Genomic DNA, 72,089 nt, shown 5'->3' with positions numbered 1-72,089 from the left:
TTTAGTGTATCTTCTTAGGAGAAATGTCTATTCAAGTCCTTTGCGCATTTATTTCACCCACTGAGCCACCCAGGTGCCCTTTGCCCATTTATTTCAGAAGTAGAATAACCCATACTTGAAGACCAATTAATGTCAGAAGAAAAGAAAAAAAGGAAGGGATTTAAGATATATCTCCTATTTGTTTGAGTAATATGAAATTGCCATTTTTGTAAGTCAAAAATTATTGAAATTCACCAATTTAAAAGTTACAAATGAGAAACTCAGCAAACAGTTATTTTATAAAAACAAAATATGGCAACCAGATGAAAGAGCTTATTTTGGAGTGAAGATAATGATTTTTGTTAAACAAAATAAGTGAAGGATTAATTTCCTATTTTCAAAAGACAGCCTTAGAGAGATACTTTGTCAAATGTAAGAGGGAGTGTTCTCTAGCTCTTTCTTTTAAATCATGGATGGCCTCAATAGAGAGCAAAGGATAAACTTCAAACTCAAGAATACAGTCTTTCAGAACCCAGAGACCTGTATCCAGTGATTGCCATTGTTCTCCTTCCTCCTGGACACAAAGTTAAACTCCATTCCTCATCAACCCTTGCAGTTAGGTGGCTGACACTGGAATGCAGGTGAAAGTTAAAGTCATTACTGGACATGGCCCATGAGACCTCCATGGGTAGCCTTTATTACCTTTCCAGCTCCCAAACCAATGCACAGGCTCCATCAGAGGACACCAAGACAGAAGGAGCATGTATTCCTGAGTGACCATAGTGAAGGCTCCTCATCAACCAGGAACATCCATATTTCTTGAACAAGAAATAAATATTTATTAGGATAAGCCATTAAAAAATTTTAGGTTAGTTTTTTAAAGCAGATGGTCTACCCTAGCTAATAAAAGCTCTTTTTTAAAAAAATATTTTATTTATTTATTTGACAGACAAGGGATCACAAGCAGGCAGAGAGGCAGGCAGAGAGGCAGGCAGAGAGGAGGGGGAAGCAGACTCCCTGCCCAGCAGAGAGCCCAATGGGATAAATACCCAGAAGCAGGATTACTACATGATATGGTAGTTCTATTTTTAATTCTTTGAGCAACCCCCAACCATTTTTCATTGCAGGTGGACCATTTTGCATCCCTACCAACAGTGTACGAGAAGTCCGAATTTTCCATAATCCTTCCAACACTTCTCTTTTGATTTTTAAATAATAGCCATCCGAAAAGGTGTAAGGTGATAGCTAGCTCATGGTTTTGATTTGCATTTCCCTGATACTTAGTAATATTGAGCATCTTTTCATATACATGTTGGCCATTTGTCTGTCTTCTTTGGAGAAATATCCGCTTAAATCCTTGGCCTATTTTTAATGTTTTACTATTAAGTTGTATCAGTTCCTTATATATTTTGGAAATTAACCCCTTACCAGATATGGCTTGCAAGTATTTTCTCCCATTCCTTAAGTTGTCTTATCATTCCTGTGATTGTCTTTTTTTGTTGTTGTTTTGTTTTGCTCTACAGAAACTTTCTAGTTTGATATAGCATTACTTGTCTATTTTTGCTTTTACCTGTGTTTTTGATATCTTATCCATGAAAATAATTGTGATGATCAGAGTCATGAAGATGTCCCCTATGTTTTCTTCTAGGAGTTATACAGTTTCAGGTTTTACATTTATATCTTTAATCTGTTTTGAGTTGATTTTTGTGTAAGGTGTTAAGAGTCCAATTTCATTCTTTTGCATGTGGATATACGATTTTCCCAGAGCCATTCATCCAAGAGACTCTCCTTTATCCATTGCATATTCTTAGGACCCTTGTCAGACATCAATATACCATATAAACATTGATTTATTTCTGAGCTATCTATCCTGTTCCTTTGGTCTATATATCTGTCTTTAGGTCATTAGCATTTTATCTTATGTACTGCAACATACATTGAAATCAGGAAGTGTGATACCTTCAGTTTTGCTCTTCTTTTTCAGGATAGATTTGGCTATTTAGAGTCTTCTGTGGTTACATATGATTTCTAGAATTGTTTTTTGTCTTTCTGAAAAGAAATGCCATTGGGGTTTGATAGGGATGCATTAAATCACAGATTGCTTTGAGTAACATGGATGTTTTAAGACTATTAAGTCTTCAAAAAAGAAAAAGAATGTTAAGTCTTCCTATCCGTGAACATAGGATGTCTTTGCATTTATTTGTGTCTTTAATTTCTTTCATCAGTATTTTGTAGTTTTCAGTATATAATTCCTTCATTTCTTTGGCTTAGTTTATTCCTAAGTATTTTATTCTTTTGATGCTATTCTAAATCAGATTGTTTTACTAATCTCAGACCTTTTCCATTGATTTGGTTTTAGTGTATAGATACATAGCTGATTTTTATATGTTGACTTTATATTCTGCAACTTTACTGAATGTATTTATTAGTTTTAACAGGTTTCATTTGGTGGAGTCTTCAGGGTTTTCTGCACATAAGATCATGTCGTCTGCAAACAGGGACAATTTTACTTCATCCATTCCAGTTTGGATGCCTTTTATTTCTTTTTCTAGCCCCATTGTTCTGGCTAGGACTTCCAGTACTATGTATGTTGAATCGAAGTGGTGAGAGTGCACATTTTTTTCCTACTCCTGATCTTACTGGAAAATTTTTCAGTTTTTCACCATTGAGTATGTTAGTTATTGGCTTTTTATAAATAGCCTTTATTTTGTTGAGGCAATTCCCTTCTACTCCTAGTTTGTTGAGAGTTTTTATCATAAAAGGGTGTTGAATATTATCAAATGCTTTTTCCATATCGATTGAGATGGTCATTTGATTTTTATCCTTTATTCTGTTAATATGATGTATCCCATTAATTGAGTTTTATATGTTGAACCATCCTTGCATTCCAGGGCTAAATCCCTTTTGGCCATGATATATGATCCTTTTAATATGCCATTGAATTCAGATCGCTAGTATTTTGTTGAAGATTTTTACATCTACATTTAAAAGATGTCTAGTCACCAATTATCATGGGTGTGAACGGGTTCCTCCCACATTTCCAACAGGCAATTATCAGATACTAGCTGGGTATCTTACAATTCAATTCTAATATCTACCCAAACATATTATCAGATCCCACAGGTGTTTAGGCCTAAAAAACAGTCCCCTCCAACTTCAGATGCCAGTCACAAGTTACCTGTACTTCTGACCAACAGATTATAAGTTCCCATAACCCTCTCCTTTGGTAAGATTAATTTGCTAGAGTGGCTCACAGAACTCACAGAAACATATTACTGTCTATGTCAGCAGTTTATTATAAAAGGATATAACTCAGGAGCTGATGAGAGAGATGCATAGAGCAAGGTATGGAGAAACAGTGTGGAGTTTCCATATCACTCCCCTTGAACCTCCATGTGTTCACCAGCCCAGGAGTTCTCCTAACCCTCTTTTTGGAGGCTTATGGAGGCTTATTACTAGGCATAATTGATTAAATCATTGATCATCGTCATTGGTTCAACCTCCAGCTCCTTACCCTCACTAGAGGATACGGCATGGAACTAAAAGTCCCAACCTCTAATCACCTAGTTAATTCTCCTGGTAGCCAGCCCCCATCCCTAGATGAGATCTGCAAGTCACCTCATTAACATGACAAAAGATACCTGTACAATTCTCATCACTTAGGAATTCCAAGGGTTTCTGGAACTCTGTGTTAGAAATGGGGACTAAGACCAAATATATGTTTCTTACTATAAATCCCAATATCACAAAGTCCATCAGAGATATTGGCCTATAGTCTTCTTTCTTTTGGGCTTTTCATGGTTCTTTTTAAAGATTTTATTTTTTTATTTGACACAGAGAGAAAGACAGCAAGAGAGAGAACACAAGCAGGGGAAGTGGGAGAGGGAGAAGCAGGCTTCCCACAGAGCAGGGAGCCTTATGCAGGGCTCAATCCCACTAGGATCATGACCCGAGCCAAAGGCAGATGCCCAACAACTGAGCAACCCAAGCACTACTCCTTTGGGTTTTTTATCTGAATTTTTTTTTAAAGATTTTATTTATTTGACAGACACAAGTAGACAGAGAGGCAGGTGGAGATAGAGGAGGAAGCAGGCTCCCTGCTGAGCAGAGAGCCAGATGCGGGGCTCAATCCCAGGACCCTGAGATCATGACCTGAGCCAAAGGCAGAGGCTTTAACCCACTGAGCCACCCAGGCACCCTTTGTCTGATTTTTATACAGGGGCAATGTTAGTCTTGTAAAATGAGTTTGGAAGTATTCCTTCCTCTTCAATTTTTTGGAAGAGTTTGAGAAAAATTGACATTCAAAAGTTCCATTTTTTGAAAAAAGACAGTCTCTTCAACAAATGCTATTGGGAAAATTGGACAGCCACATGCAAAATGAAACTGGACCATTTTCTTACACCACACACGAAAATAGACTAAAAATGGGTGAAGGACCTCAATGTGAGAAAGGAATCCATCAAAATCCTTGAGGAGAAGACAGGCAGCAACCTCTTTGACCTCAGCCACAGCAAATTCTTCCTAGAAACATCACCAAAGGCAAGGGAAGCAAGGGCAAAAATGAACTATTGGGACTTCATCAAGATCAAAAGCTTTTGCACAGCAAAGGACAGTTAACAAAACCAAAAGACAACTGATAGAATGGGAGATGATATTTGCAAATGACATATCAGAGAAAGGGCTAGAATCCAAAATCTATAAAGAGCTTAGCAAACTCAACACCCAAAGAACAAACAATCCAATCTAGAAATGGGCAGAGGACATGAACAGACATTTCTGCAAAGAAGACATCCAGATGGCCAACAGACACATGAAAAAGTGCTCCACATCACTCGGCATCAGGGAAATACAAATCAAAACCACAATGAGATACCACCTCACACCAGTCAGAATGGCTAAAATTAACAAGTCAGATGCTGGTGAGGATGCAGAGAAATGGGAACCCTCCTCCACTGTTGGTGGGAATGAAAGCTGGTGAAACCGCTCTGGAAAACAGCATGGAGGTTCCTCAAAAAGTTGAAAATAGAGCTACCCTATGACCCAGCAATGGCACTACTGGGTATTTACCCTAAAGATACAAAGGTAGTGATCCGAAGAGGCACATGCACCTGAATGTTTATAGCAGCAATGTCCACAATAGCTGAACTATGGAAAGAACCTAGATGTCCATCAACAGATGAATGGATAAAGAAGATGTGGTATATATATATATATATATATATATATATAATGGAATTCTATGCGCCATCAAAAGAAATGAAATCTTGCCATTTGGGACGACATGGATGGAACTAGAAGGTATTATGCTTAGCGAAGTAAGTCAGTCGGAGAAAGACAACTATCATATGATCTCCCTGATACGAGGAAGTGGAGAGACAACATGGGGGACTTAGGGGGTAGGAAAGGAATAAATGAAACAAGGTGGGCTCGGGAGAGAGACAAACCATAAGAGACTCTTAATCTCATAAAACAAACTGAGGGTTGCCGGTGGGAAGAGGGTAGGGAGAGGGTGGTTGGGTTTTGGACATTGGGGAAGGTACGTGCATGGTGAGTGCTGTGAAGTGTGTAAACCTGGCGATTCACAGACCTGTACCCCTGAGGCTAATAATAATTATATGTTAATAAAAAATTTTTTAAAAAATAAATTTTTAGGGGTGCCTGGGTGATTCAGTGGGTTAAAGCCTCTGCCTTCGTCTCAGGTCATAATCCCAGGGTCCTGGGATCAAGCCCCGCATTGGGCTCTCTGCTCAACGGGGAGCCTGCTTCCTCCTCTGTCTCTGCCTGCCTCTCTGCCTGCCTCTCTGCCTACTTGTGATCTCTATCTGTGAAATAAATAAATAAAATCTTTTTAAAAAAATAAATAAATAATTTTTTTTAAAGTTCCATTTTCCTTCCTCTCCATAGCCATGACCTTAGTTCAAACCATCATCTCACCTGAAGCTGCAACATCTTCCTCAACTTCCACTTCTAATTTCAACCTTTATTATTCATTGCCCATACAGCAGCCACAGGAATCTTTCAAAACATGAATTAGATCAGGTCACTCTGTTAAAAATTCTTTGCTTCCAATTGCATTTGGAATACGATACAGATGTCTTTAACATTTGATCCCTTTTGTAGTCCAGTCTGTGCCCAAGTCTCCGATCTTGTCTGGTGCCACTGTAGCACTCAACTACTATTCTTTAACTATCAAATTAGTCCTTCTTAGCAACATATATTTCAACTTTGTTGGAGTCAGCAGAGGGAAGGTGACATACGATCTATATCAGCAAACAAAATAAATGATTATCCTGATACTATCTCTGTCTTTTTTCTTTCACATTTAACATTTCCATTGCCTTATTTGTACCTCTCAAATTAAATTTAAAAAATAAATAAATAAATAGAGGCACCTGGGTAGCTCAGTTGGCTAAGCATCCAACTCTTGATTTCAGCTCAAGATCAAGCCCTACATTAGGCTTCACATTCATCAGAGAGTCTGCTTCTCTCTCTCTCTCTCTCTCTCCCTCTCCCTCTGCTCCCTCACACTCTGCCTCTGTCAAATAAATCTTTTTTTTAATGAATAAATAGAAATAATTTGAAAAAGTTTAAATTTGAAAAAGTAGGCAAATACTATTATTCTTCTTTGACCTCAACTTAAATGTAAAATAAATGTTTATGAACTTCAGTCTATAATTCATCCTGCGGAGTAATATTAAGGCAGCATCAAATATACACCCCGTATATCAAAAAGTCTTAAGAGCTAGAATGTTACATCTCTAACATTTATATTTAAAGAATCATGTTTTAAACATCTCCATCATTTTCTGTCTCTGAAAATTATGATATGATTCCAACTCACATTATCTCTATAGAGCAAAATGGCATTTGTATAGTCACTATGACAAAAAGAAAAAAAGTCTTAGTCTTGAAGTATATAATGTTAATAAGGGACTATCACTAATTTTCTAATGTCAAAAAATCTAGTTAGGGATCTTTATATTTCTTTTCTTTTTAAAGATTTTATGGATTTATTTATTTGAGACAGAATGAGGGAGAGAGAGAGAAGTGGGAAGGACAGAGGGAGGAACAGACTCTCCACTGAGCAGGGAGCTCGGTGTGAAGTTTGATCCTAGGACTCCAGAATCACAACCCGAGCTGAAGGAATATGCTTAACTGACTGAGCCACTCAGGCATCCCAGCATCTTTGATATTTCAAAACAAAACTAAAAACTCAGAAAAACATGGAATATCTTTATCAATATGGTTTAAGATTTACTTTTATTTGAATGAGAAAATTTATTTTTAAAAGAGAGTTTTTCATTATATGTACTCACTTGTTAGTAATCACAGATTATCCCAAGAATGAGGAGAAAATATGTTAATAAAAAAAAAAAGAATGAGGAGAATTAAATTACCTAGGGGAGCTGAAAATACTGGTTATGCATGCCTACTTAAGGTCAAACACAAAGAGTACTAAACAATGCTTTCCCATTGCTTTTATTTTTTTTAATTTTATTTATTTATTTGACAGACATAGATCACAAGTAGGCAGAGAGGCAGGTGAGGGGGGGAGCAGACTCCCTGCTGAGCAGAGAGCCCGATGTGATGCGGGGCGGGGCTCGATGTGGTTCGATCCCAGGACCCTGAGATCATGACCTGAGCCAAAGGCAGAGGCTTAAAGCACTGAGCCACCCATGAACCCCTCCCATTGCTTTTAGAGATAAATTCTTTACCCACACTAATTCATATCCAAATTTTTTTATAAAATGGAGCTGCTCCAGTTTGAGTAGGGATAAAAACCCATAGCTCCACCTCCAGAGCCTCTCCTTTATGCCAGTTATCCTAAGAAGAACCTAGAGTTTATAAGATTTAAGCTTTAAATCCTCAGAAGTTGCTGGAATTTTGCTTTTAGTCCTATTGAAAACGATGGATTTTATACCACAAATTTAAGAAGCACCGTAGTTTGATTTTATTTCTGACTTGAAGTGTTATTTCTATTTCTATTCCTATTTCAAATTGCCTATTGCTTTTTCTCTCATGTTTCACTCTGTATTTATTCTGCTTCCAGATACTACACTTGCAGTCACTATGAGTTTTGAACTTTTTAAACACAAAGGGGAAGGAACATGTATTTTAAGGAATAGATTCAGTATTCTCAATATATCAATAGTTTGTTTTAGGAGCTTTAGGTCAAGTGAGCCACATGACACTGGCCATTGTGGGGCACCTAGGAGGCTCAGACAGTTAAGCATCTGCCTTTGACTCAGGTCATGATCTCAGGGTCCTGGAATCCAGCCCTGTGTTAGGCTCCCTGTTCAGTGGGGAGCCTGCTCCCGCCTCTGCCTCTGCTCCTGCCCCAGCTTGTGCTCTCTCTCACAAATAAATAAAATCTTAAAAAACAAAAAATAGACATGGGCTCGGTAATACCAAGAAAAGTCAGTAATTTGAATCCAAATGCTCCTGTGCTGAAGTAGAAACAATAACAGAAAAAGGCATGTGGACACAGACTTCTACAGATCTAGGGATTTTGCTATTTGTATCAATAAATCTGAATGGATGTGGGTATATCACAACAGGAAAAAAAGTCTCTAAGTTTCAAAGGAGACAGGAATAGATAAATCAAACTTAAGCACAAGAGAAATTCTTAATTGCATGCCTTGTAGACAAGGTCATCTAGGACAGCTTCTCACTAGCCAATGTTTCATTCTTTTCAGTAGATGCATAAGTCTCCATCCTTTTAAGCCCCACCTGGATGCAGGCCTTCTTACGGGACCAGTACATGTCAACCTGGGTAAGCAGATATTTCCTGTAGCAGGGGTATAGGAAAGTATTGCTCAATCCAATTAAACCAAATATCCCTAAATGAACAAAAATCTTGCTATGTCTCCTTCACTATCCTGATGTAAAATTAATTAATGTAATTTACTCATCTACCTATTTCATAAGGCTTCAGTAGTAATGTAAAGAAATAAAAATAAAGCAATTTGCCATTTAAGAATATATATTTTAAAATGTGGGGCTCCTGGGTGGCTCAGTGGGTTAAGTGTCTGCCTTCAGCTCAGGTCGTGATCCCAGGGTCCTGGAATCAAGTCCTTACTAAAGAAGAGGAGGGGGGCTTCTGGGTGGCTCTGTTAGTTAAGCCTCTGCCTTCAGCTCAGGTCATGATCCCAGGGTCCTGGGATCAAGCCTGGCTTCAGGCTCCCTGCTGAGGGTGGGGGTCTGCTCCTTTCTCTCCTTCTGCCCCATCCCTCTGCTCATGAACCCTCTCTCTCTCTCTCTCTCTGTCTCTCTCTCTGTCTCTCTCACTTGTTCTCCCTTTAATAAATAAATAAAATCTTAAAAAATAAAAAAAAATAAAGAGGAAAATCTTTGGGAGGAAGACTAAAGAGATGTCTAAAGAGGAACTTTAGGAAATTTAAGATGTGAAATGCTATATTAAAAAAGGTCAGTGTAGGTTTTAAGACTCTTCCAAGAAGACAGATAATGAAGATCCACTTTATTCTTCAAAGGTTTTTGAGTTGCTTTGTGTTTTATTTGAATATGACCAGCTCCATGGACAGTGAAGACAAGCTTCCAGTTCAGGAACAATGGTTATCCGCCGCAAAACATGCAAATCAAGTTCAATAGAAAACAAGATTCAAAGGTAAAGCTATGGTGTACTTACAATATTACTTACAAAATTAACGAAAAGTAATAGGAAATAGAAAAATAGTTACATTTACACTCCTCAGATAAATTTGAAACTATGATTTCTCTGTGGTTAAATTAAAAGAAATGGAGATTTGGGAAATTATTTAATGAATTCAGACTTTATACACGCTTTATATGAGTATCAATTTTGTCTTGGTTTGCTGTTTTTGTCATTTTTTTAAGATTTTTTTACTTATTTATTTGACAGACAGAAATGATAAGTAGGCAGAAAGGCAGGCAGAGAGAGAGAAGTGGAAGCAGGCTCCCCGAGGAGCAGAGAGCCCGATATAGGGCTTAATCCCAAGACCCTGGGATCATGACCTGAGCTGAAGGCAGAGGCTTTAACCCAGTGAGCCTTCCAGGTGCCCCTGTTTTTGTCATTTTTATATTGGCCTTCCTGTCCCCAGTCTCCTCATTCTGACACCAGTTATTTTCCTAAGCAATAAATCGGATCATCTCATTTGCCTACTTAAAAATTCCATTTGGTTCCCTGTTGAGTAAATTATTAAATCCAAGCCCAACTTGGCAACAGGGCCCCTCACAGGCCCCTGCTGCTTTTCTTCTTAAGCTGTGTACCATTATGCCTACCAGGCTGAGCATTTGGACTGTGTGACCTTAGCACAAATTATTTCTCTTTGCCTCTGTGTCCCTACATCCTCATCTTCACCTGCTCAACTCCATCCACTCTTGAGCTTGAGGGTTTGCCTCCTTGGGTAAAGCCTTCAGTGACAAAACTCCCTGCCCCAAGCAGCTACCCGTCCATCCTCTCTACTCTCACTGCTTTCTTCAGATCTCTAAAATAGCATCTAGATATCTGTCACCTCACTCAGATCAGGAACAACAACCACTTTGTTTCCTCTTGACTCCTGTTCCCATCAACGTGCCTGGCACACAGTGGGCAGTGGATGGCCAAGCAAACACTACATTTTTGAAACTGCCAATCACTTTCTATCCTATTTCTAAGAGTTTCAGGTACATTTCATTGTAGCTTTCTTCCCTCAGGCCCACTGCCCTGACTCAGGAGGCCTACGAAGTGGATAATGAGAGTTCTCTAAGCCCATGGCAAGCAGTCCCCTAGAAGGAATGATGTCCTCAAGAACTAACACTCTTGGACACACCTCTGGAAACCACTGGTCGAAAACATTTCCCATGGGTATCTCAAAATTAAATTAAATTAAATTTTTAAATGGGGAGGGGCGCTTGGGTGGCTCAGTAGTTGGGCATCTGCCTTAGGCTCAGGTCACGATCTCAGGATCCTGGCATTGAGCCTGTGGCAGGCTCTTTGCTCAATGGGGACTCTGCTTCTGCCTCTCTCTCTCTGCTCCCCCCTCAATTCTCTCTCTTTCACTCTCTCAAATAAATAAAATCTTCAAAAAATAATAATAAAATGTTGGGGAAGGGGGGGTAGACATGCAGAAACATTTCCCTTTCTATTTTATGGAGCTTCACATGGTGGAAAGAAAAAATGAGATAGGAAGACTCAGAGAGCAAGGGGGTGGAAAAGCAGCACAAAGGGGAAAGAGTGAGTTAGCCAATGCCAGACTGCTATATTGTCTGGGTTATACTTCGTACTGCCCTGCTACTTAGGGAGTCATCTTCAGCCAGTCTGTGTCCTTTTACATTGATCTTTCTAAGCCTAACCAAAAATAAAAAGGAAAACTTGGTTTGTACAAAAAACCAAAATGATGTGATTTTAGTAGGATATTTACTTTATCTAAATAAATATCTTGTCAATATTAATGTCTATATTACAATAGGTAGTATTTATTTTGTGCTAGCAAATAACAATTCAGGCTTTCTATTGTCTCTGCCACCAGCGACATTTAACAAGCCAATTCCATTTTCTCCCTCAGACTCTTTGAGAAATATTATCAGAATAAGATGGCTTATCTTTCCAACATTTCAAGTTTAAATTGTCTGAAGATTCCCTTCCTTTCTTCACCTGTTTACGCTCAGTGTTCAGCATCTGCAGAATCAGGCCCCAGAGTTAGATTAGTCCAGAGTTTCTAATTTCGTGAACTCTCTAGTCTGGCCTGATTCCCTCCCCCTGGGATATACAAGGCTGCTTCTGGAGTCTTTCTAAACACACATGGACTGTTATGTAAGGACATTTCAGTGATTAGAGTTTATGACTCAGAGTTTTTAAAAGTCTGAGTTCTGGTCTCTGTTTTACACTGCTGACTGGACAGGGTTTTGGCCTCCCGCTTCTCTCCACTTCACATTATAGAAACTAGATCCAATAACTGATGAGACAACCATTTGCAAATACTGGGTTAGATTATGATAACAAGGTATTTTAGAGAAGACAAGAATAAATAAAAGGGACAGAAAAGTTAATGAATATTTGGAAGTCATTTATGAATTAACCAATATCAATTATCTACTATATGCCACATAATTTCACATTCTTCCATTTAATCTTTAAAATAATCCTGTGTCATAGACATTAATTATATCCACATTAAAAGAGTAAACCGAGACTTGGAAGGGTTAAATCCCTTGCCCAAGAGTCCCACTGCAAGTGACTATCACAGGATTTGAACTTAGATCATTTGACTCCTGGTTCAGAATTCTTTTCACTGCACCACTCTGTAGAAAAGACTAGTATATTCCATTGTTTGAAATTTGTCATCCATTGTCTGTGATCCACCTTATAATGTAAGTCTTACTAAAATAAGTTTTTATTATAGTACAATCACAAAAAATTACCTTGTCTGGAAGAATAAAATTGAGATGTTGTACCTATTCTTAGGATCATCACTTAAGCAACAACTGAGAAAGGTGGACTCTATAGAGACTTGATACTATTCCCAGGTTCCTTTACAAACAGGAATAAACCTCCGTCTAATGCAGACTATTCAGTACTCCCTCCTTTTGGACTAAATGGGGCCCTTTTACTGAGGAAGCTGCTAATATGGCATCAAGCTATTAATGGGAAAAGCATTTACTTTAGATTAAGAACAGTGTAAAGTAGAGTGGTGGCCCACTATGACTGGCTATTAGGGATGTTAATTAAATATTTATAATGTCTAAATTAGCATAGTGAAAGCTCAATTCATCAATTTGTTCTGGTCTGTTTGTAAGGGGAAAAAAAATAACTCCAAATGCCCCTGAAGAAAGATGCTTTGTGAGTCAATAGGAAGATGACTGAACAATTTATTATGATTGTGGTAAACTTTTTATTTTGATTTTATTTAAAGTTACTTGTTGCAGCACCCTACCTTAAAGACCATTTACCACAGTCAATATACTTGAGCGCCATGCATTATTCATTGTTATCCAATGAAAAATTTGCTAAGGTGCTTCAGTGCTGAATGTCTGATTGATTAATTGATTTCTTGATAGTAACTTCCAAAAAGTAGGGGCTGGGGCTTAACATTGAGAACTGGGGCTGGAAGCCAGAAGCCCTGGATCTTTCCTCCACTACTAACAAGCTTGCTGAAGGACCTAGTTTTCCAAGCTTTGAAATGATATCTTGCTAATAGAGTTGTTTTCAGGCTTCATGGTTAATAATTGAGAGAAATAGTTGGATCTTCCACTGAGAATGGTTAAGTATGTGGCTGCTTTTCCTTCTGTCTAGTGTCAGGAAGCCAATAATATTAACACCTAAATGCCCACAGCCTGTGAATGCTTAATGAATGTATTTTCTGAATTTCATTAGCTTTAAAAAAAATTTTTTTGCCACATTTTATTATGAGAAAGTCCCAAAAAGGAAAGGCCAACTGTCCAGCATATTTTCAACTGTAGATGAGACTGACTGTATTGGAGACTTTTCATCACCAACACTTTAAATGGAGTTGTCTGTCACTGTGTAAAGCTCATCACCATTCACACGTTTGGATAAACATAATTATGGGAGAAAAGTCTGAAGTTTTTATAAACATGTTCTCCCCACACCAGACCAGTGGTTTAATGATCACACTTAATGAATGTATTTTTTACCCAAAACTAAAAATTTTAAAATAAATCTTTATGAAGATGTTTTAGTTTGTCTTGGCTATAAGAAACTGTTTTCCCTTCTATCTTGTAGGTTTTCTTTTCCTATAGAGAAGCGACCAGAAATACAGTTTGACCCCTCTTTATATGGGTGCCTCTGATCCCTCTCTTTTCTTTCCTCCTTCAGACAAGCTGGCCTTCCCTAGAGGGAGAGCTGGCGTGAAAGGGTTAAAGGTTCTCTGGTCAAAATGACCCAACAGAAGGAGCCCGGCCCAGAGCTGAAATCTAAGTGCTAATGACCGCTGCCCTTCACCCTGCTGCTGTCCACCGGCCGGACCTGCGGCCGGGCGGGGGCCAGGGCTGAGAGAGGGCACAATGTTCTGCATTTAACATTTGAACTTCTCCTATGCAAGGCAGCAGGCCGTTTTGTCCTGGGGTCGCTGACCCTGACTCCCCCATCCGCTGCCCTGAAACCTTAATTGAATGACAGATGGTCATCTTCGAGGTCGCCAGAAGCTGCGTGCTGCCAGCCGCTCGGGGGCTGCGGCCCCAGGCCCCAGCGGTCCTGCCCCGACTCTGCCAGCAAGGGGCGGGCGGCAGAGGCAGCAGGGCCATGCGGAACCACACACCCGGCCCACGGTCACGGCGGGGTGGGTGGGACAGGCCGCGCTCCGGGAGGAAACCAAGGCCTTAAAGGCCCGCGCGGGGCGGGGGGAAATCGCCGGATGCTCCGCCAGCCTTGCGGGCTGAACGCCCACGCTAGGCCTGCAGAAGGGCGCTCCCGCCCCCAGACGGAAGGCTGGTCCAGCTTAGGGCCCTGGGAAGCGACCACGGCGGGACAACACGGTCTTCTATGCGGGAAGGCCCAGGTTCCAACATCCTAGGGGCCCCAAGCGTCAAGGTCTGGAGCCTGTGAGGCCTAAGGCCAACAAACCAGTGTCCAAACGCAGGACGCTCATCTCTAGGCCTGACCCGTCCTCCAGGGCCCGCAAGCAGACCAGGAAAAGGCCAGATCCCGCGCCGCCAGCCCTGCCGCGCGCCGCCAGCCCTGCCGCACGCTGCCTGCCCTGAGCATCCAGGAGCACCTTCGCGCTAGCGCCGTTCCAAGCAGGAAACTACCCGAGCCTCGCTGTGTCTGCGGGCCCCCTGCCTCCCAGGCTAATACCTGGGCGCCGGAATCTCAAAACCACCCCACTGCGGGAGCTTTCAGGGCTCTCGGGTAAAAGATGGGCACCCCAAAAGGCGCCCAGAGGCACCACGTCTAGCCGGGCTGCCTCAGCAGCCTGCCCGCGCCGTAATGTCTTTTTTTTTTTTTTTTTTTTTTTTTTTTAAAATAAAAGCTGCGAGTCCTACAATTACTAGGATTACAGTGAGCGGGTATTGATCTGCAGCCGGCATTGTAGGATCAAGCAGGCGGGCGGAGGCAGACATCTCCGCCCCCACCCCTCGCAGCCACCTAGTCCTGCAAAGCGCTAAAAAAACGTTTCTAAATGTTTGATTTCAGACGTACCATCAACACCTGCTGCAAAAGAATGAACTTCCCCCCTTCTACCCGCCGGAGCGGCCACACCTCCTCCCCTCCACCCGTGGGCCTCCGAGCCCGGAGCCGGCTACGCCGCCACCTTCAGCCCCCTTTTTCTTTTCTTTCTTTCTTTCTTTTTCTTTCTTTCTTTCTTTCTTTCTTTTTTTTTTTTAAATTACTGAGGGGAAATATACACATAAGCAAAAAAAAAAAAAAAAAAAGCTTCCCCGGCAGGCGCGAGAGGGGGTGGGGGTGGTGTGGTGAGGAGGCCAGCGAAGGCGGTAATGCAACCCTAATGCACAGATAGCTGACATCAACTTCCGTCAGGCAGCTCCTGAAGATCGAACCTTTCGATTGTAACTGGGACAATTTGCATAGTGATTCCCTTTCAGAGCTTTCCCGGGTCCATAACAAGCCCAGGCAGCTATTCAAATGCAAGTTGCAACCCCAAATGCGAGGCTGGCCTGACCAAAAAGAGCCATCCGGCTGCTGGGAGAAGCGAGACCCGTGCTCTGGTTCTGATCCTTCTCTGTTCTTCCTTTTTCTTCCTCTTCTTCGGTTCCTGATTTAGCTGGGAGCTGTTTATTTATGGCTGCAAATGTGTGTGTGCGAGGGAGAGGGAGAATTGATCTTTGCCTGGATTTAAAGATGGAGCCGAAGGCGCTGGAGGGATTTTGGGTTTGTGCGTCTGACTCAGACCCTGCGCGCCAAAGGGGGCCGCTTGGCACCGAGCCCGAGGTCTTTCTTTCTCGCACCCCTCACCTCGCGACCCTGCAGGAATCCGCGGGCCCAGGAGCAGCCTGGCTGACCCACCTGCCCCGGGCCAGGCTGTCAAGAAAGGCTTCATGGAGGGGGCCAACACGTCCCCGTCTTTAAAATGAGCACAATAAAAGGTATCACCTGCGACATGTGCGGATTATTTTTTTCTTGGTGTTCACTGACGCGGGAGCGGGGTGGGGCGGCTTATAGTTCTTGCGGAGGGGGGAATCAGGGGGCCTGAAATTAGGCTCCCCAGTTTCCCGGTTTCTTTCACATTTGAAATTATGCAGATTGACTCTTGCTTCCCTCCCTCCTAGGGGGCAAATCCTCCAACACGAACCTGATCGCTTGTCACAGAAGCAACTTGCCATGAAATCCGCTAATGCGCCGCGACTCGCCCACCGGGGTAAGCCAGTCTCACAGGCGCGTGCGGGGGGAGGGGGCTGGGTAGGCCGGGGCTGGGGCTCCAGGGGCCCGGCCATGCGGGTCCGCTGCTGAGCTTCTAGCCACACAAGCAGGGTGGGAGCCGAGGGCGGAGGGCAGAAGCCGCGTCACGGCCCGGGAGCCAAGCAGGGGCGCCCCCCTCCCGCCTGCCATCCCAGCCACCGCCGCTAACCGGTCCTCCTGGCGAGTTTAAAGTAGCAAATGAGGGCTGGGAGGAGGCCTTCCAAGCAGGGTGTAAATATCCCGGCGTGCCCAGCTGGGTGGCCGGTACGCGAGCGCGTGTCTGCGGCTTGTGCGCGGTTCTCCTGCGAAGCAGCGAACGGCTGCAGAACCGCACCTGCACTGGTGCGCGTTATGGAACTGCGGCCAGTGGAATTCAGATACCGGGGGCAAATCCCCCGAATGGAACTTGTCTACACTTCCCTGGACTGCTTCCCGCTTTCTGAATCTCCCAGGTTGCTCGGTTGTCCCTCCAAAACCAGTCCAAACCTGCTAAAGATGATCACAGGCCACTGTTCTTGCAGCACTGACCATTATCTCGGTGACAGAACCAGCTCCTCTGGTCAGAGAGCAAAAAAACGGCAGTTAAATCTGTGTCTTTTCTTTCTTTCGCTTTCTTTCTCTCTGTCTCTCTCTCTCTGTTTTTAAAGTGAGGAGAAAAATGTAGGCTTCTTAAACCCACAGAAGCAGTCAAACACACATTTGCCAATGTTCTCTGCTTATATTGGTTCTGCTGCTGGAAGTCGTCTGTCCATGAGCTTTTTCGTTGTACTTGTTTTATGCAGAGCACTAGGGATATTTTTCTCATTTTTTAAGTCTTTGTATCTTAAAAAATATATATATAGAATGCTTTCCTGATCGTTTCACAATAGGTTTCTTAAAGACCAGATATGCAGGGGGAGTGTTTGGAGTTGAATGGTGAAAAAAGCAGACTGGAAGATACAAATAAACCCAGTGCAAATTGAAAACAAATCGAACAGATGAAATGATTATGAAAGAAGATGAGGGAATTAACTAGTCTGGAAAGAGCAAGTTTGGGGTCTGAAGTGTCCAGATTTAATGACCATAGGTAACAAATCCAAAAGAATTAAATCTATGTCTTTGCCTGTGTATGCACCACCAAAGAATACAGGTCCTCCTGGGTATCTTGGTCAAGTGCAGATTTATTTTGAGACATTTCAAGGGACAGGTCAGTTTGGGGATGCTTTCCTAGTTTTTCAGCAAACTACAACCAATTAGGTGACCTTTAGTTCTGGTGGAAAACAATTTAAAATTTATTTCTGGCTGTAGAAAAAAAGTGAAAATTTTAATGCCCTGATAGTTAATAAATTACAGGTTTCTAAGGGGTTAATTTGATATAAATTACCTATCACCTTCAGTGAGCACAGAGGGAGGAAGGTAAAGGCCTTGGCTACAGGAAACCTCTCTGGTGGTGATGGAGCTTTGTGTGTCTGAGGGGAGTGTAAGGAGGCTCTGAACCTAGCTTTGGGTTTGTTGCATCCCTCTCCCTCTCTTAAAACAGTAACTCAAGATGTAAGTAAAAGTGTTTTCATTTTTTATTGATCCTGCTAACATCTTTCATTATCCAGCATGTAGCCACAGCAAATTATTGCTCATTTGATACTGAGAATTCTATTGACCATCGCTTTCATTGGAGAGAGAATTCTAACTACTCCGCTGCTTTATAGTCAGTCAGAGCTAAGGCTGAGGACGTTCCTCTGCTAAAACTGAAGTAAATTGAGCCCTCTGCCAGGAATTGATGGAGATGTGTTCATTACATGGGGCCACGTGAACATGCATAGAAATCTGCTTTTTACTCTGCCGACCTTGCCCCCATTCATGCAAAAGGTCGGCCCCTTTGGAACAGATCTGCTGACTTGGAGAGCTAGGCATTCGTTTGCCTCTCCTGGATCCCTTCTGGCAACTTCCTTCCATCTCTGACCAGGGTTGGGCGATGGTAATGATGCAGTGGAAGCATGCTCCTCTGGTCGATCCTGTGCTCAAAACCAGCCCAATTTGGACACCTACAGAAATCATTAAACCTCCCCGTTCCCCCAAAAAAAGAAGCCTCGTAAAAATATCCGGATGAGTGACTTTATGGTCTGGATATTATTTCCTAAATTAAACTGACCCCCCCACACACACACCAAGACCCCACCTCATCACAGAGGGCCAAGTCAGAGAGGTGGGAGCTCCGAGATCAGCGTCTGTTCTCGTTTACTGTTGGCAATGGGCGTCTAGAAGAGAATGTAAAGAGAAGGCAAATCCTGCTCTCACGCCAGCAGCGGTGCAAGTGGAAGCTGGAGCCTAGTGAAGGTCTGACCTTTGACCCTCAAACCCGCAGCTCTGGGGCTCTCAATGCTGGAGAGGGAGGCCAGTCGGGGAAAAGAGATTGGAGAGAAGGACCGGGAAGGGAAAGGAGAAGTCGAGTTTGTTGGTGCCTGATTCTGCCTTGACACAGGAAGGAGCTGGAGCTACCACACAGCAGAGGCCACGCGACGCCCCAAACCTCGGTACGCTTTCCTCCTCCCTAAGGCTGCTCCTCAGACCTCGCCAGGTCAGGACCCATGCGCCCTCGCCTCTTCCCTTCGGACGTCTCCGGGAAAGGTGCCCTACTCAAGGGTGCGCTGCCTGGGCGGGGCAGGAGAAGAAAGCGACAGTCTCGAGCCGGACACCGGAGAAGGTTGAGCGGGTGGGGCTCGACTACTAGCCCGGTGACTGCGCCCAGCCGGGACTGTCAGATTTCCAAGGAACACGCAATCCACACCCGCTTCACCTTAAGCCCTCGACCCGAGAAGAGGCCAGAAGACCTTGGAGAAGCCATGTCCCCGAGGACTTCGTAGAAGAGATGGTTGGGTTGGGTTTCATTTCCGCAACCTCTAGGAGATAAGTCCTCTCGGTTCCAGAACAAAGGAGAGCCAATTAACGACTTTAACAAACGCATCCGCGGTGTGTGCAGCCGATGAAACAGCGCCAGCTCCAAATCGGAAGGCGCATGGGACTCTAAGGGACCAGGCTTGGTATTTTCCTAATGGTGCTAAGTGCGCGTGAAGCTATTCACACTCTCTCGCAGGCGGCACTCCATGAACCCTAGCGCAGTTGGGAGCCACTTTGTTCTAGAACAAGGCAATGAACGAGTGGGAGCGTGCTCCGGACATGCTGGTCTCTGACCTAAGAGCAGCAGCTGAGAGATGAGGGTAGATTCTAACTCGGCTACCGGGGATGAGGGGTTGGGGGAGGGAAGTTTAAGCCGAGATTCACATAGTGGATTTTTTTTTTTTTTGCATTTTCTTTTTGTTTTTAACGTAGCTAAATAACCCCTCCGCGTTGGTATAACCAAAGCGCGCCCAGTAGAATCGTGTTTCTCATATGGGCGCACCGCACCGCGGGCCACACTTGGAGAATCCAGCCCACAGAGGTTTCCGAAACCCCATTTTCCTGATTACAGCCCAGACTCTGGAAACCCACGAGCCTTCGAGAGAAGGGAGCCTGATTCCAGCCAAGCAGAGGGTCAGGCGCACACACTCACCAACCCATAGACGCACACAGGACCAGAGGCTGTGCTTACTGGGATGGAAGATCCAGGGTGGCTGGGTTGTGACTCAGTGAAAGCAGTGTCATCCTTAGAGTTAAAGAGAACAAGACCTGGGACCTGGATTTGAGTTAAAGAAGTTAGGGACATGGGACACTTGGCCCAGCATTTCTTTGGATTGAAGTGGAACTGAGAACTGAGGAAGCCCAGGGCATTGCTGCAAACTGGCGATTAGGAAATATATTATCCTTGCACACACAGCTGCACATATCTTCAATGACGAGCTCATCCCTGAGCAGAGGGTCTCTGGCACCGTCACTGAGCGTCACAGCTGCCCTTTCAGTCTTCCAGGTTTTCCAGGCAAATGAAATGAGCAGAACTCCATAGTAAATTATTTTGTTCAGCCCTCTGTCTTTTTATGAAAATAAAAGGCAACACTTTGTCATTTTTAATCATATAAGCGGACAATAAACCTAATTTCGTTATTGATTTTTTTCCAGAATCAAGTGATTTTGTGCAGTGTCTGCTGTGTTTCCTTTCCAAGGAATGGCCACTAGCTTGCTGGTAGATTGTGTGGGTATAACGCTGAGTCTACGCAGCCTGCCTGGCGATTATCTGAAACATGCAGTTGATTGTGGACTTTGAAGCTGGATAGCTGAGAAGCATCTCTTCCTGGATGGCAGGAAGTTTGGTTTTTGTCTAATTTTCTAGATAATGGTTTCAACTGGGCTGCCCCTAGAGCCCTAGGATAGATTTAAGGTTCTCAGCTGGTGCTTTCCCAAGTTTTGGCCTCAGAGATTCACTTTGTTGGTTGTTGTTGTTGTTTGTTTTTTGTTTTTTGTTTTTTAAAAAGTCAAATAAATAAAAGTAAAAACAACAACTCAAGATTCTTACTACTGTTAGGGGCCCAGATGGCGCTGTGAGGAGCATTGGCAAGGGGAACATACTCTCCCTATTTGGGAAGTTCCAAGTCTGGGAAAGGAGTGCCACCTGAGCTTTGGGCCACTGCAAAGGCTCCCCTGAAAGTGTCAGGGCATACCAGTTACACCTAAAGGGCCTAGAGAGTGTTCCCTCCACACCCTGAGCTCACTTGCCTTTTTCCGTTTTCAAAAACAAGATTATTTGATGTCAGTGCAGAATGGAGTCGGCACCTTTGTGGGAAAGTCTTAAGGCAGAGAGAGGTGAGCCAGGCCTCCACCTAACTAAGAAGGAGGAGAAGGAAGGAAATGGGAGAAAGCTGCAGAGAAGAAAATAATAAGAAGTGGAGAGGGAAGAGAAAAGAAAAGGAAGGGAGGAGAAAATTTAAAAAGAGGTGGAGAGGAAAGAATAGAAGGAAGAGGGGAAAGAAATAAAAGAAAGGAAATGGGAGAAGTAGAAAAGATGGTGAAGGGCAAGAAGGAAGAAAAAAGGAGGAAAAACAAAATTTAGAAGAACAAAGAAAAAAAAATTACCCCATCTTTCAAAGGGAAACTATAATTGACCTGGAACATACAGTCAGCTCCAGGTGGCTCCTACCCCCTCCTGAAATGGAGAACAAATGACAGTCTCAAGCATAGATTAAAAGCCCCCCAACTTCCTACTCCAACCCAAAAGACTAAACTCAGGACCGCGATGTGAGGGGCGACACACCCACTACCCAACATCTTCTGCTATAAGGAGGCCGGAACAATCTGCTGGGAGGGGTCGTCCTCTCTTCCTCACTCCCCACCCCGCCCGTCCTCCGCCTCCACTTCAAGTGCCTCAGACCCAGCCAGTGGGAGGGAACTTGGCGGCTCTATGCTCCCCACAGGGGGATGGAACCTCGGGCCTGCCAGTGACCCTCGGGCTTTGACCTTTCCCGCTGTCCTCCCGGGTCAGTGTTTAACCTTTCGCTCCCGGGTCCCTGGCCCTCGGCTGGGGAGAAAGGGAAAGTGGGTCGATATTTGGGACCAGCGGGGAGGAGGGGGGCGGCGCCTAGGCCGAATTACTCGTGGATGAGGCCCAAACCAGAGAGCTAGCTCCTCTCCCAACGCTTATGAAACTGAACCTCCAAGATCCCGCGCTTGCCGGGCGCTGAATGCCAAAGCCCAGTTACACCCGGTGGCTGGTAAAGAGCCTGCTGAGGCACGGAGGAGGAAAATGGGCGTCATTCCCAGTTTTCTTTCCCGTTTAAGCAGTTTCTCTTTATCCAACTGACTCCCCTCTCAGACAAGAGCCAAAAATCCCCTGATTTGGGGGATCAGGAGATCCTTAGCCCGTTGTACTGGAGGCGACAATGCGGAATCAGACTTCTGAGCCCCCTCAAGCCCAAAGTGTTTGACTTCTCTCTGGGAGTGGGTGCCAAGAAGACCAGTGAAGAAATTGGCCAAAGTCTGGGCTGCCGGGCTCCAAGGACAGCTTCACTGTCCCCTCTGGGAAAGCAGACATCAGCCTAGCTCCTGCTCCATTCCACTAACTTCCAAAAGCGCCCGCAACCAGCGCTCCAGAGGGATCTCCCGGCGGGGATGGGGGAAGGTGGGCAGCAAACCGGAGGCTACAGAGGCCAGCGGAGCGCCCCCCACCCTCAGCTCCCCGAGGCTTGGGGTTTTCGTGGTTTCCCCAGCTGGAGCCGGGGCCGCCAGGAGCCAGAGCGTTAGGTTCAAATGCATCAAGACTCTGAAGTCATTTATCCGGTTTCATAAATAATTTTCTTATTACACTTAAGCCCGATTCCTGCCCCCTTCCCATTTTTATTGCGGGGTTTCAGCGGCTAAAAAGTTTCTAAGTCGTGTGGGCCGTTGTTTTCCTTTTTCCATCATTAACATCATTAATATACGCTATCAATAACCCTGTCGTTCCGAGCCGAGTTTCACGGTATTGATCCACGCAGCTATTCATCTCTGCCATGCAAGACACGGAATAATTTTCGCATTACAGTAGCTTGGATTTGCTTTTAATTCATATTTAAAGCTGCAACCGGCTCGGTGGAGCGCTCTGCAAAAGACTAGAGGCGCCTAATTAATAATAAGTTAGAAATGAAGGAAGGCACTGGCGAATAAATAATTAATACAGACATCTATGTCTCTTTGAATATTGCTCCTTTAAAAATTTAGACTTACCAGGACCATACTGTAAGTCTGCAATTTATATTATGGGGATGATTTAAGAAAGCTATTTTTTTTCCTTGAAATACAATACTAAATTATTTACAGTGTTTTGCAAACCTAAGTTCCTTCATTAGCTAGCCCCTCCAGTTTGTTCCTTCCAGGTAGAAAACACCCTTAAAAAATAATAATAATAAGCACTGTAAGAATCATAAAAAATCTCCCAATAAAAACCGCCGGCTGCGATTAGCTGCGAGTGTCAAGGGTGGGGGCATATTGGCCTGGACAGTCATGTATGGACTCTAGTTCTCCAAGGAGTTGGGAGCTGCCATATAGGGGATTTGTTAGGGAAGGTAAACAACAAAATCCAAAGTACTGAGCAGCGACTTTGGGCATCTGCTGGTGCCGGTAGGGACAGAATTTTAAGTAAACTCAGTGTCCTCAAAGAGCCTATGGAAGGGAGGAGGCTGGGATTTGGAATGTTCCTGGTTCTCCCCCAATGTAAAATGATAATAACAATAATAATAACGGGATTTCTAGGGAAAGATTATTGAAATACAGGACTGGGTTACAGGTTAGCCAGGAACTATAATAGGTGAGGAGAATCTACAAAATACAAATGGGTAGAAATGACTGAAAATCGGACACAGTTTTTGTGTGAGAGAGACTAGGATTTGTTTGCAATATTGTTAGCAATATTGATTTTTTTTGTTACTTGGATTAATGTATGTTAAACAGAAAAATACAGGCATTAGTCAAATACATTATAATCATCTATTGTTGAGAGCAAAATTTCTCCCCCAGGTGAGTGCCAGAGACTTGAGGGGCAGTTGTAGGGACCTCAAGACACTGAGGCTTAGGCTGGGGCAGCCGGAGCCACCAGGGGCTGGCAGTGTGGGGAGAAAGAGGCGGCTTTTTCTCCAGCCCACTCTTCTCTCCCTTTTAGAATTACAGCTTTGTATTTAATAAACCCGCTACCCAGGTGTATCAGGCTTGACCTCTCTGCTAGGTTAAATGATGATTAGAGAAGATGAGAGGTGGAGGTATTCTTGGCCACCCGGGTCCCCCAAAATTCCTCACCTCCCCCTCGTATCTTCCCCACAGCCTCCTAGCCCCACCTCCAGGTGTCTTGGCCTGGTACCCATGGGTACAACACTCTCAGGTCCTGACCCAGGGCTATGGGCTCCCATATCCCAGCGCTGGTAGCTTGAGGTCTGGCAGGCTGCGGGGTGGGGAGTGGAGAGTGGGGGGGGGGGGGAACGTGCCTGCACAAATACATGCCGGCACACACAGGTTAGGCCTGAAAAAGACACATGAGGTGGAGAGGGAGACACAGGAGCAGGTATTGACAAGCATCTGCACACCTTCCCAACACGGACCCCTGGACCTTGAGTACCCACAGGCTCAGAGAAGCACACGTCAGAGAGAGGACGCATACACACACACACACACACACACACACACACACACACACCCCAATCCCTAGGGATGCCACCCCTTGAAGGACCTGCCTCCTCACCTGGCTTTGGTAGGTTGGGACCCAAGACCCAAGGCTGTGTTCTCAGCTTTCCTTCTCAATGCCTCTCCAAGGCCCTGGGTCCCCACATTGATGTGCCAAGATCTTGAGAGGCACGCAGGCCCGGACACGCAGGTGAAGGTCTTTGCAGAACTCCAGTGAACCTAAAGGGCACGGAGGATCAAAGGGGGATGAGAAAGTGAGCTTCAGGATTAGAGGACAAAGTTCCGAGGGAAATATTTCCGGGCACCTGAGACTTCATAATTCTGTGCCTGGATGGCCCTCGGGCCAAAGGCAGGCGCGCTCGCCCACAGCACAAGAGGTCCCATACTCTGAAGATGGGTTCCCGTGCCAGTCACGGGAGTGATGGGATCAGGAAGCCGAGACAAGCAAGGCTGACAGGGCCAGATGGGCAAGAAAAGAAAGAAGAATGTGGAAAGTATGAAGGGGAAAAGAGAGACACAAGAAGGGAGGAAAAGAGGAGACTAGAGAAAACAAAGGACTCTTCGGTGGCCCAGCAGACCGTGGGAGAGAAGCACAGGCAAGGGGTGGGGAGCCCGGAACACTGGCGTTTCATTTTTAAATCTTCTAGGTGTCTGCAGGTCAAATAAAGACAAGGGCAGTAACGATTATTCTGTTAAATCTATGGTACTTGACTGCGCAAACACTAATTGATTAGACACCAAAATGATTTGTTTAAAGAGTTTTCCTTCCCAAGTGCAGCTGTTCTCGGGCCCTGGTGGAGATTATCCTGCGAGGCTGCGGAAAAGCCCGCCAAGTAGGTTGTATGCCGGACCGCAGAACCCGCAATCTACACCGGGTAGGGCTGGCTGGTCCAAGCCTCTCCTGCCTCAGATATGCGGCTGGGCTGAGACCCGCGACTTCCACCCTTCTGTTCTTCAGGGCTGGAGGATGGAGTGCCCCGAGGCCGTCGTGAGCCGACTTTGCCCTCCGCTCCGAGTTTTGCTCACTTCAGGGCCACTTTGATCTATCTGCACCAGAAGGGACCCTTCTCCCTTGCTCCTGTCCTTCCTAGCTCCCAGCCCTTGTACCTTCTACCCTGGCGTGGCTAATCCAGAACGGAGCCCCAGACCGGTGAGACCAAAGAGCAGCCTCAACCATCGCCCGGAACTGAAAAAATTCGTCACTCCCCCGCAGCCATTATAGGTCTCCTTTGTAATATACTTCCACTGTATAGAGATAAGATCACGAAAGAAAATCCACTAAAGGGTTGGTGAGAGAAGGCCAACTCTCCTGGAATAGAGCTGACTGCGTCCAACGCCCCGTCCTCTGACTGGAGCACCTTCCAAAAGCTTTGGACAATATCCTCAGAACACACCATCTCTCTTCAGCGCTCTGAGCCTGAGGCCTTAAAAAACCCTCACAAAAGTGAAATGGATTTGAGCCCGAAAGAAGCCGCCTCTAGTTTATGAAATGGCCCAGGAGAAGAAGTAATCAGAGATGCTCAAGGAGGGGTCTAACATCCTGAGACTGCTGCCTCTTGCATCTCCCAGAAGGCAATCTTCGAATCTTCTAGAACCCAGAGTCAGGAGGGGTTGGGTAAGAAACCCAGAGAGCCCTTCACCAGCCATCTTCTCTTCGGGATTTAGAGAGGGTGGGTAAGAAACAAAACAAAGAGAGTGCAAAAGTACAGAGTTATATATATGTATATATTTTTCATACACATACATACTTACGTCATGGGCAAAAGCCATAATTTAGGTTGTTAGGTTTTCTTTTTTTAACCTTAAAAAAAGAGAAAAAGTTTAACCTAACAGATGAATTAAAAACTACATGCTAAATAGAAGATCAGAGATTACCAAAGAGAGCTAGAATAATTGGTTACCACTTCCTCGGCCCCCAGAGAGTAGGAAGAAGCCATTGACTACTTTAAAAAAATATTTTTTTCAATAGTGAATCACCAGGGCACTTTGAATTTTATGGGTGTTCTATTCTAAGCTAACAACAATTTTCTGAATAAAATTTTTGCAGAGGTGTGAAGAAGGACAGGAGAAGCTGGCAGGAAGCACCCAGGATCAAATCATTCATCGCACAGTTATGAAGTTCCCTACCATTGCCGGACACCAAAGAAATGGTTCCTCTAGGAATTAACCAGGAGGTTAATTCTAGACATGCTACAGGCATCAGAAATTCTGGTGAGTTCCATTCTGAGATTCTGGCCAAGGAGTCAGCCTCCCCTTAAAGCCTTGGATGGGGGAATCTGCCCTGACACCAGGTTTGCTGTTTGTGCGGTCAACAAATGGGAAGTAAACATTTGATGGCTCAGGGGGGGTAGAAACATTTCTTTGGAATAGTCCTGAAAACTGGGACTGGGGGATATATTACACTTCTATTACTCACCAAAAATCTAAGGCAGGAATTCTGAAACTGATTGAAGATTCTGAGAGAAACTTGTGTGGCCAGCATTTGGAAAAAATGGCCTTATTCTCAGTCTCTATTCTAAATATGGTGGAGTTGCTGGCAAGCTCTGGTCCACTCAGTAGAGGAAGGATTATACCTGCCCAGGCACCACCACTCAACATTTACAAAACAAGCTGTCTGAAATCCTTGTTTCCATATTAAAAATATTGCCAGTAACAAGCATCCAGTCCATAGTCGTATTTCCTTTTTTCTTAAATATATACACAAATGTAATTTTGTGGTGGTGATTGACCCTATTTTTCTTTCTTTAATTTTCCTGCAGCTACTCAAAATCTAACCAGCTGAGAGTAAGCCCTCCCCTCAAACATCTTGGCTGTTATAAAAAAAAGTTGAACAGCATCCTGTAATTGCAATACACTGACCAACCAAGTAGTTTTAAGGGACTCCTCCTTGGGCTCTAATTCTCTAATTCCTCATAATGCACCTACTGGATACCAGGCATTGTGCTGGCACTGGAAAGGGGAAAGGAAGGGAGGGACAAAATGATGAAAAGCTATCCCACCCCTCTATCAGTTGGCAATCCATCTACTCTCCTTCTCACACATACACACATGTACATTCACCTTTAACTAGGCCTCAGAGCACCCTTCCCACTCATGACACATCCTTAGTAATGGGAAAATCTTCCAAAAGGTCAAATAAGAATACAACGTTTACTTAAAAATCACTGCAATTTAGTCAAGTACAGGTAAACAATGGTAATGAAAGGCATAAAAAGCCAAGAAAGATTAGGGAGATTTGCAAACCAAAGCAAGTGCTGCACACATATTAACTCAACATAGATCTTTCCTTTGGCTTCTCCTTTAGGGACCAACACTGAACCAGACCCTCTTTTCATGTGGGGGCAGTGTTGAACTCACCTGAACTCGGCCATCTTTAGGTAGGCTCCAGGGGCCCTACCGGGAACCATACATGAAGGAGGGTTTCCAGGATCAAGTCCCTAATAACTTACACAAAGAGAAAATCATGAACAATTTGTGCACTTAGCGGTATTTACTTCTTTCTTTTAACAAACTGTCTTTTGGGAAGAGAGTTGTCATAAGGGCAAATCAATCCTTTCAGGGGTGATTAAAATGGGGCATGTGGGGGAGACACAACAGTTTAGCTCAAAGGTAGCCTGCTACTGAAACCCACTGTTCGGTCTTATGTGAGAGCTACATGCTCTGTGTTACAAGAAAAGAGAACCAAAAAACAAGAAGGAACCAAGGATGCAGCTTCCCACAAATATATTGTGTCCACTAGGCAGAAAATATGTTCTATGCTTTTGTGTCTATGTGTATGAATAGTTAGATGTAGATATAAGTTCAAATAGAGTAATTTTGTTTTCTGAGCTCCTTTGTGTCGGTGTGTTACACACACACACACACACACACACACAATTTTTCTTCTCTGGGGGCCTTAAATTCCTAACCGTTCACTGTGCAGGTAGACACTAAGTCTACAGAGATGGATTCCCATTTCCTGGGCCTCTGTGGGCATTATTTGGACAAGATGGGAGTGCCTCTGGTGATGAAGCCAGCCAGATTAGCCAACCCCAGCACATGGCCGCAGCTTTCAAGGAAGTCAGGTTGGACTGTACCCACTGGCCTTGACCTACTTGGATCATGATGTTGCCCTGATTGTGCCAGGGAACTGGATAAAGAGATGAGCCTGCTCATCCCTTAGCTGGTGGGAAATTTCCCCCAAGGATTGGTTGGCCCAAGTGTCTGCCTAGGGTACACAGTCACCACTACTCCCACCACCCCAGCCCTGGCCTTTCCTAGGGTCTAAGAACATTTTCAGCAGAGACACTGTTGGTGGGCTCTGATTCAGTAAGTGCCCCAGGAAAGGAACGTACAGTCTAAGTTTGGCCCAGCAAAGGCCACACACACTTTGTTCCACATACCCAGATCCAGATACCCAGGCTCTGAGAGGCTGTCCCCCATTGTGACCACAGCTCGCCCCGGGCTGAGGCTCGGCGCTGACCCGGTCGTAACTGCCAAGGGCTGGACAATGGGCACATCTGTCCTTTCTCTGAGGGATGAAAGCACCTAAGCAGACAAGGCTCTGCCTTTTGTTACGGACTTTTTTCCCCTTTCTTTTGTAAATGAAAGAAAGCCGCGGCATGTGGTAGCCGGGTGTACGTCCCAAACTGGGGGCCTCCCCACGCGTCCCCACCGAGCCCAAGGACCGGGTTCGATTCCAGATTGGAGCGTGAGTGTAGGAAGCGGACAATTATGCCCGAAGCTGAATTGATTTTCAAATCTGGAGGCTTCTCGCGGGGACGCCGGGAAGAGGGCGTCCCTACGGGCCAGGCGGAGACCGGCGCGCCTGTTCCACTCTGCCGGCGTCAGTCCTTCCCGCAAGCAGTGGCCTCCAGGTGCTTTACCGGGAGGGCCGTAGAGGAACCGCAGGAACAGCCCAAGCCTCGGCAACCCCACCAGCACCCAGAAATTGAAGTGAGAACCCACCAGGGCACTCCCCACCCCCAACACACACACACACACACACACACACACACACAGTCATTCCCCACCCCCCCCCAACACACACACACACACACACACACACAGTCATTCGCGGAGCAGCAGCCCGCCTTATTATCAGCTGAGATGAAGAAGGACCCAGGCGGCGGGGGAAAACGAGGTATGGCCAGGGCCAGAATTCTTGGCTTGAGCGTTCCCTTCTCTGGCTCGTGGAAGAGGAAGAGTGGGCAGAGGGTCAACAGTCACCAAGCTGACCAAGGCATTTAAGATATTTACTTCTCCTCCCTCCAAAACTGCCAAGCACCTGAGGATGGGGAGAAGGCGGGCTCCCAGAAGCCCTCTGGGAAATACAGCTCGGTGGGCCAGGGTGGAAGGAGTAACAACACAGGCTGAGGCTCGGAGGGCAATCTACACCAAGAGGTAGCAGCTGGTGAGAAAGGTGAGGACTTTCCAGTCTTGGCTCACCACCCGGGACGGGAGCCTGGCAAATGCTACTGGGTGAGAGCCCACCCGAGCCTTAGAGCCGAGAGGGGCGCCAAGTCTCCTGGGGTTGCGTTGACTGCCCCAGGTCGCGCTCCACGCCAGGCCTTCGCACGTGCGCGCCGCCCCAGGGCCATCCGGCGCCGCTGTTAAGGCAAGGACCCCCCCCTTCATCATTTGTATGGGGACGTCACGGGCAGCGCGCGCGGGGGCGGAGGGGGCGGGGCCGAGCCGCGCGCTTGCGCGCTGAACTCGGCGGGCGTGAGGGCGGGCCGCGGCGGCGGCGGCGGCGGCGGCGGCAGCGGCGGTATCGGCGGCGGCGGCGGCGGCGGCAGCGGCGGGGGAACCGGGGCCACAGAGTCTGCAGCAGTAACCGAGCCATGGCTGGAGCTGGCCAGCGGCGCGTGCAAGCAGCAGCCGCGGAAGACGCGCGGACTGCGTCAGGGGAGCCGGGGGCCTCAGAATTCTAAGAAGGAGAGGGGCGAGAGGGGCCCAGGGGCGGGCGGGCTGGGGGCGCCGCGCTCGCCCAACGGCACGGATCCTATTTGGAAATTAATATTTAAAAAAAAGCCGAGGACGCAGAGGGGAAGGTGGGGGCAAGAGGGAAGGCGAGACACACAGAAAGGGAGACAGAACCCCACAGTGAGAGGAAGCAAGGAAGGCAGGCAACAGTCGCCGGCAGCCGATGTGAAGACCGGACTGCGTGCGCCCTTCGCCGCCTCTGCCCGGCCTCATCGATGTTGTGTCCGTCGCCCTCTCGCCCGGATCACGATGAACGCGCAGCTGACCATGGAGGCGATCGGCGAGCTGCACGGGGTGAGCCATGAGCCGGTGCCCGCTCCTGCAGACCTCCTGGGCGGCAGTCCCCACGCGCGAAGCTCCGTGGCGCACCGTGGCAGCCACCTGCCCCCTGCGCACCCGCGTTCCATGGGCATGGCGTCCTTGCTGGACGGCGGTGGCGGCGGCGGCGATTACCACCACCACCACCGGGCCCCCGAGCACAGCCTGGCCGGCCCCCTGCACCCGACCATGACCATGGCCTGCGAGACTCCCCCAGGTATGAGCATGCCCACCACCTACACCACTTTAACCCCTCTGCAGCCGCTGCCGCCCATCTCCACCGTCTCGGACAAGTTCCCTCACCATCACCACCACCACCATCACCACCACCACCCGCACCACCACCAGCGCCTGGCGGGCAATGTGAGCGGTAGCTTCACGCTCATGCGGGACGAGCGCGGGCTGGCCTCCATGAATAACCTCTATACCCCCTACCACAAGGACGTGGCCGGCATGGGCCAGAGCCTCTCGCCCCTCTCCAGCTCCGGTCTCGGCGGCATCCACAACTCCCAGCAAGGGCTCCCTCACTATGCCCACCCGGGCGCCGCCATGCCCACTGACAAGATGCTCACCCCGAACGGCTTTGAAGCCCATCACCCGGCCATGCTCGGCCGCCACGGAGAGCAGCACCTCACGCCCACCTCGGCCGGCATGGTGCCCATCAACGGCCTTCCTCCGCACCACCCCCACGCCCACCTGAACGCCCAAGGCCACGGGCAGCTCCTGGGCACAGCCCGGGAGCCCAACCCTTCGGTGACCGGCGCACAGGTCAGCAATGGAAGTAATTCAGGGCAGATGGAAGAGATCAATACCAAAGAGGTGGCGCAGCGTATCACCACCGAGCTCAAGCGCTACAGCATCCCACAGGCCATCTTCGCGCAAAGGGTGCTCTGCCGCTCCCAAGGGACCCTCTCGGACCTGCTGCGCAACCCCAAACCCTGGAGCAAACTCAAGTCCGGCCGGGAGACCTTTCGGAGGATGTGGAAGTGGCTACAAGAGCCGGAGTTCCAGCGGATGTCGGCGCTCCGCTTAGCAGGTGAGCTGGGCGCGTGGAGAGATAAGGGGTTGGGGAGGCTAAAGAGACTGAAAGAGGGAAGGAAGAAGAGAGAGCAGGGCACACATCATCCCATCCTCCTTTCCCTAAGGGGAGGTGGATAGTTCCCTGGGCCTGGTAGAACTAGCGACGGCTCCTGGGAGCAGACCGTCTCCTCCAGGGCTCTGTACATTGGGCTGTGGTAGACTCCGGGAGCTGAGCGTTACTGCCTAAGTGAATGCGGGGACCCATTTGTGCTCCGAGACTGTGCTGGAAGCGGTCGCTACCAGAGGCGAAGAGAAACCCCCGCACCTGGCCGGACACGGTCTGTGCGTCGCTTCTCAGTTGGGCACTCCGGGTTTGGGAAGAGGGAGGCGATTATTGCAGGGAACTGTGCGCAGATACTGCCCGCTCGTACCCCTGGCACATACCCAGGAGTTGGTTTGGAGCGTGCCCGAGCTGCACTCCCACGTTTGGCTGAACTTGCTGCGGTGCCCAAACCCTCCCCCGCTGACTTTTTTTGGCGCGAGGCAGTAGTGGAAGGGATGGGGAACCCCTCTGAGAGTTCCGGCAGAAGGCTCTGAAGCCCCGGAGAAGGTGTGTATTTGGCGCCGAAGCTGTTTAAGAGTTAGCAAGTACTCTGCCCTGGTAACCGGCTGTGGAAAAGAGAGGAAGGCAGATGGTGCCAAGGTAAGGGTGAGAGTGGAGGGGCAGCAAAGGAGCTTATAGCTGAGCCCAAGAACCGCTTTTGCTGCCGACTCATTGACGACTTCATATTTCGTTTTATTCCTTTGCATTATGTTTTGAATGTATCCCCATGCATGGGGGTGGGAGGGTGAACATGACCCCCAAGTCTTGGAGCAGAGGTCTTCCGGTCCCAAAACCCGGGAGTTGAGCTGGAAGGTCTCCGCGGCGCGGCACAGACAGCACCTGTCTTTCTTAGCCTCTCTAAGCCAAGGTGCGTGGAAGGCTCCGAGAAGCTGGTCAAGGGGACAGCTTAGCCCAGCCTGAATCACACCAGATATTTCAAGCTGATTCCGCGACCCCTGAGGGCAAAGGACACAGGGGGAGGTAGAACCAAGGGCAGCTGAGGGCGGACACGGTTTGACGAGACCCTGCGACTTGATTGACTCCTGAGTCGGTTCTACTCCCCCCCCCCCCCCCCCCCCCCCGCCCCAGTCTCAGCCTGGTGGTGTCCTGGCCCAGAGAAAGGTAAAAGCCGGAATGAGGGTTTGTTAATTAACTGATCGTTCTCCATTAATTCGTCCCTGGAGAATGAGAGACAGTCAATCCGATCAGAGCCGGGGGCACTGAGCCGTTTCACAGTCTAAAATCAAAGCGAGAGGCCGAAACCCCCTCCCCCACCTCATGCGGGCCAATGAGAAGCTAGAGGGAGGCAGGTGCCAGCGTGCCAGGGAGCCTGCCGCTGGATCTGGAAGCAACCCCAAAGCACTCTTTGGGTCTGGGCACTGGTGCCCTCCCTCCCGCGGGTCGAGTTCATGAGCCTCTGCTCCGCCAGGGTTTTCCAGCCCAGCCCTGTGCTCATTGGTTCCAAGCAAAATCCCCAGCAGGCTATTGCAGCTTGTGCCTGGAAGTTAGGCTAGGTGGAGATAGGACAGGAAGGCAAGGGAGAGATTGACAAGGTGCCCTCTGGGGCTCCCACAAATCCATTCCCTGCCCTGTGTGCATCCACCATATCGCCTCCCACCCCCCTAAACTGACCGAGACCAGAGGGCAGCTCAGGTTCAGGAAGGGGTGGGAGAAAGGGATACCCTACTCCCTGACTGCTCAACCTCTGCCGGCCCCAAACTAGTGGCTTTTCACAAGCCCATGTCAGCCTCACACCCAGCTTCAGAATCTTGTACCCAGGCAGTGCTCACATAGGCCTGTGGGGTGGGGAGAAATGGAGGAAAGGATTGGAAATGAAAAGCGACCCCCGCCCCCAGGGAAGCATGCCCCACCCCCAGCACCCAGAAGGTGCTTGCTGGAGACTTCAATGACCGCCTCTCCCCACTGCCCCCTGTCGCCCCATGGAAAATCAGACTGACAGATTCTGTTCAGAGATGACCTCCAACCCTGGAACCCTGGCCTTGCAGTCTGACCTACACCAGTGGGCTCCTCAGTGCTGTTGAAGTGGGAGCACTAGCACTGTGACCCTCCTGTGGGAGGCATGGGCTGCATGCCAGCCAGTGCTCACCCTAGCCAGGAGGCTATGGAAGGGGTGACAGTCTGGCACCCAACCGCCTAAGACAAGTCATGCTCACTCAAGGCACTTGGCCTTTTTCTTTGGAAAAAAAAAAATAATAAAAGGAAAATCGGAGACTCTGGCGGCATAAAACTTGGCGCTCACCCCCAGGTGGAGTTGCATCCTAGGACCCAGATGGAGCTTCAAGTGTTTAATTTTCCTCTCTTTAACTTAATTAAAGGGGTGGGAAAGGCTGGGTTGGGGGCACTTGCAGAGCAAGCCCAACCGGAATCAATCCCATTACACATCAGGAACCATGATCTATTTTAAAATCACTGAAAAACCATGAGCTGTCCCTTTAATATTTTCATTTCGGAGATGGGGTAAGGAGGGAGTCGGGCCATTTCCAGACTTTGCAAATGATCCTAGAAGGCTCGATGGCAGACTTAAACAAACGCATTGCAGGGCACTTTCGCCAAGGCTGTGGGACATTGCTTGGGGGAGGATGGTTCCCACCACCAGCCTCCATGCACAGAGGTGTCCCTTGCAGTTTGGCATGCTGTTGCTCTAAAGACCCCTCCACCTTGTCCTTACCCCTCAGAGCGGTTCCTTCGCTCATTGGCAGAGTGACTTCTCCATGCCCTTCCCTGTACCTGAGGTTCCATGAAGTCTGTTGCGGAGAGTCAAAACCTCCACACTTGGCAGCATGTTTGGGGAGGCGCCTTCTCCTTACAAAATTACATCGGCTTGGTGGAAGATGGGAGAGATGGGAGATGGGAGGAAATTCTCGCCAAATTAACTACCTTTAAAAAAAATCAATACGTGTTCCCTCAACGTAATTTTGCTGCTGCCCCATTAAAATACAGTGCAGCTAGGCTGGGGGCCGCATCTCATCTGAGGTGGGGTGGGCGGGCCGCACTATACGGGTGGGTGGGCGCCTCCGCCTCTGACGTGGGTGCCTATTAAGACTTGAAGAGATTAGTTTCCAATTAAAGATTTCAGAAGCCTTTGGCCCCAGTAGAGGAGCTGTCAGCATCTGAAGAGGCTGCAACACGCACCCACCAGAGGGCAGAGCACCCCATACCGAGGAGGCAAGGCCCAGCGGGTTGGGCAGAGGTGGGTGCTGGGCCCCTCCAACTCTGAGGTACCTGAAAGAAGGGTACCTCCAAACAGCCCTGGGGAGACTTCCCAGCCTCCCACACCTGGGACTTTGCCCCTTTCCCGTCCAGAATTTACCCCAGAAAGACCTGAAGGAGTGCCTGAGCCTGGGAGAGAGTGGGGGTGGAGGAGGGATGTTCGGCCAGGAGGTGGCCATGAGAAAGTCTCACAGGGTCCAACCTGGGTTGTGTTTACCGTAAGTGGCCTTGCGGTCTGGTTGATTGATAACTGGCCTCCACGCAAGTCCATTTGCTTTTTGTTAATATTTATCCTGGCGGGTGACATTTCAACTGTCCCCCTCCTCCCCACCACTTCCCTGGGCCAAGTTAGCCAAGAAGTAGCAGTGCAGTGTTGGGCCTTGGGAACCTCATTTTCCCAAATCTCAAAGACTCCTGGGCCAGGAGGAAAACCGGGACTGGGACTCGGAAACTTCCTGGGCCCAAGAGAAGGCCCCAAGCAGACTGGTTGCCTCTCGCCCCACTTCTCACACAGTGTAGCTGCTCCCAGCCGCTGCGGTTCAAACAAAGGGCCTGTGGGGCGCGGCCAACCGGCCAACCGCAGCCAGCCTCACAGTCCCTGAACCAGTAGGACTGACTGGGAGGGGGTGTGGAACAGAGGGAAGGGAGTGCCTCCTCCAAAGGCTTGGTGTGGCCTTCCGTGCTGTGGTGGGGGTGGCCAGTCAGTTGTCAGGAGGAGTCCCAAAGAACCCCCACCCCCTCAGGGTGAATGGTGGCCATGTGCCCAGGGAGTCAGCTGGGGATCCCCCACCAAACACACACACAGCAACACAGCAGGAAACCAAAAGTTCTCATCCCAGTCACCAAAAAGCTCCCCATGGGTCTTTGTACCCATGCCTGACCCCTTGAGGGTTTGGGGACAATCGTTCCTTCTTGCACTCCCCAGGAGCACAAACCCCGTGAAGGAATGCCTAGTGTTAAGAAGTGTGCATATGGTGAAGATTGGAGCCCACTGTTTGACAACGGTAGGAAGACCTGCTTCTGAGTCTTGAGGTCTGGTAGTTATTGTGTGGTGACCCAGTGTCAGCACGAGCAGGCTGGCCACCTGAGACAAATAACCCCATTCTGATGGTCCCACCAGTGGGTGCAGCCCCAAGCTACAAGCCCCTTGGAAATGCCCAAAGGGTGATCAGGGTCAGTCAGAGCAACCCGTTGGCCCCAGGGCTGTAGTGGTCACTAGAGACCGAGGCCCTGCCATAGCTATTTGACAACTGGCACTTGGGACAGGCTGTGCCAACAATACCAATTTTAGCAACAAAATAACTGAAAGCCCAGGCTGCATCTTTCTTCATCTTCAAGCTTTGATCCTCAGTGCCCTTCAGGGAGCTGGCATCCTGCCCTCCCAGATGCCCTCCATGGGGGAGCCTGATGGGCTGTGTGGTGTGATAGCTCTGCACGCCGCCTGCGGGCTGCCGCCTGCCACCAGAGAAGCCCTTGGTTCAGTGAGCTGTGGAGAGGAAAGGGATGCTTGCTGTGGCTTTGTTTTTACATCGCTGTACTGCTGATTTACAAAACAACAATTATTTTTTCTGGTAGAAAAGGGATGTGGAGGAGGAATATATCTTGGTCTCCAACAATGTCTGGTTATTACTCCAGTGATGAGACAAAATTGCCAACCCCCACATTACACCCCAACTCTGACCTCTCTAAACAAGATACATGTTTGGACTTTCTATCCAAATTATACTTTTGTTGGCACGTTTTTATTTGAGGAAAGCAGGTCAGAGTAGAGAAGGTGACCCTGGCCGGACTAGAGTAGGAGGTTGGGGCTGCAGGATATAGTCCTAGGAGCGTGGATTAGTGGTTCCTTTGTTTTGTTGTTTCCCCTTCTAGCTAACTGACAGGAGTCAGGAGGCAGCCCTGAGGCTTTGAGCTGGGAGGGCTTTGTTTCCTCTTGAGTGGGGTGGGTGAAAGAGCCTGCGGAGGCCGACTGGCCTGGAGCTCTCGTGCAGCGTCAGGACCCTGGACAGGACCCCACCAGCCCCAGCCTGGCCCCGTTTCTCTTTGCTGCTGGAAAGTGGGTAGAATGCTTTTGAAGAGTTGTAGTAAGGAAGCGAGAACAGCTAATATTCTGAAGTTCATGAGAAATCTCGAGGCCCCGCCAGGAACATTCACCAGCACAGTCAAGTAATCAAAAAGATCAAACCTATCATTGTCGATAATTGATCTTTTCCTCCCTCCCCAGCAGCTTTTCTGTGTATGTCTGAGTACACATGCACACCTGCTTATAAAATCGGAATTTGAGTCCCTATGGGTGTGACAGGGGTTGGATCATTAAGCTAAAACGTTCAATTCAGTCCCTTTGATCCGTGCTGGGGAAAATCTATAGTCATCTCTAATCTACGAGGTCTTTAAGAAGGTTGTTACACGAGCTGTTTTGATGTCATCATTTCCACATTCATGGCAAATTCAGCTAATCAAAAGGACATTTCTACTCAAAGTTCTCAGAAGAAATAGTTCTTACAGGGTGTATAGGTAAAATTTATTCTTGATTTCCTTGTACAAAAGAAAATCCTCAAATCTGATGGAGTTGGGTAATTTAAAAAGAGGTTCTCTGTGTCTTGCTCCTCAAAATCTATTGTTAGAAGCCTTGCCCTTCAATTAAGTGCTCAGTGCTCTTTGTAAACTCTGCATATTAGAATAGTTAAACACCAGATTAATGCTTTAATTCAGCCAAGAAGCCTTGATGGATTGGATGAGAAATGACTAGTTTCATTTCAGTTAAAACAGCAGAATTTCCACACTCTTGATAAAATGGAATGGTCCCCAGCCTAGGGTAGCAATAAAAGAAGGGTCTTATAGAACTCATGGTAGTTAGGATAGATTTCTCATAATTCTGGTAAAAGCATTCAACAAGTATTCATTAAATACTATTTTCATCATGTCTCTATTTAAATAAGATGAATAAGCACCTTTGGGAGAAGAAAACCACATTATTTCTATATGAGAAGTGTCAGCCTCATAAAGTTCAGTAAAACAAAAAAACTGATTTCTTATGTTTGTGAATTTATTGCATAATCATAAATTCCTGTCTTCTATCAATAGATTTTCACAGGTTTTTATTTTGTGACAAATAACTTAATACTATTGAGGCTTAATTTCCTCCTGAAGTGATAGGATTGGATTATGTGACTAGACCAATCATAAGACAGTCTGATGATTTTGATGCAAACATAGGAACTTATGTTTTATTACTGAGTCTTGCTATAGAATCATCTACCTTGTGTTTCTCCCAAAAAGTGTTACATTATCATAAAGTTGGGAAAATACTAGCTCTAGAATCTTCTCCTTTAGATGAGACAATCTCATCTGAAAACCTCCCAGCTGAACAGAACCAGTCCCTGAAATACTACCTATCCAGTTTGTCATGGCAATTGATAAGGAAGGAACTTATATCTGTTGTGTACATCCTATTAGTTGGGTACTGTACTGGGACATATATGATCTAATTTAACATTCTATTTCAGTGGCTCCCAAATCTTGCTCCACTTTCGAATCACTTAGGGGCCTTTGCAAATATGATTCCTAGCTAAAATCCAGGGCCTGACTTAGGCATTGGGATTTTTAAAAGCTCTGAGGTGATTTTAATGAGCAGCAAAGTTGGGGAACCACTAGTTTATGTGGTAGTTACTATTATTTTCCCTCTTTCTATGTTCACTAAGGTTACATAACTTATCTCTGGTAACACAACTGGAAAGCTGACTGAAGTCAACTTGCCCAGCTCAAAGCACAGAACCCTCTTACTTTCCACCCTTGCCTACTAGTACGGATCCACCAGGTCAGTGGACCTAGAATGTGGAGGTGTCCGATTTATTGTCATAAACACCTGATCTAGAAAGTGCCTGCATAGTAAAGGTCTTGCTAGTAGAGAGTGTGTATATTCCTTTGTGACTCTCAAGGAAGGTTACTTATGGAAACTTATTTCTTTTTTACTCAAGACTTATAAGAGAGAACTTTTATTGCTGTCTTTTGAAGAAGCAGCCAGAGGCAATGTAGGGCAGTATGAGAGCTAGACATGGAACCCAGGTCTCCCTATCCATTTGTTCACTTAAACAGTTTTGGTGGGCAAGACCCAATCATTAAATGTGTTCTGTGGATAGGACTGGCCCACTGGGACTCCTGCCTGGAGGAGGGCCCAAAGACCCAAACCTCCCATACTTTAAGGCATTGGTGTTCTGAGATCTGTGTTTGCACAGCAGTTATATTTCTTTGCTTCAGATCATTGCCTGTCTTGCTATCCCAAGCTTGCCTGTTACTCATGTTTTAGGGCTCTGTACACAAAAAATAATAAATTAACTAAAACTCTGTGTATACGTTGGCAATCATCCAGAGGACAACTTAGAATTTCCCTCAAACACTACATGTTTCCAATTATCCATGTGTCTCTCATCTTCCTTTGCATATGCCATAGGGTACTCAGAATCGACAGTTTCTGAAATCACTACTTTCGTTTTTGCATTTGGTGATGATCTCATAGTCCCAAAGAGAGGTTATCAAAGGAACACAATAAACTATGAGCTTTTCACTTTCTTTCCTGTTGTCTCCTAAAACAGATCAATGGCCCCGGAAATTAAATAAATAAACGAGCGAGGCGCGCCACCTAGTGACCTCCATGTTCACTGCAGGTGAAGTGCGTGAGAGGAGTGGCTAACGCGATTCAAGTATTGATGGAGTCAAAAAATCGTTCATTAAGGCAATTTAATCTTTGCTATTAAATGTCCTTCCAATTCATTTGGGATAATTAAGATGCAGTTAAAGTGATTAAATTCTAATTACTTATGCTAGACAAAGACATATTTGTCACACTAATGCGGTTAACTAAGGACTCAGAAAGAAAGTTAACATTTACTTCAAATGATGCAACTGGAAAAATCAGTTCCTCTTTTCATCATTAATCCAGTGAGCCCGGTGATTATGTAATGGCACTGCAAGCTCATTAAGTAGGGGAAGTGCTGATTAAAATGACTGCTAGGAGGAAAACCTGAACCAAGAGCACCTCAGTAGTTCGGTCGGCAATCCCTGCAAAATTTCCTGGTCTTCTTTCCTTCTAAGCCCCCCACCCCAAAATAGTAAGCAGCTCCCCATTTAAAAAGGGACACCTCACAGAAAGCCTTTATTGCCAGCCTACAGACATTGTTAAACTAAAAGATATTTTTACATGGTAAGTAGAGTCTCAGCATAGGGAGGAGCTAGGCAGATGGGCTGGGGAGGGAATTCCTAAAGTCAGCAGCTCCAGAATGAAAATGTCTTTTGAGGGATTCTGAGGCCACGTCCCTTCACAGAAGCTCCCTTCCAAGTAAGCAGTCCTTCTCCCCCTCCCTAGATCCATTTTTACTGCCTTTGACTCCAGAGGACAGATTCCTCTGCATGGGATCCTGCCACATTTGATTGTTACGCACACTCTGAAGATTGCTCAGTATACCTCAGATGCATATAGGCCTTTTCCACTATTTTTCTGCATTCTCATGTAAAGTCATCTAAGATTATTAAACCCTCAAGTTACTGAGGCTATTTTACCATAATGTCCACAAATAATTCCCAGCCTCTTATGATAGCTTGATTATGAGAGCTCATTAGAGAGAGATGAATTGAAACAACTGGATTTGAAGTTTGCCTTCCTCATAAAAATGGCTTCCTAAGGTGGTGCTCAGCATTTGTCCAGGGTGGGGAGGATGATCAAGGATGAAGATGGTCAGTCGTAAAATTGAGGATTATTTTCACCAGGAGATAGGTGTCTTTTAGCCCTGTTAAATTTGCATACTGAAAATCATAATTGTGGAGATTGCATCTTTCCCCTATTTATCTCATTGGAATTAAATATTATTCCTGTTTGCTTCATAAGCAATGACTTTAAAGTTGCTAAATTCATCAGTTACATAAGTCAAACCACTACATTTAAAAAATAAATTGGCAATTACTTGGATACTTACAGTTATTATTAATCAGGTTATGGCATTTTATGCTACTAAAATAAACAAACAAATTAAAGTCAAAAACCCTGGACTAAGAACCAAAAGCCCCGGAGACAAGTTCTCATACTAATTAGCTCAGAGAACTTGTCATTTACCCTGTCTAGGCCCTTAGTCTCCTTAAATATAGAATGAAGGATTTGGCCTTAGGGCCCTTCCAGGTCCCACATTCTATGACTAACTGCCTTCTGGGATGCCTGTGCATCCACAGCAAAGTCTCTCGTCTCTATTTAGTGCACTGTCCCAAAGTCAGGATTCAATGAAGTGTAAGCTTCAGGGGCTCATCTCTTGGGCAAGGTCTCAGGTCAGGCTCTACTGTCACATGGTCAAGAGAAAGCAGCCTGTCCAGTCAGGAGTGCCACCTTCTGGCACAAAAATGCTACAGTCTGAGATTCCAATTCCCGTGTCCTAATAATACAAGCTGTTGGTGAGGATTTGGATCAACAGGAATTTGTACACTGTTGGCTGGTTGGGAATGTAAATTCGGACCATTGCTTCAAAAGATAATTTGGCATTGTCTCATAACCCTGAACATACACCTGTCCAGTGGTTTTACTCTTTGGCATATACCCTAGATAAACTCACAGATGCTGCTGGAGATGTGTACAAGACTGTAGCAGAATTGGTCATAAGAGCAAAGAAGCCAGAAACATCCCAAGCGTTCACTGACAAGGACACATAAATTGTGATATATTCCTGTAATGCAGTAGTATACTGCAATGCAAATGAATGGACCACAGCTATATACAAGTCTTAGGAACATAGTTGAATTAAAAAAAAAAAAAAAGCTGTGGACAATCACACATCAAAACAATACCACTTTTCCAAAGCTCAAAAGCAAACAGTGCTGAAAAATTTATTGTTTGGAAATGCTTAAGAGTGTGGTAAAGCTATTTTCAAAAAACAAATGAATAATAAACTCAGATTCCAGAGTTACTCCCCGTTGGGGAAGGTCAGGAGATAAGTAGCTTGACAAGCCAGTGATGTTGCAGTTCTTTTGTTGGACGCTACCCTCACAAGTGTTCATTTTGTTGCTAGGTTTCCTATCTTAAATATTCATTATTGTTCCTGGAAGTAAATATTTTTAATTTTAACATTGGGGAGGAAAAGATGTTTTTTCCTGGCTCTCCAACCCAAACAGCTTGGACCAGAGAAATCCAACAGCATTTATACACAGTTCCTAGCCACGTACTAAACGTCAGCCCTCCTAGAAACTATGTTCTGCCAGTTGTGGACAGGACATAAGAAGTGAAAAGAGGATGTTTATCACAGCACTGTCTACAAGAGCCAAATTATGGAAACAACCCAACTGTCCTTCAACCAATGAATGGACAACGAAGAAGTGACATGAGGGCGCCTGGGTGGCTCAGTTAGTTAAGCATCCGACTCTTGATTTCATCTCAGGTCATGATCTCAGGGTCACGAAATTAAGCCCCGCATCAGGCTCCACACTGGGCATGGAACCTGCTTAGGATGCTCTCTCTCCCTCTACCCATCCCCCACCCACTTGCACATTCTTTCTCTCTCTCTAAAAATAAATAATAAAATATTTCTTAAAGGAAGATGTGGTATGCACATACAATGGAATATTACTCAGCCATAAAAAAGAATGAAATCTTGCCATTTGCAATGACCTGGTTGGAGCCAGAGAATATTATGCTAAGTGAAATAAGTCAGTCAGAGAAAGACAAATACCATATGATTTCACTCCTATGTGGAATTTAAGAAACAAAACAAATGAGCAACAGGGGGAAAAAGAGGGACAAATCAAGAAACAGACCCTTAACTATAGAGAACAAACTGCTGGTTATTGGAGGGGAGCGAGCCGGGGAAAGGATGAAGTGGGTGATGGGGATGGAGGAGGGCACTTGCTGTGTTGAGCACAGGGTGATGTATGCAAGTGTTGAATCACTATATTGTACACCTGAAATTAGTATTACACTGTATGTAACTAATTGGAATTTAAATAAAAACTTTGGAAAAAAAGTGAGAGAAGAAATTTCATTAGATATAGAAAGAGAGGTTTGTTTTTCATTCATTTGAGCACCAGCTACAACACTAATGTGCTCAGAACTGGGGTGGTATATACAGCCGACTTGTCCCTTAAGACTCACTGTCTAGTGGGGAAGAGAGACAAATAGCTGTTCATTTCCTCCTTGATTGCTCTGTGTGTGTATGTGTGTGTGTGCCAATAAAGAGAAGTTTGGGGTGTGATGAAAGGACAGTTTTGAAGATCTGGAAAATGAATAGGACTTGAGTCAGAAATGGAAGAAGAGGTCCACAGACAGAAGGAACAGCAGTATGTGTGGAGGCCCTGGTTGAAATATGTTCTGCCAAAGATTTCTAGAATCTGAATTACTATATAGCTGACAGCTTGTTTCAACTCAAGTCATGCTCTCACGGAGCATGAGATTGACAAGCCCCAAGTCAAACCCAGCATCAAGCCCCCCAGTACCCCCAACCAGACCCCCCACATGGAGCCCCACCTCCAGCTCCTGGCTTCTTGCTCCTCAGGGAGTCTGCTTGAGGATTCTCTCCTTCTGCCCTTCCCCCCATCCCACCCCCAACAAGCATAACCACCTGCATGCTCTTTCTCTTTCTCACGCATAAATAAATTCCCAGGTGATTCTAATATTACTCTAAGTTGAGAATTAGGACATTGATATTGAGAATTTAAGGGCAAGTGACCTTTATTCTTGTCCCTTTAGTTATTTTACCATTTTTCTGGAGTAATCTATATTTCCATAAATTTATAGGTAGAAAGATAGATAGGTATAGATAGATCCCGATATAATATATAGTGGAATGAAATTGTCAGATGATGTATGCTTTTGAAAGAAAACTTGAGTGAGATAATAGAAGAGCAATAACAAGAAACTAGCTAGGAGGGGGTGGAAATAGATTATGAGAATCTGATTGTGTGTCATTATCAGCAGAGGTGGAAAAAAATGGGTGGGCAAAATTTAAGAGATCTATCTAAAGTAAAATTGAGAAGACGTCATGGAGAATGAAAATGAGAGAGAGAGGAACAGACTCCTGTGGTTCTGATTTAGAAAGCTGGGTGCTTGGATATTCCTTTAGCCATAGGGTGGTTGTGTGGGGGAGACATGATGTTAGCATCATGCTAATGAGGTGACGATTATGGGTTCAGTCCATTGGGTCTGGCTTTTATTTCCCAGTGCTGGTGGATAGTGATGAGTGCTTTCATTCCAGCCAACTGCCGGCATTGGGCCCACACAAACCCTGAAGAACCAGTGTCCAAGGTTAGCCCAAATCTATTCCTGCTAGTAGAGAAACCAAAGCAGTCCCCTGTAACAGTAGGGCAGGAGCCCTCTCTCTATGAGCAAAGCCAATGGGCAGAGGATAGAAGCACAGATATGTTGGAGGGCAGGCTGGTGTTGCCAAGTCTTGGATTTTGTCACCTTCACATTAGTTTGGGATAGGAATTAACCCTTTCAAAGTCAAATTTTGGTTTTCTCTAATCTAGTTTACATAGTTGTTGCCCCATGAGCCCCAATTTTTTTTAAGAATTATTTTTAATTAATGTTTATTTTTGAGTATGTGCTATGTGCACATCGTGTTTTGAAAGTTAAACAACATAGAACAGTAGATAGAGAAAACGAAGTTCTCCTCATAATCTATCCCTCAGTCCCAGTTCCCCTCTTTCTGGAGGCAACCCTTGTTACCAGTTTCTTAGGTGTTTTTTTTCCAAATAAGAACTTCTAGGAAGAAGAGTGAATGCTTCTTGTTTCCTTTACTCTGCTCTGTTTACTGACAGTTGCCTTCCTAGAAATGTATTTACATACCCAGCAAGGTGCTGCCCAGTGAAATTATCTGAATATTGCATTAAGCAGTAGCACAGGGCAACCACCCTTCCAGGTATGTTGAACGTGGTCTCAAGTGCTTCAGTGGAGGTTCCTTTAATCCATCTCTTTCATGAAAGACAACTTAATGTAGGAGAGTTGTTCAAAATTTAAGCTTATCTACCACCTTGCCTCCCTACTTTATAAAAATAATACAATACCTGGGCGCCTAGGTGGCTCAGTTGATTAAATGTCAACCTTCCGCTTGGGTCATGATCCTGGAGTCCCAGGATCGAGTCCCACATCGGGCTTCCTGCTTGGCAGGGAGTCTGCTTCTCCCAGTGACTTCTCTCTCTCTCTTCTCTCTCAAATAAATAAAAAATCTTTAAAAAAAATACAATACCCAAATACAACTACTGTATCATTTTAGAACACTACCTTCAACACAAAGAATTTTTTTTCAGTGAGTTAGTTATTGTACTATATATGTGTGTATATACACACACACACACATATATATAAGAATATATATATATTCTTAGATCCTGCGTTTGTCCTGACATAGCTTTAGTAAATATGTTTTTTTAAAAGATTTTATTTATTTATTTGACAGATAGAGATCACAAGTAGGCAGAGAGGCAGGCAGAGAGAGAGAGAGGAAGAAGCAGGCTCCCTACTGAGCAGAGAGCTGGATGTGGGGCTCGATCCCAGGACTCTGGGATCATGACCCGAGCTGAAGGCAGATGCTTTAACCCACTGAGCCACTCAGACACCCCAGTAAATATGTTTTTTACTATGTGGTGCCTTCCTACTGTGTCCAATCACTTTGTGTCTTATTTTTATTTTTTTATTTAAAAGATTTTATGTTATTTATTTATTTGAGAGAGAGAGAGAGCAAACACAAGCAGGAAAGAGGGTCAGAGGGAGGAGCAGACTCCCCGGTAAGCAGGGAGCCTGATGCCACTCAATCCCAGGACCCTGGGATCATGACTTGAGCTGAAGGCAGACACTACTGAGTCACCCAGGCGCTCTGTATCTTATGCTTGTTAATTCCAATTATCTCCAAAAAAACAAAATAAAACAAAACTCCTTTGTAAAGTATTAATGTTTGAGCACCTGGGTGGCTGAGTCAGTTAAGCATCTTGGGCTTATGAGTTGGGCTCTCTGCTTCTCCCTCTGCCTGCCACTCCCCCTGTTTGTGCTCTCTCTCTCTGTGTCAAATAAATAAATAAAATCTTTTTAAAAATAAAGTATTAATGTTAAGGAAAAGGATGACAAGAATCACCCATAAAACCCCCACTCAGAGATAACCCCCCCTTTTTGTGAATATTCTTCTAATCTTTCCTCAGTGGGATGATACATACATACTAATTTATAACTTTTAAATTAAAAATCCCATATTATTAAATTTATGGTAGAACATTTGAAAATACATAAAAGAATAATGGAGACAATAAAAATCCCTGATAATTCTGTCATCCCTCTCCCTCCCAAATAGCTCATGACCAGCATGCATTCATTTAGCAGATATGAATAGACAAGATGTTTGTGATTTGCAGGACAGAAGAGATGGACAAAGAAGGACAAAGACAGTTCCCTCTGCTCTAATGAATGACACAGCAGTCAGAAACATTTTACAAAAAACATTACTGATCATTTGTTTTACTCCTTTAAAAATAATTTTTCTCTAGTTATCAAAGTAATACATGCTAGATGTAGAAGCTTTGGAAAATATGAAACATTATAAACAATACAACAAACTCAAATTATCCACTCCATAAACCAGAGATGGTACCTGTGATTTTCTGGCTTGTTTCCTTCTAGCTTTTTAAAAGTACAAAGATAGGGGCACCTGGTGGTACAGTTGGTTAAGCACCTGACTCTTGGTTTCAGCTCAGGTCCTGATCTCAGGATCTTAAGATCAAACCCCTGGTAGGGCTGTGCACTCAGGGTGGAGCCTGCTTGAGTTTCTGTCACCCTTTTGCTCTGCCACATGCCCCCTCCCTGCCCCAGCTGCTCACCCACGCGCACGCGCGTGCACACACACACACACACACACACACACACTATCCCTCTCTAAAATAAAGAACTTTAAAGAAAGAAAACAAAACAGGGGAGTGCCTGGGTGGTTCAGTCAGTTAAGCATTTGCCTTCCACTTGGCTTGTGATCCCAGGGTCCTGGGATAGAGCCCTGCATTGGGTTCCCTGCTCAGCGGGGAGTCTGCTTCCCCCTCTCCTTCTGCTTGTGCATTCTCTCTCTCTCTCTCTCTGTCTCTTTCGTGGACACACCAAATAAATAAAATCTTTTAAATAAATAAATAGAAGTACAAAGATAGAGATACATTAAAATTTTTATTTTTCACAAGATTGAGCTCATAGAGAATTTACAATTGACAGTGTCATTAAATTTTTTTTTAATTTTATTATTTAATTATTTGACAGAGAGAGATCACAAATAGGCAGAGAGGCAGGCAGAGAGAGAGGAAGGGAAGCAGGCTCCCTGCTGAGCAGAGAGCCCGATGAGGGGCTTGATCCCAGGACCCTGAGATCATGACCTGAGCCGAAGGCAGAGGCTTAACCCAGTGAGCCACCCAGGCGCCCGACAGTGTCATTAAATATTATCCAAAAGCTTGATTTAAAAAAAATTTTTTTGGAAATTATTTCCAAATAATTTCAAGTTTTTAAAAAAATAGTCCAAAGAACATCCGTATACCCTTTTCCCAATTGTTAACAGGACCGGTTGACCAGCTGTTGGCATTTTACCCCATTTGCTTTATCATATGTGCACACATGGTCAAGTGTTCATGCTTGCTCTCTGTCTCTTTCTCATATACATACACATACACACAGAGAAATTTTTTTCATGGACCATTTGAGGGTAAGCTACATCCATGTAGTTCCTTTGTGTATTTCCAGGAGTAAGGCTATTCCCTTATGCAACTAGAGTTCACTTTCGTTAGTTTACCCAGTAATGTCCTATATAGCATTATTCTCCTCCAAGACAGGATCCAGTCGTGAGGTGAGCTGTCATATCTCCTTTCTTCTTGGATCTGAAACAATTCCACAGCCTTTCTTTACCTTTTATAATACCGACATGTTGGTAGCATATGATCCCCACTTTTTATTTTTATTTTTATTAACATATAATGTATTATTAGCCCCAGGGGTACAGGTCTGTGAATCAGATCCCCACTTTTTAAAAATTTTATTTATTTGCCAGAGAAAGAGAGAGCACAAGTAGGGGGTCAGCAGGCAAAGGGGAAACAGGCTTCCTGCTGAGCAGGGAGCCCGATTTGGGGCTCTATCCCAAGGACCCTTGGATATGACTTGACCCGAAGGCAGATGCTTAACCAAAAACCACCCACATATCCCCAATCCCCACTTCTTAAAAAAAAGATATTTCTCATTTTGTGTTTGATGGACGTTTCCTCGTGAAAGGATTGAGGTGATGCTTTCTTACCCAGAAAGCTGCATGGGTGAGGTATGTCCTTCTCAAGGATCATATCTAGAGGCCCAATGTCTGTCTGTCCCTCTCTTGACTGGTGAGTTCATTTCAATCACCCAGTCAAGCTGTTCCAAGTTTCTCCACCGTAATCACTGTTGTGGGTTGGTATTTTTTTTTTTCCTTTCTTACAACTAATAAGCATTTTGTGGGGAGATACTTTAAGGTGCTGCAAATACCCTATTTCTTTTCAAAATTCCCCATGGATTCAGATTCTACTGATTCTTACCTGATCTAGTCTTTATCACAGTGGTTTCAAAATGAGTCTCCATCTCCAGCAGTCCTGCCAGGTTTAGCAGATAGTTCTCAGCTTCCTTCATTGGCAAGAGCTCTCTTCCTTTTCATTGATTCTTCCACTTATTATTGGCATAAACTCAGACATTACGTTTTTTCCCCCAATGCTTTATAATTCATTACTGTACTCACCTTCTTCAGTGCTCAAATTATCCCAGACTTGACCAGTGGGGGACCCTTTAATCTGGCTCCTGTGTTCTTGGGACATTCTTTTTTTTTTTAACTTTCTGGTGTTATAATAAGATGTACCAAGCTCATCTGTTACCTGCTCTGTCCAACTCTTAAATCTGCCACTTTAATGAGCCCTGATGTATTATAGTGGGGAATGATGTTAGAGACCAAGAAGTCCTGGGCACTAAGGATAGCCACCAGGGTGACTTTGTTTTGGGATCCTCCAGAAAAATCCAGGAAATATATGTGTGCTTATTTATACACATACATACAAATATACATATATATTCATACATACATAATATACACATAAACATGCTTATGTACATATTTTTTTAAATCATGAGTTCACACGAATGCCTCTGTATCCAATTGCAAAATATACCCATTGAATTTTTTCTTGCCTTCTCCTATTTCATATTTGTACAGGCATACCTTGGAGGTATTGTGGGTTCAGATCCAGACCACTGCAATAAGACAAATATAGCAATAAAGTAGTCAAATGAATTATTTGGTTTCAGTGCATATAAAAGTTCTGTTTATACTACACTGTTAAATGTGGAATACCATTATGTCTATGAAAGGTGCATACCTTAATTAAAAATACTTTATTGCTGGGCGCCTGGGTGGCTCAGTTGGTTAAGCGTCTGCCTTTGGCTCAGGTCACTGGGATCCAGTCCTGCATCGGGCTCTGCTCAGCAGGGAACCTGCTTCTCCCTCTGCTGCTCCCACTACTCGTTCATTTGTCTAACTTTATTGCACTATTTGTATCCTCTTTCCTCTACAGTAAGAACCCTGGCATCCGTAACATCTCTCTCTTTCTTTCTTTCCCCACCACCCATACTCACTCATTTACTCAATCTTACAATATATCTAAAATAATTTCAAAATTGCTTCACCCATACCCATAAAATAAACAAACCCATTATAAAAATTTTTAGGTAAGGTTCATTTGCAATTCTTCCCCCGTACCTATGCCCCACCATCACTTGGGAACCTGTTAGCCGTCCTACTGATTCAGAAACTCTGAGGTAGAGCCCATGAGTCTGTGTTTTTACAAGCTCTGGAAGTGATTCTAAAGGTGAAGTTTGAGAAGCATAGCCGGAAATTTGCAACATGGGTTTATGATATGTGTATGTGTGTGTACACAGAACAGACTATTCCTAGGTAAAGTGGTGCTTTAAACGTATTCTAACCCTAACAGCCATGAAGCTGGTCCAGTGCAAACTAAGAGGGATTTTTCTGTCACAGCATGGGTATGGAGGTGTAAAGTAAAAGAAAATAAACACCCCAGTTCTATTTTCTCTTCCTGGTGCCAGGAGAATAATCAGGAGGCAGAGTGGGTGAGTGTGAAGGACCATCACCTGCCAGAGGGGGCGGCCTGCAGCTCCACATCTGCCCCTCCCCTGCCCCACTCTGCATTGGACGGTTACCAGTACCCTCAAGATGGAGGAGGTGTCATCTGTGCTGAAAAGCTCACAGCCCTTAATCTGTTCCTTTCTGTTCTCACCCAGCCTTGATTTGTGTCCCTTGATTTGACAGCATCCCTGTATTTGACTGAGCGTGTATGGACCAGTCACCACCCAGACTTCGCAAGGACAAACACAGCATCTTTCTGTCCTCTGAAACCCAGCGACCCCACCTAGGTACTTCATCTGGGTGAGGCTGACTGCCCTGCCTCCAGCTTGTTTCAGTGTCCCCACCCAAATTCAGCCCCTCGGCATCTTCTTTTCCACTCTGTTACTTCAGCCTCCTCCCCGAACCCCGAACCTCTTTCCATCTCAACCATAGGAGTGGTGGCTGCACCAGTTTCCTTTACCAGGGGCTCAGCATCCCCCTTTCACTGACTTCACAGTTATAATTCAGAAATATCCCCACAGTACCATTAAACTGCTTCAAAACAATTATCCTGTGAAAAGGTTTAAAGAAATCTCATGGAATTTCATTCTCTGTACACACTCAAAGTTTAGTCTTGTGTCTTGGGTGTATCCATTTTCTGTGGGGCCACATCCAAATTATTTTTCCAACAAGGATGCTGAATATGCCAAAGAAATAGTCCACAGCCTACTGTTATGGAACTCTTGTTCTAGTGAGAGAGATGAGTAGGTAAATAATTGTCTGGGAATATGGTGGGGAGGTGGTCTGATCATAGGAGACAACAGTTCTGTTTGGATGGGAGAGGGGGTAGAGAAGGCTTACCAGAAAATGAGATATTTGAGCTGGGCTTTGAGCACATGGGGAAAATTTTGTGTAGAAAAGAAACACAGGGTGCCTGGTTGGCTCAGTTGATTAAGTGACTGCCTTTGGCTTAGGTCATGATCCCAGGGTCCTGGGATCAAGTTCTGCAGCGGGGTTCCTGCTCGCTCAGTGGGGAGCCTGCTTCTCCCTCTCTCTCCGCCTGCCACTCTGCTTACTTGTATGTGCTCTCTCTCTCTGTCAAATAAATAAGTAAATATTTTTTAAAGAAAGAGAGACGAGGACATTCTGGGTGAGGGAACAACTTGAGCGAAAGAAATAGAGGTGTGAAAATTCATGGTGGATTTAGGACTGACTTCTGAGCAGTGTGGCTCAGCAGGGGTGGTGGACAGGCAGTAGTAGGTAGTAAGATGGGAAAGGCAGTTGTAGTCAGTGTCAAGGTCCTAGAATAGCCACCAGCAGCTTTCCTTTCAGGCTCTTGAGAAGCCCTTGAGAGACTGATTATACATGCCATTGAGAGAATAGCATTTACAATTCGACTCTATGGATAACCTTCCAGAAATGCAAATAAGGAAAACTACTAATTTGAAATTTGACATTAATTATGGAAAATTTCTGATTACTTCGTGAAAAGTCAACATTGTAGGTCATTTTTTTTTTAAAGATTTTTATTTATTTGACACAGAGAGAGAGAGATTACAAGTAGGCAGAAAGGCAGGCAGAGAGAGAGGGGGAAGCAGGCTCCCTGCTGAGCAGAGAGCCCGATGCGGGGCTTGATCCCAGGACCCTGAGATCATGACCTGAGCCGAAGGCAGAGGCTTTAACCCACTGAGCCACCCAGGCGCCCCTGTAGGTTATTTTTACAGGAATTCTATTTTGGGTGCCTGGGTGGCTCAGTGGGTTAAGCCTCTGCCTTCGGCTCAGGTCATGATCTCAGGGTCCTGGGGTTGAGGCCCATATCAGGCTCTATGCTCAGCAAGGAGCCTGCTTCCCCCCGCAACTCTCTCTGCCTGCCTCTCTGCCTCCTTGTGTTCTCTCTTTCTCTGTCAAATAAATAAATAAAATCTTTTAAAAAATAAAATAATGGAATTCTATTTTATAATTTTCAATTGCTACAAATATTATAAAGTATTATACATGGCTACTAATTCAAGAAATAGGATCAACAAACTAAGACTTGCCGACACAGTAGGCCCAAATGAGGTAATAACACATCAAAAGCATGTAATTCATCAGGTCTACCATTTGTTTTGATTTTTTTTAAAGATTTTATTTATTTATTTGACAGAGATCACAAGTAAGCAGAAAGGCAGACAGAGAGAGAGAGGAGGAAGCAGGCTCCCCACTGAGCAGAGAGCCCGATGCGGGGTTCGATCCCAGGACCCTGAGATCATGACCTGAGCCGAAAGCAGAGGCTTAACCCACTGGGCCACCCAGGCGCCTCTGTTCTGATTTTTTGATGAATCAACATCAAAATCAATATCACACTTCCAATTACTGGGGTCTAAATTATTGAGGGGCTCTTTAAGATGAGGGATACTGATATGATAAAACTCCAAAGGATCAGGCATTAAGAGAAATGTAGGAATTTAAAAATCAGAATTTCTGCGCCAGGCTTTCAGAAAAGAGCCACATTACCTTTTGTTACTAACTGAACAAGCAGGTGCAAGGCAGTGGCGTCTCTTCCCACTGGTTCCTTTGAAGCTGCAGTGCAGGGAAAGAGCTTCATGGAAGGGTGGTTCCGGTAGTTTCTTCCCATGAGCCTCAAAAAGCTTGAGCTTGTGCTCAGGAAAATGTGTGTGAGTGAGTACGAAAGGCCAGCGAGAGGACAATGCAAGTATCCTAGGGATAGAAAAATGTATTCATTCAACGAGGATTCTCAGCTCACCATTCTAGCCCAAGTTCAGCCTGTATGAGAAGGAACGCAGAACAAATGAGAGAAGGCAAAGTTTGTGGGGAGAAGAACTAAGACAGTCTAGCGTCACAGAGAGTAAAAGCTGGTAGGATTCTCTGGTGTCCCTCTGGTTTGTGCCCAAGGAATACCTGGGCCACCCTTGTCATCTCCTCCAGAACCATCAGCAGGTCTTCCCCAGGGTATCATCCCAGGTCCACCATTTACTGTCAGGGTGACATTGGGCCAGGTCCTGGACCTTGGAACCTCATGCTGCCCATCTGCAAACTAGAGGTAACAGTCATATCTAGCTCTCATGCTTGTTGAGAGGCTCTGTAAGGTGATAGGCATATGGAGCATAGAACAGGGGAAGCAGCTACACGTTTCAACTGCTCCTGTTCCAGCCCTCCCAAGCACAGGCAGCCTCTGCCCTCTGGATCATAAAGTCCAACAGCCTTACCTCTTGGGCTACAGACTGTTGAGCTCCTTCTCGTACAGGCATTAGAGAAGAGAGGTTGATGGCAATATTTTATATGCTGACTCCAGAAGGAGTCCGGGCGGCAGATGCATGGGAAGGCAGGTCTCCGTCCTGGACGGCTCTGTTGAACAAACCCACGAGGCAGGGTGGTGAGGGGTTTGGGTGAATTTTCCAACCGGAATTTGGTGGAGCACATTCTCCCAGCTTTAGCTGCTCCTGTCTTTCTTTTTCCACTTGATCATCTCAGTTTTGTGTAGCTTCCTCTCCAAGCACACATCCCCATGAGATAACTATCCCCTGCTCCTTGGCATCCCTGCTGGAACTAGCTTCCCTCTCCCAGGCCAGTAGGGGTGTGTGCTGTCCCCACACTGCCCAAACTGTCTCCGGTTCAATTTCCATGTGCCCACTCTCCTAGACAGTCTCTTATAACCCTTTCAGCCACAGAGAATCACGGCTGACAACAAGCCTGCTACCCACTGGCCCTTGTTCCTGCCCTGCTCACCATGGCTGCAAGTTCCCTGGGCTCCCTTCCCTCCACTGCTCCTGCCCATTTAACCATTTCGAGGAAATTTTCATGAATGTGTGTCCACTTTGCGGACACCTGCCTCCAGGCACAGTGGGTTGGAGGTCCCCACCCAATCAGCTACATACCCATAGGCAAGTCACCTAACCTCTCTGACATTGTTTCTTCATCTACAGAGAAAGAAGGAATACCCATTTCTACCTCACCTGAGTTTTGTGGAGATCCCATAGGAAGGTTCAAGGGTGATGCTTTAAGCACTGTAGAGCAAGATACCGGGGTGAGTTGTAGGGATCATTTCTGGCTGGGAATGTTTGTTGGCAGGTTTCTAGCAGGCCTGCCCCATGCATGCCCAGGTGAGTCTCCACGGGGGCTCTGGCTACCCACAAACTCACAGACATGCACAGAGCTAGCTTGTGGCCAGCAGGTCGTACTCGTTCCACCTCCCTCTGCTGGGTTTCGAGGTTTCCAGACAATCTGTGCGGGGTTGCACTCCCCATGCAGAGGCTGCCCTCGACCGTATCACAGGGAACTCACTGGAGTTGTTGTTCAAATGGTACATTGTGTGTTCTGCTGTGCCCTCTAAAGCTGCCACTCAGCAACTGCCTCATTCCAGAAACAACAGGGGGCCTGGCAGATAAACCACAGTGTAGCAAAATAACTCAAGGCAAAGCAGGTGACATGGACCCAGCACTCCCAGAGTCACAGCTAGAATCCGGAAACTGTTGCAGCGCACTCACTAGCTGTCTGATCCCCACAGTGCAGGTGCTGGCCTATAGAATGGGCTCAGGATCCTGCCGTGGTCACTTCCAGGGTCTTGCTTTTTACGTCTCTCTCAACCACTATCTTTTTTACTGAAATGTGTTTTACTTGCATTCTTGCTCCTCCACATAGAGTTTGTTTTGAAAGACAGCTTCGGGGCCCCTGGGTGCCTCTGTCAGTTAAGCATCTGCCTTTGGCTCAGGTCATGATCTAGGGTCTTGGGATGGAACTCCCTGCTCAGTGGGGAGTCTGCTTCTCCCTCTCCCTCTGCTCCTCCCTCCTATGCTCTCTCTCAAATAAGTCTTTTTTTAAGAAAGAAAGAAAAGAAAAGAAGCTTCAGCTGTCAAGAGAGGGTCTTTGGGAGCTCAGTAGACATGACCAGCTGACCCCTGCTTTTCCTTGGCACAGTTTTAGAAGAGGTTCCTTCTCAGTGGCAGACTGAGCGATCACAGGGGACTCACCCTATGTGCATGCCCAGCAACTTCTTCAGTAAACAATTTTATTAAGATATAATTTACCTCCTATACAATTCGCCCATTTAAAGTGTATCATTCAGTGGTTTTAGTAGCCTCACAGGGCTGTGCAACTAGCACCACAACCAATTTTAGAACCGTTTCATCACCTCATCCCCAAAAGAAACCATATACCCACGAGGAGTCACTGGCATTTCCTCCCACTGCCCACTCAGTCATAGGTAACCACCAACCTGTTCTCTGTCCCTGTGGATTTACCTATTCTGGCCCAGCTGCCTTTTTATCCTTCCTTCCCTACTCCTGAAGCGAGCTCCCCTGAACAGAGTGTGCAGGGATCTCTCTGGCAAGCCCATCAGGAATCTGGGTAGGATTTTAGGGTATGCCTTTATGTTACCAGTGTACTCCACCTGACCTTGAAGGCATTGGAGCAGTAGAGGACCTGAGAGCCTTAGCAGCTGCCTGGACTCTCTTCCTCCCAATCCAGGCTGGACCTTCCCTGAATGACGTGGGACATCACCGGCTTTCCAACTCAAGGAGTTTTCAGCACCAGCATTGGCCTTTTTCCCGCCCCCCTAAGACTTTATTTATTTGAAAAGAGAATGAGCAGGGGAAGAAGCAGAGGGACGGAGAAGCAGGCTCCTCGCTGAGCAGGGAGCCCGAGGTGGGGCTTGATCCCACAACCCTGAGATCATGACCTGAGCCTAAGGCAGACATTTAACTGACTGAGCCACCCAGGTGTCCCACCAGGACTGGCCTGTAGGGCGAAGACACTGGGTCTCTAGCTGGCCCCATTTAAAATGCCACAGTTTCATGGCACTCTGGAAATCTCAGCTTTCCCCTTTACTTCTTTCTGAACCACCTCCCCTGGAATCATGTTGAGGCAGCAGACACTCAGGCAGTTGTTTGGAGGGAGAAAATACTTGGCCGTAGCACGGGGACTCACAGGGCACAAACCACCAATGAAGGGGGAAGCTGTAGGCATACAGGCCTCTCTCAATCCATTATGTTCAGACCACCAGATGAATCTGATTTGAATTGCCCAGGTCTGGTTCTTCCCTGGATCCCTCAGTCATTTTCCCTGCCTCTCTGGGGTTCTCCCTCCAGACATCAAGGCCAAAACTTGCCCACCCCACAGGATATGTCCCTAAATTTCCTTCAGCCCATTAAATATAGTCCTCACAGAGCAGTTGCTGGATTCAGTAATGCCTCTCGAGTGACAGACACAAGTTTTACCCTTTGTTTGACCCCAAAACTGTCTTATTCTATCAGATAGTATGACTGCCTAGAAGTGAGCCCGTTTCCCTGATTTTCACTTGGCTACATATGCATCCACTAGTCCCCCCCAACCCCCCCCCCCCAAAAGTCACATAGTCTCCATAGTCCTTCTTAGGGCAAGGAAGTTAAGCTAGAATTTTCTAAAAGATCTTTACAAATTATGTCTAAGAATAACACAATTTATGGAGCCCAGTTTTCTGTTCCTACCTGATAATATTGTCTACTGTACACACAGGTATTTTCCCCCTTCCTACTTCATTGAAAGGTGCCCTGCCCCAAAGATCTTCTCTCTCTAATCCCCCCCCAACCATCTCCTAGGAGTGAGATGGAGGTAGTAGTGGTCCTTGGACAGTCTGAGGGGCGTGTCCTGGGGCACCTGGGTGGCTCAGTGGGTTAAAGCCTCTGCCTTTGGCTCAGGTCATGATCCCAGGTCCTGGGATCGAGCCCCAAATCGGGCTCTCTGGGCAACAGGGAGCCTGCTTCCCCACTCTCTCTGCCTGCCTCTCTGACTACTTGTGATCTCTGTCTGTCAAATAAATAAAATCTTTAAATAAATAAATAAATTTTTTTAAAAGATGGGGCGTGTCCTGGAAGGATTGCCCCACTGTTCCCCAACGTAAATAGTCCAACCCTCACACTTGTCCAGTTGCCCATGAATGACGTAGAAACCAGTAGTCCTGCACAGGGTCTGTACTGCCTGCCACTTCCTCCTGGAGTGATGTGGAAATCTGTTTACACACATCAAGTCATACGGCTACACCTTGAGGGGACTATGAGCTATTTAGTCCAATTCCTTAATTATACATATACACTAAAGGAACCGGGTATGGCTTAGTTAAGGGATTTAACCCAGTCATTCAACTAATCAGTGACAGAGTAGGAACCATAACCCAAAACTTCTGAAGACCAGTACAGTGCTTTTTTTTTTTTTTTTTTTATCTTGATTTATAATTTTTTTTCCCCTTTTTATTAATTTTTTCAGCGTAACAGTATTCATTCTTTTTGCACAACACCCAGTGCTCCATGCAAAACGTGCCCTCCCCATCACCCACCACCTGTTCCCCCAACCTCCCACCCCTGACCCTTCAAAACCCTCAGGTTGTTTTTCAGAGTCCATAGTCTCTTATGGTTCGCCTCCCCTCCCCAATGTCCATAGCCCGCTCCCCCTCTCCCAATCCCACCTCCCCCCAGCAACCCCCAGTTTGTTTTGTGAGATTAAGAGTCATTTATGATAGGAGAAGAATAAATGAAACAAGATGGGATTGGGAGGGAGACAAACCATAAGTACAGTGCTTTTTACAATGCCTTCCTCACTCATAGACTGGGAATATCGAGTACACTCTGACTCTCCCGGACCCATGGTGTACTCTCAGCAAGCACACAGTGAAACATACCCAGCTTCACTGCCCCCAAGAAGACAGCCTTACTCTCCTCCACATTTCCATTTTATACGAAGCAGCCAACTCTAGGACAAATGATCCAGAAAGTCAGGAAGCAAGTTAAATAAATCGTCCTACAACTGTAATGAAAAAGTAGCAACTCAGTAAAAATATAAACTACAATTGTTTAATGGCTCAGAATCCTAGGTGGGCAAATGCTTAACTGTTCTCAGCGTCTGCAGTACTGGTTGTTGTAAACACTTTAATCTCCAGAGCTCCTGAACTTTAGAAGTTGAAGCAACTATGAGGAATGTAATTTTATGTGTATCACCTTCATTCACATGGTGATCGGGATCAGGATTATTGGTGGCGCTGGCTGATATTCCTGCAGAGCCATTCATTACTCACCTGTTTTGAGATGCCATAAGGTGGGAGAAAAGGGAAGCCAACATGGGGACACTTGGGTGGCTCAACTGGTTAAGTGTCTGCCTTCAGCTCAGGTCATGATCCTGGTGTCCTGGGATCGAGTCCCACATCAGGCTCTTGGCTTGGCAGGGAACCTGCTTCTCCCTCTGCCTCTTCCCCTGCTCATGCTCTCTCTCTCTCTCTCTGTCTCAAATAAATAAATAAGATCCTTAAAAAATGTTTTAAAAAAAAGGAAAGTCAACATCGAGGCTATATATTCTAAATTAGAGTAAGGTTATGTTGGAAGTTTTTTTGAGGTGATCATAGACTTTGGAAACCAGGAGGGACACTGCAACTGTGTGTTATTCATTGACTCACAGGACTTTTGCATCCATAGGGGCCTTGAAACATAGTCTGCTCATTTAAAGAAGGCAGAAAGAAAGGTCAAATGATGTGTCCAAGTTCATGCCACAGGCTAGAGTCAGAGCAAAGATTATTCCAGCCTACTCTGCGAATCCAGTGTCTATACTTGCATTATGATCAAAGAAGGCGGGGGGGGGGGGCGCCTGGGTGGCTCAGTGGGTTAAAGCCTCTGCCTTCTGCTCAGGTCATGATCCCAGGGTCCTGGAATTGAGCCCCACATCGGGCTCTCTGCTCCGCGGGGAGCCTGCTTCCTCCTCTCTCTCTGCCTGCCTAGTTTTGATTTCTCTCTGTCAAATAAATAAAATATTAAAAAAAAAAAAGAAGGGGGGAAGGAGTAAAAAAATTAATTTGCCAACATCTGGAATATTCCCTTAAGGGCTTACAGTTTTAATAATCACTTCAATATATATTATCTTCTTTTTCTTTTTCTTTTTTAAGATTTTATTTGTTTGAGAGAGACAGAGATATGAGAGAGAGAACACAGTGGGCAGAGGGAGAAGCAGACTCCCCAGTGAGCAGGGAGACAGACATGGGGCTCAATCCCAGGACTCTGGGATCATGACCTGAGCTGAAGGCAGATGCTTCATGACTGAGCCACCCAGGAGCCCCCAGATATTATCTTCTTAATGCTTATTATAATCCTGTGATGAAAGAAGGCCATTGTCCTCTATTTTACGGCTGGATGAACTAAGGCTCAAATAAACTGAGGGACTTGCCCAAGATCACACATCTATCAGGGGCCACAGAGCTGGGACTTGAGCTGTGTCCTTAGCTCAGGTTCATCTATAAAGTTGTCTTATCAATCTATCTGGCTTTATAAATGTCCCTCAGGCCAATATGTCTGTACCCACATGTTCCTAGGCCAAGTCTTGGCAGACTTTTGCCTAACTCAATCAGCCTTTTAGATGTTGTAAAGTCCTTTGTGTCATTAAATCAGGAAAATGGATACAAGCTGATAAAGGAATCCTTGGCTGACGGCTGATTCTTGGATGTTACTGTATGCCATGTTTTATAAAGCATGTTCTAAAAGAGTTTCTTAAACCCTAGGTACAAAAGGACTAGCTGTTTGTTTCTAATTTTCATCTGTCCTGGAAGAGTAGTTTTTTTGTTAAAGATTTTATTTATTAGGCACCTGGGTGGCTCAGTCCTTAAGCATCTGCTTTCAGCTCAAGTCATGATCCCAGGGTCCTGGGATTGAGTCCTGTATCAGGCTCCCTGCTTAGCGGGGAGACTGCTTCTCCCACTCCTACTCCCTCCGCTTGTGTTCCCTCCCTCTCTCTCTCTCTCTCTCTATCAAATAAATAAATAAATAAAATCTTTTTTAAAAATTTAGAAAAAAAGGGGCACCTGGGTGGCTCAGTGGGATAAGCTTCTGCCTTTGGCTCAGGTCGTGATCTCAGGGTCCTGGGATCAAGCCCCACATCAGGCTCTCTGCTTAGCAGGGAGCCTGCTTCCCACTCTCTCTCTACCTACTTGTGATCTCTCTCTGTCAAATAAATAAATAAAATCTTTTTTTTTAAATTTAGAAAAAAAATATTTTATTTATTTACTTATTTTAGAGAAAGAACACAAAGTGGGGGAAGGAGCAGAAGGAGAGGGACAAGCAGATTCCACACTGAGTGCGGAGCCCAGTGGGAGCTTGATCTGAACGGGAACTCATGACCCCAAGATCATGACCAGAGCCAAAACCAAGAGTCAGAGGCTCAACCGACTGAGCCACCAGGCTCCCCTAGAACAATAGTTTTGATAATGCAGTAAAAAATGTATTATTAGAACAATAATCACACACTTGATTATTACAGCAGTATCACACTGCCATAAACATTTCTAATTGCTTATTTGCAATTTTCTGTACTGATCTTACTGCAGGTCAGTTAACAGTTCATAAACCAGCCTGGGTCTGCCAACCACATTTTGAGAAACACTATTCTAAGCAACGCCATTCCTGAGAGAAATTGCCTGAAGAGAGTTCCTTAATCAAAGAAGTTTTGGAGACCCCATAAGTATCAGTACATATTAGTATATTAAATTTGGGAGACCATGTTAGTATCAGAGCACCTTAACATAATAAAGGCTCTGAGAAGTCCTGCAGTGGGACTCAGGATTACCTGAGAACCTCAGCATTTCCCAAACTGACCTCAAAACTCATGTTCATGCAATACCTTTCAATATCCTGCAGAATTCATATTTCTTGAAATACAGTTGGCTCAGTCTTGCCAGCTATGCACAAAGCACAGGTACCAGGCATGCCCAAAATGAAAGCCTTTGTCTTTTACCCATCTCCTCATGTGCTTCCTTTTAAAAATAAATGATAATTCTTTACAATCTTTATTCTTTTGGTACACAAAGTCCTAGCTGCCTTTTACCATCTCCCATGCCTATTTCTACCTCTTGCTTAGTACTCACTGTGGGTGACCTTGCCCACAAAGCAGAAGATCAAAGTCTCATGTCTGAGACCACCCACTACACTCTGCCACTGCATATTGCAAATGTATCTCTGGTCTACCTTCATAAAGGTGACTCATGACAGGTCATCATCCTTTTCAGCCCTACCTTTCACAAACAATAAAAATCCTCTTTCCTATATTCTCATTGTATGATAAATATTCCTCTAATGTAATGGTAACTGTACACCTAAACAGAATGTATAACTTTGACATAAAACATAGGCAGTGTTGTTCCGTGAGCAGTGGTACCTCATGTGATGCCTCACTCCATTGCCCTACTCTTGCTTTCCACCTTGCACACTACGTGGGCTCTCATGACCTCCGGTGGGTAATCTCAACCCTGAAACATATTTCTTGGAAATTCCGAAGCATTTCTCTCATTCATATTCTCTTGACAGTTCTAACCACTGTCATTCTGTGTAAGCTGTGGGTTGTTCCTCCTAACCTCTTTGTTACGGTCACACCAGGGACCTTCAACAAGCTCTAATCTACTCTTCATCCTATGATACCCCTGTGTTCTTCCTCAGCAACTCCAAGGTCTGCACAGAGCTGCCTCCAGATAGACCACACGTACTGAGTCACACCCACCTCTCTATAGTCACCACCAGGCAGTGAGCTCCCCTTATAGCTAGACACTATGCTAGGATGCCCTGGAGATACCAAATGAGTCAGCCAGGCTCCTGCTGCTGGAGAATCTCAATTCCCAGGCTCTGACGTCGGGACATGTGTAAGAACATCTGTTGGGATCTCGGGGCAAAAACTTCCAAACTGCATTTCCCCAATATTAGTATTGCATGAGACATTAATAGAAAGATTAGTATTGCATGAGACATTAATAGAAAGACATTAATAGAAAGCTCCCTAATATTAGTATTGCATGAGACATTAATAGAAAACTAATAGAAAGACATTAATAGAAAATAAAATATTATTTTCTAAATAATATTTGGGAAACATAATTATATGTGCTAACAAATATTGTGAATTTTGAAGAAGAAGCTATATATATAGTAGGTTTTGCCAAAGGTACTTGACCTGCAAACCATCTTTTCCAGGAACCCACTGGAGACAGTATCATTCCTCTGACACCACTTGGGAAATGCTGGTTTGGAAGTAGCTATAGCCCACTCAGTCCTGCCAAATGCCAAGGACCAGACTGAAGTAATTCTAATATACAGCCTGGTTAGGTGGAAAACGGATATCTCTTGGTGATTTCCCTTAGCTCTGTCTTTTGAATAATAAATAAGTTCAGTCTGCACCTGAACTTACATTTCCATAAGTATATTGTATAATTTACCATCTAGAGCTCTAATAACTTCCCAGTCTATAGTCCTAGCCCAGACCTCACTCCCCCAACCCAAGAGCTCCAGGGCCCATATATTGTGCTGTCTGCTGGACAACCACCTATTGGAGATCTTTAACAGAATGTCCAACAAGCACTTCAAATGCAATTTGTCCCACATAGAAGTGATTACTGCCCTCATAAAATACTTTTCTCCATCTGCATTCCCTGATGGCCTCGTTACCACCTTCCAATCAGAAACCTGGGACTTGTTCAGAATTCTACCCTCTCAGTCAAGTTGTCATTAAGTCCTCCTGATTTTATCTTCTAAAGAGCTCTTGAATTTGGTCCCCATATTCCACCCCCAACTGTCATTGTCTAATTTGAGGTCCTCACTATGCTGGTTTTCTTAGGTCAGATTTTCTGGGAAACAGACTCTGGGTTTCTGAGACTTGCATGTAGTCAGAGTAACCGAGAGAGCTATGGAAAATAGTCCCTTTTGGGGGAGTAGAGGATGAAAGACCAGGCTGAAGAACTTGAACTTTGATAGTGGTCAGAATAAGCTCAACCAATTCTGTGGGGTGCTATAGAACTGGGTGATCCCTCAGAATTGTCCCAACATGATGCAAGGGATTGGGGAGGGGGTGCATTCCCCTACTCCCCTCACCCCCCACTGGATATAGGCAGCCTCCCACCCCACCCCCAGGGCAATTCCCAGAATGGCCCTTAGCTGAGGGCCACCAGCCACCAACTCTTGCAGCAGGTAGAGGAATGAGTGCCTTACTCCTGAGGGAATTGGGATGGTAACAGCCTCCTTATCCTTAATCTTACTGCTTTCCATTTCATCTGGGGCAACACCACCAGAGGGGTTTTTCTAGACCCAAATTTAATCACACTCTACCCTTTCTCAAAATCTTTCAGTAATGCTCCTTACCAACAAGATAATTCAGTTATGATCTTTGTCTACTAACATTTATCAATCCTTCATGAACACTGCTCCCCATGCTGGGCATGAGTTTGAGCCATGTCTCTCATTAGCAAACTCCTACTCATCTTTTCAGGCCCCATGTAAGCACCCCCTCCTCTATGATGCCTTCTTTAATATCATCAAGCAGGAGTAATAATCTTGTATATTCTTTATATAGATACAGTCATTTACTTCTGTGATCATTAGACTGACTTCCTTTAGAGCAAAGCCTGTGTCATATTCACTTGTGAAGATGAAGGAATGAATCCATCAGCCATGTACATCAGTATTGTATAAAGCTGGTCTACATGGGCTAATTCAAACTAACTAGAGGTGCCTTCCACCTAATCAGCTGTTCTTTCAGAGACTTAATCTAGTTGTCCACTGCGGTCTCTCAGTCCCCAGGGGCAGGGATTCTGTTTGGGGAAATTCAGCTGGTTCCGTCCAGGTAGCTCAATGCTCTGATGGATTGAGCATTTAATATAATACTTCCCATTATGTTGATGCTGTCTCTCATGTTGAAAAGGGAGATAGCCAGTGACCTACAGGATTTGTTATAAAAGGTACCATATGGCCTGAATGGCCTCAAGATCCTCTTTTACGGGGCACCTGGGTGGCTCAGTGGATTAAGCCGCTGCCTTCGGCTTAGGTCATGATCTCAGAGTCCTGGGATTGAGCCCCACATCGGGCTCTCTGCTCCACAGGGAGCCTGCTTCCTCCTCTCTCTCTGCCTGCCTCTCTGCCTACTTGTGATCTCTCTCTCTCTGTCAAATAAATAAATAAAATCTTTAAAAAAAAAAAAAAAAGATCCTCTTTTACGACTGATCTTTCCCTTTGTGTCCATTCTGAAATTCTTGCCCTCATAGTTCCCTGTGATTGGAATTGGACCAGTGGTACTTTGGTTGGGGTAAATGCATGCTAGGGCCTAGGCAAAGTAATTCATCTATAGAAGAGAATTTCTGTGTCTATTTTTATTTTTCTCCTTTCAAAATTTTTATATTTTTTATGCTTTGTAATGTACATCATATAGTAGTAGAGTAGCACATATATTTAATTTATAAATAAATAATGTTAGGGAGTATACATTAAAAACATTTTTTTACTAAGTAGCACATGGTTAAAAAAAATTGGAGACCCCTAGATTGGACTCCAAAGACTGGAGTCTTCTTCAGCCTTCTTTCATTAGCTTTTCAGCTGATCTGACTGCTGAGCTAAGGCCCTAGGGAAACTCTAAAATCCAGGAACAATTAAGAATGAAAGATAGGGGCCCGCAGGAGAGCCCAGAGACTGCATCTACGCAGAGCCAATGAACCACCATCTAGTAAGACATTGAGAACCTGGAATACAAAGAGGCTGGAGGTGGAGCAGAGGATATCCCTCCTACCTGACCCCCATTACATAAGGGACCAGACTCTAGCCCAGTCCTGAACTTGGGGCTTGGAGACCAGATCATCCAGGGTCAACCTCAAACTCTGGACCCAGGGATATTCCCCCACCCCTAACCTGGGACCTATCCATCTCCCATGCTCAGCCCCAAAGCTGGGATCTGGAACCAAGGCATTCTCTTGAACCCTGGACTAAGGCTTTTCCACACCCCACCCCAGCTTTGAACGCAGGTCAGGGCATTGTCAAATCTTGAACCCAGGAGGCAAGTATTCCCAGCCCTCATCAGGACAGAGGATTCAAGCATCTTGACCCTGCTGAATCTTTGGTTCCAGGTGACCCCTGCATTCACCATTCCCACTTGCCCCTCTCCAGCTCTGTTTAAGTATTCTGCCCCTCCTCTCCAAAGTTCCACGTTGATGAGGACCAAAGGGTAAGGTGGAGCAAGGTGGGCATAGTCCTGATCCAGAATAGAACATCTGTATCGGTGTTACCACTACAATAAAGGCTGTTGTATCACTCAGGCCAAGAAAGGAAGGGAAAGAAGGAAGGCAGGGAAAGAAGGAAGGGGGAGGTGGGGAAGGGTGAGAGAGAGGAAGAAGGGAAGAGAGGGAGGGGGGAAGAAAGAGGGAGAGAGGAAAGAAGGAAGAAAGTGGGAGGAAGAGAGAGGGAGGGTGGAAGATAGATGGAAGGAAGAGGAACAGTCTCTACCTCAACCAGGAAGATGCCCCCTCTGCCTCTCACTGTGACTGGAGCTCATGTCAGAGTATAGCCGGCCAGAAATGAAGATAGTACTGGCTGCTCCGCAGTGCCTGTGTAGGATGATGAAAGGCAGCAATCTGATTGGAGTCAGGACACAGGAGCTTTGTCTTAAGTTGCATTAGCATAACCAGAGCATCGTTTTTACATAGATTATATGGTTATTTTGGGAAGGCCATAGAGATTGATTGATGGGGGAACTGGGAGTGGGTGAAGGGTGGTGTTAGCAGTGCAGCCCTTAGTGCCTCCTTGGTAGGAGGAAGCTGGGGAGCCATATTAGTCTGCAAAGAGTGTGTGGCACCTGAAGTGTGGCACCTAAGATGAGGAGAAACCCTGGGGCCCGAGGGCTACATGGGGCTGATACACCAGAATAGTTCTAGCAGCCAAGAAGCATGACACATGATATGGACCCAAAGGCATGAGCAGGGACTGGACCTTCTGCGTGGGAGATAAGATAGGGGAAGTGGGGTACTCTAAAGGTAAAACTTTGATGGAGAGCAAACAGGAGGCACAGAGAGACCCCGAAGGGGAGTGTGCCTCGCGTGACAGTTTTAGCCCCAATGGCAAGGAAGCAGGTTTCCCACCTCGCAGAGTCCTGTTTCCACTGAATAATCAGTGGAAGACTGTTTGATGGGTATGACAGCATGCTCTCTACAGTTTCCTTACATACGGAGTTGCCTGTGAAACAAAAAGATCAGGAGAACAAACGCAATTCCTTTTTATATTGTTTTCAGACTCTTAGGCTCTTAGTATTCTACCAGGAGCAGACTACAAACCCTTCGAAGGGTACAGTCACTTCTGGCTAATAAGATTTTGCATGTGTAAAGCATTTCAGTTAACATAAATTTTGCATGCACTATTTCATACATCCTTACCACAACCCAGCAAGGAAGGTTTCTGTTTTTTTTTTATTTTTTATTTTTTGTCAGAGACAGAGAGAGCATAAGCAGGGGGAGCGGCAGGCAGAGGGAGAAGCAGGCTTCCTGCTGAACAAGGAGCCTGATGCTAGGACAATGACCTGAGCTGAAAGCAGAAACTTAACCAACTGAGCCGCCCAGGTGGCCCGTTATTCTTATAACCATTTTGCAGAAGGTGATATAAAAATTCAAGCAGCAAGTTTGTTTTGCCAGAACACTATCTTCTGCAGATGAAATATCTGAGGCCAAGGTGGAGTTTACCACTCACGACGGACAAAGAGCAGATGCTTACAAAGCCAGGACCCACACCCAAGACTCACAGAACCCCATCTCCTCCAAATTCTCCATCCTTATAAAACGCTTGCCTCTCATCCCACCATGGTACTAATATTAGAGCTCAGCAACCACAAAGTGGTCCATGAGGAATGGCAAACAAGTGTTATTGGCACTGCCTTTCTTTTTTTTTTTAAGATTTTACTTATTTATTTGACAGACAGAGATCTCAAGTAGGCAGAGAGAGGAGGAAGCAGGCTCCCTGCTGAGCAGAGAGCCCGATGCGGGGATTGATCCCAGGACCCTAGGATCATGACCTGAGCCGAAGGCAGAGGCTTTAACTCACTGAGCCACCCAGGCGCCCCTGGCTCTGCCTTTCTACTCTTGAATCTCCTGGGCAATTTGTTCTAACATCCACTGTGATTTTTTTGCAGCATGCAAAAGGAAAGAACAAGAACATGGGAAGGATAGAGGCAACACACCCAAAAAGCCCAGATTGGTCTTCACAGATGTCCAGCGTCGAACTCTACATGCAATATTCAAGGAAAATAAGCGCCCATCCAAAGAATTGCAAATCACTATTTCCCAGCAGCTGGGGTTGGAGCTGAGCACCGTCAGCAATTTCTTCATGAACGCGAGGAGGAGGAGTCTGGACAAGTGGCAGGACGAGGGCAGCTCCAATTCAGGCAACTCATCTTCTTCATCAAGCACTTGTACCAAAGCATGAAGGAATAACCACAAACTAAACCTCGGTGGAAAAGCTTTAAATAAAAAAAATTTTTAAAAGACCAGGACCTCAAGATAGCAGGTTTATACTTAGAAATATTTGAAGAAAAAAAAAAAAGTGTTATTTATAGTCCAAAGAAACCAAAGACTTAGCTCACCTGCATTCTGACTTTGTTCGGAGACACACACTTCAGCGGGGCAACGACTTGGCAAGAAAAACCATGAGCAGGAAAGCACCACTGGATCTCACACCTTCAATCCATGATCATTCTCTCTCTATGCTTGGCTGTTTCATGGTTTGGAGCATAGTGATTTTGAGCTATTGAGTGGACCTCTCTTAAGACCAGACTTTCTCATCTGTTCCACCATGCCTCGATGGTGTATGGTGTCTCAGTACTGTGTGTGGGTACGTGAGTGCATACACACACACACACACACACACACATACACACATGCACACACCACCAGTGGTTAGGGACTTAGGCAGGGCTGGTCTTCAGGAAGGGTTGTGCTATAGGGGTGCAACCAACATAGTGTGGGGTTGTCTGAGTTCATTGGATAAGAGTGTGGTTTCGCTCGTCTAGCCTAGCGTTTGAACCTGCCAGGCCCGCAACCTAAATGCAGATTCAAACCCAGCAAAGAAAATTTGAATGACACCTAAACCAGTGCATTCTCTTTGTTTGTTAAGGAATGTTCAGATATTTTTTAAGAAATGAAACAAGAGTCCATCCATTAAAAAAAAAATCACCTAGGTACCAAAGAACACACTTAATATTATAGTGCAGGTATTTTATTGCAATGATTTTAATAACCAAAGCTATTTTTACACAAGATACTATGTAAAGTTATACGTATGAACTGATCTAGCTGTAATACACATGCCACATAGGATCATGACTATTATTTATGACTCTTGACGCATTTGAAATATTAGTTTTCAGAACTGGCAAGAAAGAATGTAGCTTCAGGGAAGCAATTAATATCATAAGAGAGAGGTCAGTGTAGTGGACAGGTACAGCCAGATGGCACACTCCCTTGCGGGATCCGTAAGTGACACTTAAGTAGACACATAGACATGATGCCATAATCTGTTTATAGCTGAGAAAACCTGGGGATTCTTCCATAGTAGGACCCCATTTGTAAATTAGGAAACTAAGTTTAGCAGAGCAAGTAATTAAATTAGAAAATTTGTTCTAAGTAATGCTTTTTTAGTAAAAGACCACTGAATAAAGGATATCATACTTAGGTTAATTTGACTTAAAGTTGCTTTATGCATTTGACACCAAATACCTTTTTAAAATACTCTGCAAACACAAAAAGTGAGCAGACCAACATTATTATTAAAATGAACTACCCAGTATTTGTAGTCAAATTGATTTCATTGCCAATCACAGATATTGTGTGACTTGGACATCACTAGAAATAGCAAATCCAACTGAGAAATGGTGGAACAGCGTAGAAAACACCAGAGTTCTAGTGGAAGACTTCAGGTTGTCTAGGCACAAAGCTATTTATTTCACTAAGGACAGCCTCCAAAGTGTACTACATTCTTTCTTGCTACTGCATTAAGCTGGAAATTTTATGACATGGAGTTCACTCTCTAACGGAGACAGATAGAACCCTAGACCTGAGCTTCTAAATACAAAATTTTCAATTTCTATTTTTCTGAATCACTTAACTGCAGCTGGAGAAATCAAGGGGGAAGAAAAAAAGTTGACACAGGTGTAGTAGTAGTACCCAAGTGAATCACTTGCTTCCCAGAAAAATTCTCTCTGAATGCCAATGAATTGTAACTTTTCATAGCAGAGGATCCCTTTGTACTATTAGGTAAAGAATTGGGTGCTCTTGGTTAATTACCACACCTAATTAGAAACATAAAATGAAATGTAATCTCCACAAAAGTTGTTGATTGAAAGTCATTAAAATGTTAAAGAAAAAAAAATTGAACCATCTTGACACAAAAACCTAACTCCCTAAGGTCAAATCTGAGCATCTTGTCTAGGTCTAGAAGAGACACACACCTGGAGAGATGAAGCTATACCTACAAGCCGTCTGGCTGTCCTTCATATCTGCTATAGAATGAGAAAAGTAAGCCAACACATGCTTCTCCTTTAATGAAATAGCGCATTTGCCTTGACATATTTTGTCTTAGTATTTGTTTTAATCTCACACCAAATTCCAGCTTAAAATTTTCCCTTCCAAATATGGCACAATTACACTTCAGCTATTAAAAGAGACCATTTCAATGGCCTCCCCTAGAGATTTGCTTAACATATAATCTTGTCAATGACATAAACCAAAAGGAAAAAAATGATTATTAACTTTTTGTCTCTCTCCGGAATGGAGGGGGCCAGGAGTACCACTATATATTTATAATTTAGGAGGGAGGAAAGCCTTATTTATTTAAAACACGAGAATTTTAAATGCAGGGAAACTCAAGCTGTGTCTACACACAATCTTACCAAATTCAGCACCCCAGGAAAAACAAAAGTTGAATTAGAACACCATGTTTTTTTGTTTTGTTTTTGCTATATTACCCCTTCAGATTAATCTAATTGCATTTTACATTTTTGACGAATTATTTTGATACTGTGTAGACACAGCCTCAAAGAATATTGCTACATTTCTAATATTCCCATCATAATGGTTTTTGAAAAATAATCCAGTGATCCTATTTGCTAACACCAAAGAGAATTTTCATACCAGCATTGAATTTGCACCCATTACACAATTTCAGGGCCTAGAGATATATTTTCTCATAAACAGATGCACAAATCAGAGCCTGAAAAGCAATTTTTTTACTAGACTGTTCAAGCATACTCACAAACTTTGCTTTTCAAAATCATAATAGACAAACTCAGCTTCTCGTGAGCAATACACCTGTTACATCATACATGACTGATTATTGCTTGTAACATGGCATGTAGCATTAATTTACGGCTCAGGTTTCTTAACCTACCGCATTCAGTGGAGCAGATCACGTGCCATTTGCTCACCCGTTATTTCTCAATCCTTTCACAAAATTCACCCAAAAAGTTACCTCACTCTTTCATTTGTATGTTTGTTTATTCCAGTGCTACACTTACATGTTTTGGGGGTTTTTTGGTAGAGGAAGTTAGACTATTTTTGACCATCAATCATTCAGGTCCTCTCATGACCAGATGCTTCCCTGAAAGGGGGCAAAGAGAGAGACTGGGAGATGTGAAGTCTGGACACTCCAAAAGCCCAGATTTCAGTAAGTATTCAGGTAAATGAGTTCTGGATGTCAGGAACTAATGGAACCAGCTGGCATAGATCCCCAAACACAGAGAGAATGTGGAGAAATTCAGACGTTCCAACTGAACATGTCGCTCACTCTGCCCCCCAAAAAAGCATAATTACTTTTCCAGGACAAAAAAGTGAAAGTACTAAGCTACTTTTGGACTCATGCCACTCCCATTGCTACCCCAGGTGAATGATCCGTCTTTGCAGATTAAATGCAAACTTTGCTATACCAAAGAGTCCTAGGACATTTTCACATGAACTCTAAAGGCATTTTCCCTAAGAAAGGTCCTCCCTTCTTTGTACATAAAGGATGAAAACTATGCATTTAGCAAACAAAGAGAAAGCACTTCTCCCTTTCCTATCTAGTTGTTTAGGGTGCATTCAAACACCAGAGGCCATTTTGAGATGCGATTGGCCTTCTGGATTATTCTTGTGGTGTGGTTAGCTTTACAGTACATTTGGTAACTATTTCCTAAATAGTAAGGACAAAGAAGCAGAAGGTAAGAAATAGCTACTTCCACGTGTTAAAAAAAAGGAAAAAAAAAAGGAAAAAAAGGAAAAAAAAGAAAAAAATGTAAAAATCTACTATTTATAGTGTGAACCAAAGACGCTACCTCACTCGATTTCCACTGGTGATTTTAATCACATTGATGATACCAAAGAATACCAAAGATATGTTCATGCACGGCCTGGTCTGCAGAGGGAACTCCACCTTTTCCCCTCCCCACCTCCCCTTCCTTCCTCACTCTTCACTCAGTGTGTAAACTTGTCTTCATTCTTAATAATAATGATACGAAATGATAACAACAACATTAGGAAATACTACTCTTACTACTGCTAGTTCTACTTGTAAATCTCTAGGCAAACATGTTGCAAACTTTGTAAACTCCTAGGACGAGTGCCTTGCTTGAACCAAAGTGTTAAACCGCTGTTGACCTCTCACCTTATACTCTTTGAATACCTCAGCCTCTTAGAAAGGCCACTAATGAAAAAAAAAAAAGGAATAATTATTCACCGTGGTGCTATTTCCGTGCAACCATGCAATGAAACTTTCTTTGATACCAAAGGATGACCCCCCCCCAATTTCTTGCTGATAAACCAAAGCTCCTCCTCCTCCTCCTCCTCCTCCTCATTCCCTCTCGAGGTTCCCCAACTTCACCGAGTCCCTTCACCAGGCAGGCCGTGCATCACTTTTACCAATTCCTCCAAATACCTCATAGTAATAAAGTTTTAGGGTTATGTTGTATAGAGAGTCTATGTGATAAGGCAGAACTTACTAGTTTGATAATTGTTAAGGTTACTTTTAAAAAAAACTTTATAATTCTTATTTATTTTGTAGTTTGTATGTTTGGGATGTCCCCCGCCCCCCCCCCTTCGGTTTGGGGTTTATTTTCTTGGCAGAACTGCTCTGTTGCTCAAGGAAGACTTAATTTCCGGAAATGTTCCCCCAGGTGGGTTAAGGGTTGTGTAAAAATGCAAGAATGGAAT

General features: G+C 45.1%; 1 protein-coding gene across 1 annotated transcript; it reads left to right on the top strand.

Annotated features, from left to right (window-relative positions):
* Positions 1-30,380: 30,380 nt before the first annotated feature.
* Positions 30,381-68,407, top strand: ONECUT1 (one cut homeobox 1). Its single transcript, XM_046007321.1, has 2 exons — positions 30,381-31,685; positions 67,046-68,407. Exons 1-2 carry the CDS (start codon positions 30,581-30,583, stop codon positions 67,336-67,338), a joined length of 1,398 nt encoding a protein of 465 aa, XP_045863277.1. The 5' UTR covers positions 30,381-30,580; the 3' UTR covers positions 67,339-68,407.
* The last annotated feature ends 3,682 nt before the right edge of the window (positions 68,408-72,089 follow it).

Source organism: Meles meles, chromosome 6 (genome assembly GCF_922984935.1).
Source record: "Meles meles chromosome 6, mMelMel3.1 paternal haplotype, whole genome shotgun sequence".
Lineage (NCBI taxonomy): Eukaryota > Metazoa > Chordata > Mammalia > Carnivora > Mustelidae > Meles > Meles meles.
This window is presented reverse-complemented; position numbering and strand designations above follow the sequence as displayed.

Excerpts from the sequence above, each read along its gene's own strand:
- ONECUT1 (XM_046007321.1), top strand. The coding sequence starts at position 30,581 with ATGAACGCGCAGCTGACCATGGAGGCGATCGGCGAGCTGCACGGGGTG. Across the intron at positions 31,686-67,045 it reads GTCGGCGCTCCGCTTAGCAG|CATGCAAAAGGAAAGAACAA; the intron begins GTGAGCTGGGCG and ends ATTTTTTTGCAG.